The sequence below is a fragment of the Sinohyriopsis cumingii genome, chromosome 15, assembly GCF_028554795.1.
Source record: "Sinohyriopsis cumingii isolate HCF-2022 chromosome 15, ASM2855479v2, whole genome shotgun sequence".
Taxonomy (NCBI): Eukaryota; Metazoa; Mollusca; class Bivalvia; order Unionida; family Unionidae; genus Sinohyriopsis; species Sinohyriopsis cumingii.
The window spans coordinates 37,717,963-37,790,051 of record NC_142975.1 but is presented as its reverse complement, the minus strand read 5'-3'; the positions used below and the strand labels follow the sequence as shown (position 1 = coordinate 37,790,051).

At 37.7% G+C, this 72,089-nt stretch overlaps 2 protein-coding genes across 3 annotated transcripts in view; one reads left to right on the top strand and one right to left on the bottom strand.

The window, feature by feature from the left end:
• LOC149781629 (uncharacterized) overlaps positions 1–16,245 on the bottom strand; it is a 155,902-nt gene extending 139,657 nt beyond the window's left edge. Inside the window, exons 1-2 of the mRNA XM_089935691.1 lie at positions 16,030–16,245; positions 9,861–10,072 (exon numbers count right to left, since the gene is read on the bottom strand). Of these exons, the coding sequence (XP_089791817.1) occupies positions 9,861–9,991 (131 nt within the window). The 5' untranslated portion in view covers positions 9,992–10,072; positions 16,030–16,245. The remainder of the gene's footprint in view (positions 1–9,860; positions 10,073–16,029) is intronic.
• Positions 16,246–18,076: 1,831 nt separating this feature from the next.
• On the top strand, positions 18,077–59,702 carry LOC149781628 (uncharacterized). Of its 2 annotated transcripts, none has more exons than XM_089935687.1 (14): positions 18,077–18,262; positions 22,943–22,969; positions 23,403–23,554; positions 24,054–24,192; positions 30,929–31,113; positions 31,694–31,841; positions 32,236–32,420; positions 32,994–33,156; positions 42,025–42,206; positions 51,477–51,627; positions 52,132–52,313; positions 53,238–53,409; positions 56,727–56,817; positions 58,718–59,702. In XM_089935687.1, the coding sequence occupies exons 2-14, from the start codon at positions 22,960–22,962 to the stop codon at positions 59,568–59,570; spliced, it is 2,613 nt and encodes an 870-aa protein (XP_089791813.1). In that variant the 5' UTR covers positions 18,077–18,262; positions 22,943–22,959; the 3' UTR covers positions 59,571–59,702. The 2 variants fall into 2 exon arrangements, with proteins under 2 accessions (XP_089791813.1, XP_089791812.1); XM_089935686.1 differs by having other exon boundaries at positions 18,078–18,262; positions 22,852–22,969.
• Positions 59,703–72,089: the final 12,387 nt, after the last annotated feature.

Sequence of the window (72,089 nt, the reverse complement as noted above, 5' to 3'; positions counted from 1 at the left end):
ATTTGGCCATGTAACTGCGCGAAGTGTTGTTGTGAAGCACCTCCATGGAACTGTCACTGGGTAACATTAAGTAAAATTGGTTATTGTTGTTCATAATTGCAGAGTTCTGCTGTCCGAGGGGTCACTCAAAGTTAGAGGAGTGTTTAAAAGAGGATTGTTGTTGTCCGGTTGGTGGCTGTTGGGAGGGTGACTGACGTTGGGTACAAGACTCCCACAAGGGTTGTTCTTGTAGCTCTTTCAGAGCAGAACTGGGTGAAGGAGTGGTCGCAGTGGTAGTTGGTGAGAATGTGTTGAACGGCATGATGGTTACTTCATTTTGTGAGTCGATGGCATGCGAAGCGTCGATCCAAGAGCCGAAAACTGGGAGGATATTCTTTCCAACGTACTTTGAATTCTTTGACACGTCGTTTTTCCCACTTTTCTGGTTCTTCCTTAGAGAATGGTTTCGATGTCGTACACGTTTGGTCGCGTTGTAACTTGGGCAAGTAAAACGTTTCTTTTAACATTTCTCCGTTCAATGTCTCCCAATTTATAGATGGCAGGATGACGGCCATGCACTCGTCCAGTGACACGAAACAATTCGGTGGTCCATTTGGGTAAGTAACCTTGGTCGAAAGTGCGTTTGGTTTTGCCAATGCGCACCCAATCTACTGCTGCCAACACTCCACCTTTCTTGGGGACAGCCACAGTCGGGCACGTACCAAACAGGCGCTCAAAGATGATCTCTTCGTTGTCGGGAGTCACTTCTTTGGTGAGCACATCCTATGCTCTCACGTTAAGATTGGCTGTAAGCTTGAACCAGGTGCGGTAAGACGTGGATGTACTGGAGAGTATGTTGATGCTTTGGTTTCGGAATGCTCGGTGGCGCAAAAATGAATGTTTCGTTTCTTCAATTCGTTTTGGAAAGTTTGGTTCAGAAATTCGGTTCCTTTGTCGGTTTGCCTTGAAAGAGGGTGACGACCGCTTTGCTTCAGCACCAGTTTGAGGGCTCGCACCAACTCAGTGCTCGACTTGGAAGTCAATGGCACGACCAATGAAACTTTGGAAAAGACGTTGATGACACAAAACAAATAGTTTTAGTCACGATAGTAGATGGCCAAATGAAACACATCTGCTACTAAATCGGCATGCCACTGATGATCAATGCCCTCTACACGGTTACGACCTCTGGAAAAGTTCGTCGAATATGTTTGAGTAAGATGTACGTGGCTTGTTCGTGCAACCATCGTTGCACTTGAGATAAACGGACAATTTTCAGTCTCGGTTTGGCAGATAGATACAAAATCTGAACTCCTCCATAACCTGCAGGATGGGATAGATCGTATTAAATACTGGCTAACACCTCCATTTTTCTTTGTTATTCTTCGCTGATGCTATTTTATTTTGGATGGGGCGAGAGGTGGTTTGGAAACGGCTTTACGTATGCGATGTGCCACTTGAGTAGAAGTAGAGTGGCTTTGGTTTAGCTTTTTTTTCCCCTCTGGTTTCCCTTCTTTCTTTTTTATTTGTCTCGAAGGAGGAGTGGACATCATCTGTTTGACCCAAGCTTTAAGTTCCTCTCGTTGGGGTGTGGAGGAAGGGGTCAACAAGGACACTGAAATCTTACTAGGGATGGAAGATGCTAGTGGTGTTTCAAAGACTTCTCGTGCCTTTTCTTTCTTTGGCATCCGTGGTGCTGCGTCAGTCTCGGTCACTGGGGATGTAGGTGCTGGTGGTGAGGGACGTTTCATCAGGGCCTTGATCTTTTCCAGAGTTGGCTGAGCTGATTCATCTAGAGATTTCTGGTGAAAGAGTTTAATTTGTTGGTACAGCTGACCGTACCGTTGCGATTTTTCCGTTTCTGACAAATCGTTGCGATCCATCAACGATTACAATTCGTGTTGTAACTGGGACATCTCAGTCAAAAGAGGATTGGGAGGGAAATGTAAGGTCCGTTGTTCTTGCCAACGATGGTATTCCATCCATCGTTTGTAAGGCACTAAAGTCAGGTTTCGTCCTTCCATCAGATTCCAATGGCCACTCCTGAGATCTTTTAACTAGAAGTCCCTTTAATCTGCTTAGCCATTTTTTTCTTCGTCGAAGCATAGGTAACATATCTCATATGAGTCTCAACGTGGGTCCTACTATTCCTTTGATAATGGGTACTAATAGGGGTACAAATCCTCCTCGTTGGACCAACATCTTTTTCTTTTGACGGATGGTTATTTTCTTTTGGACCATTTGACGAAGAACGTGTCGATCTTGGCTAAGCATTTTTTTCAGATGTCTAAAGACAAAGGTATCGTGCTTTTCAAGACATTCAAACAACATTCGCTCACGGTATCGATGACGTCTTTCGAGCCGCTTGAATGAGTCATTTTGTCACATGGGTGGAGGAGCTATGGAAAGGACAGACAATATGTGCCCATGTTTGATTGAACGAGAATGAAGTCCTTTCATTTTATTTCCTCTGGGAATGAAAAACGATTATTTTGGGGGTGAAATCTTTGTTTGTTTGTTCTTTGAGAGGACATTTTTGGTCGTTCAGGAGCGAGCGAGCGCTCTCTCTCTCTCTCTCTCTCTCAAACACACACACACACACACACACACACACACACACACACACACACACACACACACACATGCACTGAAGTCCATCGCTTGACATGTGTCCTTTTATCTTATTTTTCTGAGAAGCTGTGAAAAAGATCATCCTTTTTGGTTGCTTCTCTTTTTCTTTAGACAACTGTGTTTTTTCGTGGGGATGACATCGATGCATGGCTATGTGGATGACGAGACTGTCCTTTTCTTTTTCCTTTTCCTTTCTGGACAGGAAAACAACTATAGTGTCCACTTCTTTGAGGGGATATCTATGGGCGTTCAGGAGCACACACACACAAATACACTGAACTCCGTGGTTTGACATGCGTCCTTTTATCTTTATTTTGATAAACGTTTTTGTTCAAAGATTTGTTCAAACTGATTAACCATATGTTATATGCCAACCAATCCCCTACTTTGCTGGCTTCCCCTTTTCTTTGGACGATAGGGTCATTTTTGAGGGTGACTTCGATGCTCTGCTAAGCGTTTATTCGGATGACGAGACCGTCCTTTTCTTTTTCCTTTTCCATTTTGGACAGGAGAACAACGATGGCGGTAATGGTTGCTCTTCTTGAGGGGACATCTTTGGGCGTTCTGAAGCATACAAACGCTGATTTCAATAGTTTGCCTCACGTCTTTTTTATACTGGAATGTGTCGCCACTGATTGTCTTTACGTCGTATCAACTTGATGACAGGCGTCAATCGTCGTGAAGTGGTTCGCAATGGACTAAATCTGGACAGTTCTTGCTCGGATAAATCAAGTAAACTCTGTAACATGCGCGTCCTCTTTTGGACTTTGCTTTTGGTGGAAGGTACTTTGTTAGCAGCTGCCACTGCAGCTAATGAGGAAGAGTGTGGCACCGCTAGAGGATAAGTCCTTGGAGACATGGTTTTCCATTTTGCACCACATTAGGAAGAACGGCTGGGTCTGGCAGGCATCATCAGCAACGGAGACGTAGAAGAATCTGAGGTTACTGGAGACGCGGTTACAGTCGCTGCAGGTCGTGGCTTGGGGATGTAAGGTTGCCTGCTGGCCGAGATGCCTCTCTAGCGGGTAGAAGCAGTTTTCTGGGGTGTTGTCTGGAGACCTTTCTTTTTTAGAGGGTGTGTTCTGGTCTTGATAGTTTATATTTGCCTTCCTTTTGGGTACGTTGGGGGAGTGGCTTTCTTCTTCAGGAGAACCTTGGTGGCACATGATTCCATTTTATGAGAGAGCGAATGATGACAGTTCCTAGAGAACCGCTACATCCAGGTTTCAAAATGATATGCTTTTTGGTTTGAGTGTCGATGTGGAGATCTGCCAATTGCGTCAAGGCTACTTTGTTTCTGTCGAAAAAGCGTTTGGTTTGATGTGGAATGTAAATGATGCCTTGTAATAATTGACGTGCTGACGCCGAAAACCATAGTAAGACTACTTTGAGACCGACTTCTAAGACACGAGCAGGTATTTGTGTATTTCATTTTATCGCGACTGATGCCGTACAAAGCACGAATCAATTGGACGTGAAGATGAGATTGAAGGGACGTCATGTTCACACTGTGTGATACAGACCCATCGTGTCCGAGGTTTTTATAGATTAGCTTTTGTTTTGTTGTTGTTGTTAAGTTAACGACGGGGACGTGTACACTACAGGCCCTCCTTCTTGGCAACAGTGGTGAAACAGATAGGTACGAAATCACATATAATCAGGGGTGGTCACAGTGGGTTTTGAATCCACGAGTAAATAGGCGTGTGGGGTTTGAGTGGCATCGTCGTACGCATGAGTCATCGAACGCGTTCCTAACTGTTTGTCTAAGATATGCACTTGCGATTTATCTCTAGGGCTTTTAAACAATACCACGTAATGAGCATTGAGACTGATCGTGCGATGGGCTTTATCTTGTTGAAACAGATTTTGAGTGATGTAAATGACACTGACTTTCTTCTGGTCATCTTCTTCTTGATGTTTGGAATGGTATTTATGAATGAAGTATTCGTGTTCCAAGTCCATGATTTGGCGACAAATGTGACATCGTATCTTTCCTCGACGTACGTGTTCCCTGGCACTATTGGTACGTATGCCATGTCCACAAATAGGGCACAATCTCAGGAGTTGACAAGCACCTTTTCGCTGTGAATCTTTCGTCTTCAAATGTTGCTGGTAACAGGTAGGGCTGACAAAAGTGCGCTGATAAGCTGGGCAATGCACTCGTTGTTGTCCTTCGGTCAGACAGGGTGTAGAGGCAAACTGTTCTGAGCATTTTAATTCACAATTTTTGTGTTGCTCTCGATTTGTTTAACAATAATTACATATTTCGTAATAATATCATTATTCAATGCATCAAGTGAAACTTATAATGGCATCGAAGTGTTTTTCGTCATAATAGACGTGAATGTATTTTCCATCTTTAAAATATTTGCCACGACACAACATGTCTTCGCACTTTTTGAGGGTGTACTTTCAAGGCGTAGCGTGGAGTTAAGACGTATTGCAATTTTTGCATTTCATAACTGCCACAAGCGGCGTCTTTAGAAACCCCCGCTTGCTGTACAAGAGTTCTCCTTCTCTTCGTTGTTTGACTCAGTCACACTGTTGAATAGTTTTACAGGCTCTCTTCCATTCTACCGTGTCGTTCTTGTCGGCATACGTTCGTCCCACCAGAATAGCCCTTGCTAAACACATCTGGTCTTGAGGGTTGTTAATTTGAACGAGGCTGCTCTTGATGCTGAGAAGGTCTTCTACCAATAACAGTTTTCTGCTTTGTCCGGCCTCTTTGGGAAGATAAACGTTGGTCATGAATATTGTTGCTTTTCCGTCGGTGATGTGAAATTTGTCGTTGGATTATTGCACGTGTTGAATCTTGCCGATGCGTTTGGAAGGTGTCAATTCTGCTGGGTGCTAAACACGATCCCAAACTGGTGACATCAAACTGTCGTAATGAATGGAAAGTCTCAAGCGATCGTTTGCTTTGGCTTCACACTGCCGTTTGAGTTTGGTTAACAAAGAGTCGCTCACATCGTTGATGATTTCTTTTGCATTCTCCAACTGTACGTCGGACTTGAAATCTTTAAACTTCGCTGTGTACATGTAGACTATGGTCATAATTTTTCTTGAGTAGGGCTTTTCCGTCTCTCGAATGTGGTAGTAATTTTAAAGGGTTAATGGTGGTGAACTATGGATCCCTATATCAATGTCAAGCCAGTTTCTTCCTCATATGAAGGGTCAGTATCTTTCCTGCTAGCATTCATTTCACTCTCAAACCGTCCAAAAAGCTGGAAGAGCCAACACAAAGCGAATTTCCGATCAGAGCTTTGCGAGGTGTCATACGAAAGTTTTCTTCAGTGAAGCTGACGGACTACTCCAACTTCTTTCGAGAAAAAGTCAAGATACTTGCTATATCTGTCAGAAGAAAGGACATTGGACTACATAGTGTCCACAACGTCAAGGTAAATTAGGTATCAAAAGAGACAAAAGTCAAGATACCTGTTATCATTATCAAGAGAAAGGACATTGGTCTTCAGACTGCCCTAATAAACAAAAGGAGCAAGAGGAAGAGAGGGGTTCCGAACAGGAAGAAGAGGTACCCTCATAAGAAGGAACCCAGACACGTACATAAAGAGAAGAAAGAGAAGAAACGAAAACGAGAAGAAAGCGAGGAAGAAGAGGAAAAAAACTGATATTGTAACGAAATTCAATAAAAGAGAGAGTGAACAAAGACAGAAGAAGCCTAATAACTTTTTACAGATGTATGTTGTCAATTGGATTGTAAAATTTGTACCAGTGTATAACAGAAAGAAAACGTAAGTATGTTTTGATTTTGATTTTTTAGAATAAGGACCTACAACCACGCACTCACACACGTTCATCATGTGGCAAAAAAGGGAGTTTGAGTTTTAATTGATTTTGGCAACATAAATATTATCTCTTTTCGAGAGAAATGAGTGGCCCTGGAAAGTACCGTTGGGTGTTTTTATTTATTTAAAAAGCGCAGAAACGGGAAGCAATCAGCTTTGACTCCTTAAGCTTTTGCCACGGCCAGGGGCTACTTCTGGACTTGCTCCTGTCGATGATTGGGTAGAAATAACTAGGGCTGGTATCTCAGGCGTAACAACAGGGTTGGGCTGTTTGGCTCGGGAAGGTGCTTTTTTATCTTGGGTCGTAATAAAGAAGTCTGATACATTTCTTTCAGACTCCTTAACCCCAACAAAATGTCTAAGAGTGCCATCACCGTTTCACTTTCACTGTGCTCCTTCTCTCCTAGACATTATTTCTTCTCTGCTTCTTATTCTTCTTCTTGTCGTTTCCTTCTTGCTTCTTCTTCTTCTCGCTGTTGCTGTTGAAGTAAAAAGTTTGTTCTGCTTCTTTCTGCTGTTGCAAACAATTGTCCAATTCTTTTTTCTGTCTCTTTTAAAATCTTTGACGAATGGTTAGGAAGGAGAAGATGGCGAAGGTGCTGGTACCAGAACATATTCTTGCGAAGAGAGAAATTCCACTAAATCACAATTAAAATCAACCTCTTCTGGAAGTAGGCCCGTGTTGGCTTTGGTAGCCGCTCCTATGCAATCACTCCTCGTCGTCACTGCTGGTGCACCTCAATTCATAGTCTTCTTAGTTTTCGTCATGTTTCAAAGCAACGTCGTATTGATTCACTTCGCACAGACGCTAGTGCACCTATATAGGGAATGTTACGTCACAGGTAGCTCTCTTCGGATTGGAAGACACACTCCGTAATATACAATAATTTTGTAACGCGTATTGGAATTAATAAAAAAACTCAAACCGTTTCGATCCGCACTTCAACTATAAATAACCATCATTCCCTTCATTCCCTTCACCTGTTCTCAAAACAAGATGTGAATTAACGTTGAATCATCTAGCCTCGTATAGTCGATCCTGTTCCGCACGGACTTACCCATGTGTGTCAAATCATCATTTGCTATCAACCAGATGACTGATACGGAGCTTTAGAAAAGAGGAATCTACGTTGATACACAAGGCTAGCTGAAGAGAGTCATCATCTACGGTCCAGAGGTCAGAAGAAGTTTAGGAGAAGAAGACATATGCGATGCCCTATATGTTAACGGAATGATTTAACACAAACAAAAAACAAAGGTCCTTTTCTCGGCCACTCCATTGTCTCGAAGGATTTGCTCTGTTGCCTAAATACTTTTTAGTCGATTTTATATGTTATGTGTAATAAATTTATGTTCATAAATCTTTGCATGTGTCCTATGTCTATGCCTCGCCAGTCCCGCTCCGTCAAGCGTTATTATTCGTATAGTTTATGAACAAGCTGAACTTACCCACCACCCGCTATCCGTCACCCGCTACCCGATGGACCAGCTGAAAGTACCCGCTACCCGCTTCTCTCTCTCCCCCCCCCCCGCTGTCACTGTTTGCTGTCTGACCCGATTGATGTTAGTATCTTGCAACATTTTCGCCAATGTCCAGTACCGTAACGTCATCCACCTGTTCCATTCATATTGTACCTAAACTAAACCCATTTTTTTTCTTGTCGCTATAGAGACTCAGGGGATCTTATAATGCTAATTCCCATTGTGGCTATAAATTTTGTCGCTATAAAGGCTCAAATTATTTTTGTACGTACATTCATTGTAGCTATAGTGGCCCCATACACTACTACTCACGTGTCATATATGTAATAAAAGGATCATAAATATAAATTATAATTATAATAGTCAAAATTTATTTGTCACAAATAAAACTATTTTGTAAAAACAATAAAATAAAAGAATAATATTGTTTTTAATTATTTGTCATGAAAATTTAACGCACGCTGTAAATATGTTAAATTCGTAACAAGGGTTCCGGGTGACTGAGTGGTCTCATGTGCTCGCCTTTACAGGTCACTGAAATCTCACCTCTGTCCACTTGGATTCAAGTCTCGAGCTTGGGCAGCGTGGGTATACAAGAAAGCTGGCCAGTATTTTCTCTTGGGTCGGTGGTTCTTCTCAGGCCTGTTTAGGTTCGTCCTCAACTAAAATATACTGACCGCCATAAATATCATACGTTGCGCATAAAACTGCCGTAAATCTCATAACTGCAACAAGTTCGTAACAAGATTACTCGTGCAGCTTAATGACGGAAACCAACGAATTACTGGTAATATGAAAAAGTAGCATAGTACGTACTGCCGGGGAAAGATACTGCCGTAAAACGGTATATTAGTAATACCGCGCACCGCTAATAATTAGACAGTTTGCATTATTTAAGTAGTATAAATTTGTCTAGACATCAAGAACGAATATGAACATAATACGAAATTCGACATTTTGAATTGCTGACTGTTTTGGGCTGTTATATTTCTACAAGAAAAGTTATAAAATGTCTCCAAAAATGAGAACACTGCTCATACAATGCCGAGTCGGCGTAGTGATGTCCGCATGTAAGGGGAATAACAGCTAGAGGCTGTTCACTTTAATGGGTAGTTATAATATTAGCGTAGTTGTGTCCCCTTCAAAGCCGATCAGAAACGCGGATAATATTAATGCCATACATGTATCGGCACTCTCTTTATTGGGTTCGGCCATGTCTATCTTGGGCGCCGTTGAAATAATGCAGGCTGCAATGTGGAAACAAGATCTAAGGATCAAAGCCGGGACATATGCTTTTTCGGAGCAACTAACTACGACAGCCTACTACATTTCTGTTGGTTACCTTGCCGTGCCACGGATAGTGGGAGACAGGGTCATAACTATTAGCTACATAATTAACTTGGCCTTTCATGCAAGATATTTAAGGTAACAATGTTGAAATATTGAAAGCTTCAACATTATTACTCCGTATGGACCTCAAAGGGATAAGAATAAAGCAAAGAAACAAATCTGTGATTATATAAGATTATTCTCCTTGCCATGTCAAGTAAGTGAATATACACTTTTAGGGTTTGAGAGAGAGAGAGAGAGAGAGAGAGATGCTAGTTACATAAATGACAAACTTTTCAGTCTGTGCAATTGTGTTCTTGAATATATAGTGAGGAAAACATGGCTACAAACAAACTACACACACACACACACACACACACACACACACACACACACACACATTAATATATAGCTTCCGCTAACAATGTTTGCATCGACTGCTCTTGCATTTTTCTCAGATTATGAGGCGAGTGTTTTTATAGTTTTTCATCGAGCAAGGCAAGACAATGGACTGAGTGGGCGAATGGCAGTGGGAGGCGGAAAGTCCTTATTCAAAAGAAGTAATTCACATTTTACAACAAAAGGGAATAATACTTCTACCACAAAAGAAACAGGCTTATCAATAAGTATTACCTGTACTGTATTGATTTTCGTTGTTTCAGCCATCTCCTGACTTCTGATTCTCTTTCTTCCTGTGTAAGTTGAAAGGCGTTGTCCCTAATTTCTTTCCAGTACGCCAGAAACTTTTCTTCTTTAGACATCATTCTAGATGTAGTCCCCTTCACTGCCTGCTTTACGTCCGAGATTTTTCTCTTGGGTAACCGGTATTCGTCCTCTTTGCAACCCTAAAAGCAAAGTATAACTTGGATAAACCAATGATCATTTGGAAATATGTCTTCACGAGAGGAATAGCTGATTGGTTGGCACTTCATGGTACAGTGCGTCATAAACCGAAGAATTCATATCGAGTTGTTAACTAAACAAAAAATAAAAACCGGCGCGCGCACACACACACACACACACACACACACACTCACATGCACGCATAGAGACTGACAGACTGACAAGTATACATGGACAGACAAATAGATTGATAGATAGAACGACAGTCAGACAGACAGTCAGGCAGCCAGACATATATATATATATATATATATATATATATATATATATATATATATATATATATATATATATATATATATAAAGAGAGAGACAGACCTATAGTCAGACACACACACACACACACACACACACACACATATATATATATATATATATATATATATATATATATATATATGTATATGTATATGTATATATATATATATATATATATATATATATATATATATATATATATATGTCTGACTATAGGTCTGTCTCTCTCTCTTTATATATATATATATATATATATATATATATATATATATATATATATATATATATATATATATATATATAGAGAGAGAGAGAGAGAGAGAGAGAGAGAGAGAGAGAGAGAGAGAGAGAGAGAGAGAGAGAAGGATGAATGGATAGAATGATATATATTTGTTATTACATACTTATCTACACCAACGCAGTACGTAGCGTGCATAGGAAGGGAAGTAGTTGTATGCTTATATTTTGTGTGTTCCACAATGTCTGTGTCCATCGAAACCGCTTAAAACCGAAATCCAATGGGACCAAGTTTGATTTTCATTTCTGTAGGGTTTTCTGTTTACTGAGGTTCTTGATGTTAACCATAAAATGAGTTCACATGATTGACAAAATATCAATTAGGATTCAATATAAAATCGATATAAGACAAATATCAATAGGGAGTTATTATAAAATCAATATAAGAGAGAATTAAGATTTCGTTGTACCTGTATCTGCTTTACTGTGGGGTTTCAGTAAACTTTGCACAGATTAATTAAGGATGTTTAAAGACTGGTTGGCCACAGGCCCTGATTAAGTTTTGGTTCTTATTAGTATAAAATTTTCAGAATAGAATGGTATCGATACACTGAATTTAAATGTAATGACATTATGGAAACTAAATATATGAAATTAGGAAGCAAAACCTTATTTGGCTTTCTGGGAATTTCAGTTTTGAGGTTTCGAAAATTTTACAGATTTCACTTAATTATTGTACATTATAATTATATTTTACACTGTATTGGTATTTACCCACCTTGTATTGTACATCGGACACTAAATTGGTATGCTACACCTATCCCTATATTCCACAGTGCGTATATTTTATCGTCTCTTTCATCTTTTACACTGTAATGTTATCATTCCCTCTTATATTTGTATCTTACTTCCGTTTTTGTTTTTAACACACTCTTGCATTTTACACTGTTCTTTTATTTTATCGACTCTTGTACTTCGCACTGTTCTTGTACTGTATCCACTCTTGTATTTTACACTGTACTTGTATTGTATCAACTCTTGTATTTTACACTGTACTTTTATCCACTCTTGTGGTAAAAATCCATGATTCATAAGCTAATTAAAGGAAATTAATATGATAAAAGTACATGTATTGGCCAAATGACATGCACAAATGATAATATGATTTTTGAGAATAGAATTTTTGTAATATATACTGATTTCAAATGAAATTATACCGACGATTGATAGAAAGTTAGACATTATTTTAAGAACGTGCGTGTAATTATAACGAGGACTTGGAAATTATGCCGACATTTGCTAGAAAGTAAGACATTAGCTGAAGAACGTGCGAATACAAGACCTCAATGTGAATGTATAACAATATGGTAAGAAAGGTTATCTCCCTTCTGATTTTACTTATTGTTACATATTTCTACGACTGTGTGTGTATGTTTGTGAGTGTTTGTGTGTTTTGGGAATTTTAACATAGCTTTAACAGTTTGAGTCATATCACTACGATGTCTGCAGTGTGGCAGTTTATAGCGATGTCTAGCACTGGGGTATCATGCCGCAGACATGTAGCATGATGTCCCCCCACTCACATTATTCTGACACCAAGCCGACCAGTCCTAACATTAACCTCTAAGTGCTGAACGCCAAGCGAGGCAACTGTTAATACCATTTTTATGTCTTTGGTATGAATCGGCTGGGGTTCAGACCCGCGACCTCCAGCATCCGAGGCGAATGCTTTAACCACTCGGCCACTGGAGCAGTTTATTTCTTAGACTAGAAGGGTGGCGATTGTTAATTATATCGCGTTTAATTAATGTACATGTTTGGATTTGCATGCACTAGTTGAAAACTTAGTAATACAATTTGTAATCATGGGAAAAGTTACAACATCGTTTATATTAAAGCTTAATGGGCATCACATTATCTGTGACATGACAAGATATACATAAATTATGAAACTAAATGGCAGAAAGAAAGGAACATGTTAAATAGAGGAGGGTAATACCGATACGAACAATACCAGCATTAAAAACCTTGCTGATTGCAGTCTTAAATCTTTTGTTTGTGACTCTATTAGATCCAACAATTCAGATTATACAACAATTTATTTTTAATTTGGAACTCATAATTAAAAATGCCGTGTCCACTTAACGAAGTAATAACATTTGTAAAAAGTTTAAGATAAAAAGGTTTACCCTCAGAGTTTGTGCGACGGTAGCACGGTTTATCTATACCTCTTTGCACAAAATACGTTATCTTCTAGTATTGCCCCTGGTCACGGATGACCTTGCCCTTTTACGTCATTAAAATATGCTACGAAGAAAGTACATATACCGTCATGACAAATATTAAGTCAGAGTTTTATTATTTAGTGTCTGGTGTAACAAATTCATATTCTGTTTCTGAAGCGACTATTATGGCATGTACTAATAATGAGGACAAAAGGAGATTGCATACAAATATTTTTAAGAGAATATTTTTGCTAAAAGTTTTATTACATTTACTCCAAATAAGAAAAACCACATGAAACAAGTTCAACAAATGTGGTCAGAAAAAAAATATTTTCCAGTGACCTCATGTCATTATGGTTACGCTCCACAGCTTGAACACATTTTCACATCCTCATACGTGTGTAGTCTGAAGGAGAGCCACTTGCTTGCATTGGAAGACGCTCGGTACGCCGAGGTCTGGCATCTGTGGGCAAAGGAAAAACTGCAAGCAGCACTAGCAAAACTCAAGCAAAGCCTTTCAGCCTAAAACGGCTGCTTGTCACATGGAAGAGGTACAATATGGATGCAGCGACGTACTGGAAAATTGTTGCCAGGGCTAATGGCAGCAAAGTTAAAAGCAAGCTGGCCACATCATGTTTCTGGCCAACATATAGGCGGTATACTTGATGAAGTTTCGCCATCCGCCACCAGAATGACACATATAACGTCGCGCCCCTGTATTGTACAGAAACACGACTCCGCGTCCAATGCGTCTATAACAAGTGGTTGCAGTTTGTGCTATCAAGAGACTGGAAATAATTCCGGACAAATGCTGTAGAGCTCGCTCCCCTCCCCCCCCCCCCCCCCCACCGCACCATCCGTAGTACATTGTCAGCCAAGTATTGCACATTTATCCTTACAGTAGCAGATCTACATTTACAGACCTTGTCAGGCGCACAAACTGGCTTATTTTGCGACAGATCGGCAACATTTTATAGATTATATTTTTCCGAGTATGTAGTTGTGTTGGCTGGAAGAGTTATGTTGCTGTTGTACGGCATTGATGGCTGGAATGACAGACGGATGATGCACATTCATATGAATGGTCCTTTGCAATTATTTATACCTCTGTACCAGCGAACTTCATCAGGCACATCAAATTATTCAATAGCGGAATTTATATGGAATTCCGCTGGAATTCAATTGATATTTCATACTTTTGGACTTGTCATAGAACATTTTGGAATATTTGTCATTTAATTCACAATACTGAAAGGTCTTTTTAAAAAATTCATTTTGAATTCTTTGGAAAAAAATTATTTGTTGAATTTTACAAAACATGTTGTCTTTTGAATCAAATCTTTTCTGTTACTTAGTTTAAGACCATATAGTTGTGATAGCATGTACATACTTCAAATACTGTCGCTCTGACATCTGACGTTTCGAAAGCACAACCTACTCAGGGATCAGGAAAAGTACCCGACCTCTCGTCTTGACAGGGTAAACGGTGACTGTGCCGAGAAACTTGTATCACTTTAATACTAGCTCATCCCTCTGCCTATTGAGTGCAGATTTGCACCTTGAGAATAAATCTGTGTACAAGGCAGTTCAATATCTAGCCTACGACATTTATCAATTACTTTTGCCTATTTGCCATAACATGTGACACATGAGGCCGACTTAGCTTTTACACAATTAACTGATACTAACCTTGATAACGTTTTAAGGTATAAATCACAAAGTCCTAATCATACAAGACTCCTTACATAAATATATAAGAAGACAAAATGTTCGCCTTGAAAATCGAGAAAATGCATTTTCACATAAAAGCCCCGATTGATTTATAATATTTATAACCTCGTGTCCGCTCGTAGAATGTCTGCCAGAAAGATGGGACAGCCGTACCAAACTCCAAACTCCAGTTTCGGATATCTGCCGTTTATGTTCTGCTGTGTGTGTCGTATGTTTGCACAGAAAATATGAAGTGTATTTTTAAACGGTATTCCGGTTCATTCATGAAATGATCCACACGTAAAACGTTCAATAAAACCAGAAATAATTGTTTGCTTTATATGTGTTACAGAATGGTTAATATGCATGCTTTTAAGTATACAATTAAAAGGTTATTGAGAAAGTATAAAAAATAAAGAGGTCTTGTTCATGTGGTGTACAACGCCCTCTCAAACTGAGGCAATCTGCGCCCCGTGGCATCTGGTCCAGTATTTTTTAATACTCAGTAAATATGAGCATCTCATATCATGAAAACCATATCTCACGGAATCATTCGGAATTAAGTGAGAGTTCAATGCGCCCACGCTTCCCTCGAAACGTTTAGTAACGAAGTACGTTGGACTGTAGGGTGAATATAATATAATATAATATAATATAATATAATATAATATAATATAATATAATATAATATAATATAATATAGTCTTTGTTCTGTTCTTAAACAATGTTCAACAAAACTTTAAACATGACTCAAAGTACAGCAAAAAAAAAAAACAGTTTTGCAAAATAAATACTTATCATTTAACAGTGAAAACATCACAGAAATCGTGTGGGATTCTTGATTTCGCTTGAGGCTGTTACAGTGACTTCCAGCTTCGAAATTCATGCGAACTCCAACGGGAAAATTTCATCCCTTAACGCAGTGGCGTCACTAGGGGTTGCGGACCGTACCGGGTGACACCATCAGAGGGGGTGACACCAAAATGACTGTATATAAAAATTTTGAATTTTTGTGAAGGAAGGGGTCCATGGGGTGACACCATGAGTTACCACACACGACTGTCCATAAACGTTTTTAATTTTTGTGCAGGAAGTAGGTCCATTGGGGTGACACCATGAGTTACCGCACTGGGTGACACCAACCCTAGTGACGCCATTGTGTTAACGTATACTTTCATACCTTTTTTATGGGTCGCATATTGTACACTGTTCTGACGCAGATTTATACCCTACATATTTGGGGTGTGAAAAATAATCACATCAGTCTAAGACTGAAGGTTGACTATTACCTCGTACAGAATATTAAACTTGTACTGTTTTACTCTACCACCATCAAATGATCACTGCATTATAACACACCTATAAAGACAATCGAAAACAAACGTAGAAAGTAGTCAGGATTGAAGGCATGAGAAAGATGCACAAAAATTACATCTAAGAATTACTGCACTTTGTGCCAATCAACTTACCTTTTATTAATCATATCTGCTATTCTCTCATGGAAAATTATTTCTTCAAACGCATACATTCCGAACACAATCAAAGTAGATATTCGTCACTCAAGCAAAGCAATGTTTATCCACAATGTATAATTTATGTTCTTTAAACAAAATATTCCAAACAATCGAATGTATTTATCGTCTGTAGATTAACAACCATTCACGGTGCATTCAGTTTTAAAGAATATACATAATCTGCGCGATTCTGTTGCCCATCCTATATAAGGAATTTAGATAAATTAACACGAACTCTATATAACTTATTATATGTATATTGGATTTTGCAAGTTGCACGAGTTAGAGATATTTTATTGTTACGCTGGCAGGAGTGAGTTAATGCGATATCAACTGGGAATATAACGCCTAACCTGGACCAAGAGATAGCTGTGTAAATTTTATGACGTTATTTATCATTATGTCTTCCATATATTGCTATCCCTCTGTAGCTATATAGAATTTTGATACACCTTAAGAGGGTGGCAAATACCGCATAGTGAATTATTAACATATACAATTTACGACCGGTGTTAACCTTGACAACGATTAATTGGCCTCTTGATGGTCAGAAATAAGCTCTCAGAAATCAAATAAAATAGTATCGAATACTGAAAAGCCCCTCCAGATTAGACTGGGAGCTTTATTAGCATCGTGTTCATTCAAGTATAAGATGGTCATGGCAAAACATTGACATACACTATAAAGTTCTTGTATAGACCTTTCTAAGTAAGGTTACAAGAAGGCAATTTGTGGTTAGAAAAACCTATGTGGAGTACAAACAGGCAGCTGATCCCGTGAAAGTCAAGAAGTACTTTACATTTTAAACTGTATCAGCACACACAATACTGACGTTCAGAACGGAAGTGGCTTAGTGCTTGGGGAAAGGGTGTGGGTTTGAATCCTACTATTGGATTAGTCGGAGTCGGCGGCTACCTTGATGCGTGCGTGTACAAGACAATTGCTTGGGCGCTACTAACTGTGTTGCTGTCGCGTACAGCACACATCCCAAGCCCACACTGCTACTTATCTTGTTTGGGTTGGTTGGGCGGGTGGTGGGTAGGTTGACAGGTGAATGATTCTATTTCATTCGTTAAAATCAATAGTAAAATCAATCAATTGTGTCACAGTATGATAAAGTCAATCTAAAAATGCTTTAAATGGAGAGACCCATGAAAACGACTGAAAATTAGTGCGCTGATCAAGGATAGCTAAACAATTTTTACTCAACGCCAACCCAAACTGCATGTATTGTTGCAAGTACGATGTTTCTTAACAAATGCATTCAGATTGTAAATCAGTATTATAAGCTCATTAGGTCTTAAAAAATCCCAGATATTGTAACCTAATGTTACTCCTGTTTTGTATAGTTTTGAGGTTTCGTTTTGTTGTGTATTTTTCATTTTTTGCTTTCCTTTTATTGTTTTATGGGAATAATAACTGATGGAATGATGGAATACTTTATTTTATCCCAATGGTCAAGAGCCTCGTTTTAGAATATATTGTTATGTAATCAGATGGATACTGTAACATTATAATATTTAGTTTGGCCAAATCACGCTAGATTCATACATGAAACATAAGTTGCATAGTAAAACATAATGTACAAAACAAAAAATTACAAGCTAACGGTCAGTATATATATATATATATATATATATATATATATATATATATATATATATATATATATATATATATCTGTGTGTGTGTGTATCTCATGTAATTGGTCAGTTAGGCAAGGATATACCAAACAATGACCCATCCCACCCACCCATTAATGACCATAAAGTAATATGAATCAACTTATTACCTCTGACACTGCGACACTCTTACATGTAACCGCCTCTTACTGAAACAATCAATTCATACTTACTGAGAAAAGATAATACAAAGAATAGCATTTAAATGACACATATTTACATCCTTTTACGAGAACAATTGAAAGTCACGAGATGAAATACAGTGTATAATGTCAAACAATGCAAAGGAGTAATTCAACATATAAGGGGCATCTACTCGCTTTAAAATGAAATTCGTTTTCCCGGTCATCCTGGCACTTGGTTGCATCCGGATCACGCAAGACAAAACGACCACAGTATTTTACTATGGTACTTGATGCCTCTAGTATTGGAGAGGAGGGTGATTATTCAGCTAATTAATATTGAGGCTAATTTTGAACACCAAACACTACTTGGTTAAAAAGCTGGTGAGTTATACTTCAACGCTTTTAACATTCATTAGTTATGATACATTCATAATTTTGTCAGATAGTAGCAATACATTTAGTGGTGATCAATTTGGATTTAAGGTAGCGTTGTGAACCGTTGATAAAATGTTTGTCTTCCATAATCTTGTAAATATGTATGTCAGTAATGAGTAATGAATACCATATATATATATATAAAGTTATGGTCAAATAATGCTGTACTATGCTTTCGTTGATTTTCGAACGGCTTCCTCTGTTCTTTCTATAAATAGTTTATGGGCCTTACATCATTTAATTCTCGAGTTAGGGAGAAATGTTGAAGGCAAGATCTATGTACGCCAGGTCTACATTTTATGTTGATAATCATACATTATATTTTGAATTCTTTTAGGTTTGTGACAAGGTGAACGTATACCCCTTATTAATTTCTTTATTTATTGAATATCATGGAATCTAATTGCAAACTGCTGGTGAATTTGGGTTAACAATAATGATATTTTAAAAAAATAATGTTTGCAGATAATATGTTTAGGGACTATTAAAGGATTTCAAAAACTGTTGGGTAATCAAATTTTGTGTGTGTGATACTAGAGCTTTGGTTATCAAGGAAAAACGAACAAGTGTATTAGAAGGCGTGGTTTTGTCGGACTAAACCAAGTTTGGAAATAAGAGGGGTGTAATTTAGAAGTTTTGAGTTATTTCACTACATTGGTCAAATATTTAATTATAACTGGAACATCACTAAAGAATTGAAGATTCTATCCGAACTTAAGAGTTCAGTCTACTAATAACATAAGCAAGAAATACGGCTCTATGTATTGCATTAAGGTCAATAGATTTATTCCTTATTAGTCACGCTGCAGAAGCGTGGATGTTTTCTTAGCTAGGTACTGCTAACACTTTTGTAAACAACTATTGAAATGGCATAGTATGACAAGTACACAAAACATGTTTGTCTGTAATAGTGCAACAAATGAATGAACACAATCGTGCAATTAAGTTTCGTCATAGATAAAGACTATTTACGTCTTTTCTAGCGGCTCATCGTATTCTTAACCGGAACTATGACTTAATTAGAGCCATCATGTGACTTTTACTGCCCCGCTGTGGCTGGCTGTACATTACCGGCTGGCTATACATTACCGGCTGAGCTATACCGGTCTATGAGGCGCCGTAGCTAACAAAAGATGTGGCTGTACATTACCGGCTGAGCTATACCGGTCTATGAGGCGCCGTAGCTAACAAAAGCTGTGGCTGTACATTACCGGCTGGCTCTACATTACCGGCTGAGCTATACCGGTCTATGAGGCGCCGTAGCTAACAAAATATGTGGCTGTACATTACCGGCTGAGCTATACCGGTCGACACACACATACACTACTAATGCTTTCACCCTCGATTCTCGGCTGAAGGGAATCTAGGCTTGTCTCAGAATCTAGACTATTTCCGCGAGGGGAATTTCTCGAAAGCCTTTAATTTCGGTTCACACTGCAGCGCCAGTGAAAGAGTGGAGAGAGATCACCCACACATTATTTCAGCTTTAGAGTTTAAAACATTTGCTATGCGGAATATATATATATATATATATATATATATATATATATATATATATATATATATATATATATATATATATATATATATATAAGGAGCAAGATTAAATGGAGGAACTTTCATTTTTTCTATTGATGTTTTGGAGTAATGGAATTTGTTGATGAAGTCCGAGGAAACAACTGACAAACATTTGCAAAATAGAGGTAGGCAGATAAAAGATCGCTATGATTATTTTGAATATGACCCTAAGTTAAAAGAATTACATCTTCTTCCAATGAAACTTTTTCATTGTTGCGAGGGGCCCCGAGTGGCCGAGTGGTCTAAAGCGCTCGCCGTTCCGGATCACTGCCATCTCACCTCTGTCTGCGTGGGTTCGAGTCCAAGGCTCGGCTAGCGTGGGTACGTGGGAAAGCCTGCCAGTAGCTTTTCGTGGGTCGGTGATTCTTCCCTGGGTTTTCCAGGGTTCTTCCTCCACCAGTTATAATGGCCGCCATGTATAGCCTATCTTGTGCTGAAAAATGGCGTTAAACCCTAGAACAAAATAAAATCATTGTTGCGACACATTCTGTGAATTTTATGGTTGTTCACATTTTACATTGTTGCTACTCTTCTTTTGACCGCTCCGGTGGCCTAGTGGTTAAAGCGTCCGCCTCGGATGCTTGAGGTCGTGGGTTCGATCCCCGGCCGAGTCATACCAAAGACTTACAAAAATGTTACTAACAGCTGCCTCGCTTGGCGCTCAGCATTAAGAGGATAGTGTTAGGACTGGTCGGCCTGATGTCAGGATAATGTGACTTGGTGGGACATCATGCTATATGCCTGCGGCATGATGCCCCAGTGTAGACATCACTATAAACTGCCACACTGCAGACATCGTAGCGATATGACTGAAAAATTCGCTACGATGTCTGCAGTGTGGCGAAATCACACACACAAACACACACTCTTCAAGCAGAAAATATAGAGAAGAAAACAGAACAATAATTATTTAAAATTTTCTTGTTAGAAATATCCAAATGATTTATACAAATCGAGCCGTAGGTTAGAAAGAGATTGAGTCTTGGCTTCGTTAAATTATCACCTCTAAGTTTAAGGGATCAGTAATTTCTTGCAATGAAAACAGAGAGAGAGAGAGAGAGAGAGAGAGAGAGCACTGTGAAAATGAGCTTTCTGTATAAAACTGAATGGATTTAAGTTCTATTATTCTGTGAAATTTTGATCAGAATTTCTTTGGAAGTAGAGAATGTGTGTTCGATAAGTATTGTATATGAAGAAAGGGTCACTTACTAGTCCAAAACCTGTTTTCCATTAGTGAAGTAAAGGGCAAATCAACTTGCCTATGACTGCAGCAATAATTCCATTCATATATCCCAAACATTTTTGATAAAATCAAACTAAAGCGTAAATCATCATCTCAAAAAAGCAGACAGACCATTGACACATCTGCACAGTATTCAATTTTCATTAGCGCACACTTTTTCCGTCTCAACTTTACGTAATTTTCTTAATTTCAATTAAAGTTTTCCTCGTTTGTTGAGTCAGTATGTTTTACGTTTTATTCGAGTGTATTCACACCAATGTTATACACTATTCTATTGCAAACACACCAGTCGATATATTATATTCCACTGCATAGACAATTCACAGTGTAATATTTTAAATTTGTCAAAGCTCAGAATATCGCAGTAATCATCTTGAATTGACAACAGCCAGCCCATTTTCAAAACAAATCGACTCTTTTTGTATCGGTTGATGCAACCGATAAATGCTCAAAGAGACAATGTTTTCGAAAGGAATTACATTGTCATAGTTGGTAATATACCTACGTTGTCACAGGAAGCTCCATCAGTATTTTGAGTGGGCAAAATACAGTATATTCACAGGATGATCGTAGACACAAGGCCGTAGAGAGCAAGAATGGCAAGAAACACCCGGGCCTCTCCTAGTTTGTATTCAAACAAAAGTTGTCTTTTATAAAATTAAAAAGTGTTGTTAGGCCCGGGCCCCCTTAAGGGCCCGGGCCCCTGGGATATATTCCCCGTTTCTCCCCCTCTTGTCGGCCCTGCGTAGATATATTTTATAATTTGTAAAAAAACGATTGTTCATGTCGCGAGCAAATACTAGGGTAGGCACACTCCTCACAGATCATAATTAATCACGCTGTATTGGTGCTGTAAAGTACCTCACAGCTCATACTCTATGAGATTATTACTGCTGTAAGGCTCCTCAAGATCACACTTAATCCGACACAGCACTGCTGTAAGGCTCCGCACAGCTCATACTATCAGACTGTATTGCTGTTGTAAGGCTTTTTTGACACCTGGTTTATATAAACCTTAGTTTGTTTGTTGTGGGGTTTAACGCCATTTTTCAGCACACGATAGGCTATGCATGGCGGCCAGTATTAATAATGGAGGAAGAACCCGGGAAAACCTCAGGAAGAACCACCGAACCACGAGAAGCTACTGGCAAGCGTTCTCACATACCCACATTGGCCGAATCTTCTTTCTCATCCTTCGTATTTAGCAACATCTTCACATTATGCACCTAATCTACTGTAGAGCAAAGATCGCTACAAATGCAATCTAAACTGAGAATGTTGCAGTTAGGAAGCGTACGGTTTTCTCCAGGTAGCACTATAAATGTACCATTAAATTTAACTGGCGGTAGCGACGGCATGATCCTAAGCAAGGGATATAGTCTAGCGAGAAGAACATGTACGGTACGGTGACCCAACAGATGGCGGATATTACTTTGATTTGACCTACCTAAAAATGTGTCTATTAACATGAGGTATGGGAGCTGGGATAACGACAAACTGATTAAAAACAATGCTTTTTTGTGCACGAGTTCCGCAATGTTTCAATGTTGATAATACTTACCACCTGCTATATTTGTCCTGATATATCAGGACATACATATCATTATTGTTCTTTCAATATCTCTTTTGTCATCATTATCATTACATGCTTTTGTATTATCTCAGGCTCTCTCTCTGATTTTGACAGTATTGATAATTATACTAATTATTGCAGATTTGTTGTTTTTGTTTTTCTTACATGCACTGGTGCCGAGCAAATATGAACATACTTCCCTTGTTTCTTTGCATTTATTGTCTGTTGGAAGAGGAGACGGTTATCGCAATGGAGAATGGTATGTTTATCTTAAATATTTAGGTTGTTTAGAACAAATTAGAGCAAAGATCCGTAATGTCTTCAAGTCTTACATGTGATATTGCTCTGAGTTGAAATGCGTTTTTGCTGACAAACGCAATCAACCAATTCATCAATTTGTACAATTATCTAATCTTTTATTTTACAATTATTTTCACCATTCGTCTTCTTGTTATTGAATTTATGGCTAGAAAACAAAAAAATTAAAAAATTCAAATTATACATAGATTCCTTATATCTATTTAATATTGTAATTGTAAATTATAAAACTATTATACATGTCCTGTCATATCTGAGAAGCAAAATATAAACAGGAATTAATCATTGAAAAGAATGGGGATACAATATATCGGATATGATGAATGATATCTATGAAATTGTTTCGTACTTTATGCCTATTTTACTACATCTAGAATGCTCGACAAGAAATCAGACAGAGACTGGAGGGTACTTCAAACTGGACCGCGAGAAGTTTCGTTTTGGTTGTAACAAAAGGATAAAGGTCAACAAAGGATTCCATATCAAGATGTTGTTTAACACACCACAGAATAATGTCTCAGCTACAGTAGGTCTTCCCACCCATCGATTTTCTATTTTCTATTTTCTTAAAATATATACCTTCTAGCCGTTGCTTGAGTTGTGTTAGCTACATAGCAATTGCACAGAAGGAGCTCAAAACTGAATTTTATTCTCAAATCAATTCGAGTTCCAGACTTGAGCTAAAAGCAAAGCAACAAAAACAACTATGAGTATGCGTTTGTATGTACGTCTGTATACGCATATATACAGACTAACAGACAGATAGATTAAAAGTACATATACAAATATATATTTCCATGTATATATAGATAAAAATGATTGTACAGCAAGCAGACAGACAAATATTGTATAATCCATCACAAATCATGTAAAGCATATTGCAATGTGCGGATGTCAGTTTTTGCTTTTATATATATATATATATATATATATATATATATATATATATATATATATATATATATATATATATATATATATATATTATATAACACAAGTTTAAATATCTCATGAATAATTTCCAGGTGCTGGAATACAATGACGGCATAAAAACTATGGAGCAGCCAATAACAGGGAATCTTACGATGTACGAAAGTAACACAAATGAAATTGAGGTTAGGATAGATCCAAGTTTGACAACTCTAGATGTGTACTGGCTGAGAGGTAAAAGCTTCACCCTCGTTTTTTATAGTGTATTTAATGTGGAACTCTGTAATTTTCTTGTACAACCAAAGCTAGCTGTCTTGCAAAAATTAAGTTACTTCTCGTATATTAAGCATAGTCAACATTGAACAGTTTAGACCCACATCCTGGTTTACGTTGTTTGTAGCTGCGCTAGCTTCATACACAGCTAAAATATTAACGGATTCTGTTTTCGAGAGAGACCGCAATCAACGTTTTTGATTGTACGGTTTATTTAGAATCAATGAACTAACGATGCACACGCGAGCACTATTCTTATGGAACGGTTAAATGCCTTCAAAGTTAAACAACCCTTTCCCACCAGACTGATGATCATAGGACACACACACACACACACACACACACACACACACACACACACACATATATATATATATATAGGTGTGGTGTGTCATAGGATCATCAGTCTGAAGTTCTGACTTAGAATTTAACCATTTCTTCCTAAGAAGTCTAGGAATCCACGTTCAGACGCCGCTGTGCGAAATAATTTCCCACGAAATTCTAATAACAAATACAGAGCCCCTCCCCCTCCTATCAACGAGTTCATGCTCGTTAAGAAAACCATTCGGTGTAATTGGATTGGATTTGGTTTATGCTGCCGCTTCTGTAAATGCCATCATGCGTTCTTCATCAGTCACTAATGAATACTGGTGCCATGGGAGGCTTTATGTACCATTTTACACATTGTTTGGTTGCTTTTTTCTTTATCATGTCTAGATCAAGGTTATGCAGCAGTTAGTTTAGATTAACAAATTACCGTATTACAAGATCAAATTTTATAAGTAGGTTGCAGTCGATTCAACATTCAGGACAAAGCATTCAAGAGTGAATCTATGTCATGACCAAAATAAACTTCAAGATGAACATTTCCACTGGCAAAGCACACAAACAGCTTCGGACTTGCCAAGTTTGATACCGGAAGATAACCAACTGACCGTCAGGCTTGGGGTTCCACAAGACTTGATATTTGTGTGATTTTGAGGGGCCTCCTATGCCACACGTCTGGCCCTGTCCAGAAATGTTTGGAAAGATAATAATACTATTTCTTATGTCAACCGCAGTCGCAGGCATCTTGGAACATGAATTGTATCCAGATCAGATAGTTTGGCAAACCATTATGGAGTCTTGGCGCCCACCTGTCCATACAGCGCAAATAGTAAATGGAGCGAGAAATTCGAGCGTATCAACAAGTGCTGAGAATTTCGTCCCAAAACCGCTCTTTGTCAGGTTGCAATCGTCATCAGTTGGATTTGATCTGAAGGCAAAAGTATCCTGGCTAACATTTCACAAAATAACCAGAGTATATATTGATGGTGAATATCCATCATACTGATCAGCTTATAGTTTTATGTCGTTCAGGTGATATCCTTTCTAAGATGGTCACCAAATTCAATAACCATTTACAGGCGTGGGCTTCTGCTATCTCACACGATTCGGAAAACTGTCTTTATAGTTTGATACCATATTTATCATTCAACACAGAATCCATAATATTGCTAATAAAAAGTAGAGTTCAGTTCTGTTTCTGCAGCCACTTGAAACTCATTTTCGTATGCTTGAAATTGGGATGAACGGGCACGATATAGAACACGATGTAATGCATGCTGATAGAACACGATGCAATGCATACTGATAGAACACGATGCAATGCATACTGATAGAACACGATGCAATGCATGCTGATAGAACACGATGCAATACATGCTGATCTGTTGATGTGTCTTGATCATCTACTACTCTGCTATGATTCAAGAATCTCCAATGATATAAACTGTATGGACTCTCTGCTTGTGCTGTCTTGATCATGAGACATATTTCAACAATATCACAAATGAAGGCCACTGGATATCTCCTAAAACAGATCAACACATCAAACAGTTCACGTTTTGTCTTTGATAAATACTACCATTCAGTGAAACACCTTCCCATTTGTTAGGTGCATCAAGTAAAAAGCGTGCTTTTGTTCTTATTTTGCCTGACCGCGCTACCGGAAAATGAAGCAAATGCAATTGTTTTATGCTTTTTCTCTGGCTTCATTTGTCGGCACGCTTCTAATGTACCCTATATGAAGATAGATAGTGTCGGAATCAGATTTTATTACCTAGAAGGTTATCACGGATCAATTGTAAGTGGTATGTAACCGAAGAAATGCAATCCAATACTTTTTGGATAATTTTTAACTTCTGCTTTCCATGTAATAGTTACTTAGGACCGTTCATCTTTACATTTAGTTAAGCCTTTAAGCTTTTTCAAAGCGATTGTATCGTATGATTCATAACACTTGTTTCCTCCAGCCTCGTGACATTTTGTCATCCCATGTATATTTTAGGTGTTGTTAATTTTTCTCTAACTTTCCTTGATCACTGATGTAGATATATATGTTCATACACAATTAACAACAATCTTGTGGCGTTTTTCGCCATGTATTTGCTATAATAGGTATTTTGTCATTTCATGTTATGGTTCGGATTGAGCAGGATATTCAGTTTCCGTCAGAGCATACTCCAACGCAGACTTAGGCAGTTTAACTAACCTGTATTCTGGTGCTTGATTCAAATATGCAGTACAGATTTCTTTACAAATTTTCATTTACTTTCATCGCCTGAGAAAACGGGTTGATTCGTATTTTAGCTGTTTTCGCAGATTTTCACAGATGGTAAGGCATGATTCTCTGTCGATGCTAAATTCCTTTTTCAGGCGGACCTACTTGCAGTGTCCGGTTTTGTATTAGCGAATGCATTTATTAATTGATTGTGAGATAACGGAATTTATAATCCGAATTATACAGGTACGTGTGAAGTGCTACTGATTCCACACCTAAATGATCTTATTTTCTAGAATTAATAAATTCTTGTGCCCTATTCTTACTTTTACAGAGTGAAGTTCGAAGTAAAATGTTACTGCAACAGATACACGAGTCAGTCTTGTCTCTGTCAGCGTGACATATAACAATTAACTTCAACGTATAGGCTTGACACGCGTTAAATCGATAGCCGACGATAGTTTCACCTTACTGTTTAGGCATGATTGATTTTTAATTAGAACCTGTTCGAATAACGGTCGGGCAGATATTTTTACTTGGGTTAAGTGGCAGGATTGTTGTTCTAGGGTTTAACGCCAATTTTCAGCACAAGGTAGGCTATACATGGCGGCCAGTATAACTGGTGGAGGAAGAACCCTGGAAAACCCAGGGAAGAATCATCGACCCACGAGAAGCTACTGGTAGGCTTTCCCACGTACCCACGCTAGCCGAGCCTTGGACTCGAACCCAGACAGAGGTGAGATGGCAGTGATCCAGAACGGTGAGCGCTTTAGACCACTCGGCCACTCTGGGCCCCGGTTAAGTAGCTAGAAGTTTCAAAGTAAAAACAATCCGGAGACAACGATTGCCCTTTGGAAATAAATGTCAAAAAATTAGATTTTCCATAAATAGTCATTAATAAAGATTGAATAGGCACGATTGTTCTAACTTCGATGGGCGTGCTAAATTTTGGCGGTTAGATAAAGTTAATCCTGATTGGCTACGCTAAATGTGCAGTGTGTGTGTTTCCCCAGACGAAATTAAATATTTTAAGTAATTTCTCTCGCGAAATTATCTGACCAAGTTTTTCCGCAGATTGGAAAGCTCTTGGCTCCGCGGGAGTAGAAAGTGTTCTTCCGGTATTGATTGTCAAAGAGACGTGTATCTGGAACTTGAGGTCTAGGGGACATAAATATAGATTCGGCTTCACAGAAAGAGAGCGAAATGGCTCCATATCTGCACCACGCAGTGGGATAGAAAGCAGACAACAAAGCTACGTTGATGACCAGAAGAGGCCGGAGAGATCGAACGAGGAGGAAAAGGAATACGGCGACTCTGATCTGTCACCAACATTGAATATGGAAAGGCCAGAAGCATATCTGTTGTCAGGCATGCTGAGCAAATGAGTTCGGTCATTTAATCGATTTCATGATGAAATTTGTTGTGTCGGTATAATAGAACGGCTAATTGTATTTCTTATAAATTCTGTAATTCTGTTTCTAAGAAAACGTGCATCATTCAAATGTCATGTTTAATTTCATTTTGTTTATGTACTTGATTGAAATTTTATACGGTGCCCCCTGTTTCTCTGTTCTGTATCTCTGCACAGACTTGTTATTCCATCCATCAATTGCATTTTTATGTTATTATTTACTAGACCTGATAAATAACCCTGTGGTCGATCATCTCCTAGATGATGATAACCATACAACATCGCCACATAACATGTGGGGCGCACTAACACTAAGCCTCTTTACGTTCAGCTTCTCAGATGCATTTCACCGTTCTTTGTTATGCTTGTAATGTTTAGATATATAAAGAAACAGATGGACCCGAAGATGGACACAGTAAAGTTCCACAAATATAAAAGTCGCAAATTGAACTGTCTTATTTATAATTAAATTTGGAAAGAATTGTGAATAAAAATAATTTTTTTGCAGTTGTATCAATGTTGTTGAATTGTTTCCAGTTATCAATGAGTATCCCTTGTCACCTCCTAGTTTGTGCTAAATTATACAATTTATAATGGTATGTATATTTTACACCCAAGAATAGTGATCAGTACAGTTATTATGGAGGAAGCGAAATTGATACTTACAGGAATTTTAGAACTTTGGCAAAGAACTCAAGTTCTTTGTGTCATAGGTATCCACGTTGCCTCTCTGAATATTTGTGTAGTTCAAAAAGAGGCCGAAAACAAACAACATTCGATCTGGTATAACTTTAATGTTATCAGTATTGCACAAGGTGTTTCCAAAAGTTATTAATTATAAATATTTATATTGGTATTGCTGATATTGAACTATCCTGTGTATGTTAAATTTCCTAGATAGAGAGAGAGATGTGTGTATGTGTGTGGTCCTGGAACGATGGGCTGAACACTTCACGTCCTCAACAGTCTATCATCCATCAGTGATGAAGCCATATAAAGCTTGCCTCAAGTGGAAACTAATGCTGAGCTGGACACTGCGCCTAGAGTGCAAGATTAAGAAAGCCGTCAGTCGTCCGTCCTGTGTAAAATCCCCTGGGTCAGATAAAACACATACCGCGGTGTACAATGCTGGGGAACTTGTACTACTGCATAGTCCACAGAGATGGGCTCTGGAAGATCATAGCAAAATTAGGCTCCCTGAATAAGTTCGTCACAGTCGTTTGCCAGTGCCACGTTGACATGATGGCCTACGTGATTGGCGACGGTGAACCCTCATATGCCTTCCCATCCACAAATGGCGTCAATCAAGGCTGCGTTCTGACTCCCACACTCTTTGCATGATGATCGCTGCAATGCTCAAATGTACATTCCAAAACAGTGATGAGACCATTCCATGTATGTTGCCGGACTGGCGAGAAGTTTTTCGATCCTACGCAGCTGCAGGAATTCACTAAGGTGAAGAAAACAGTTGTCTCTTTGATGGCGACAGCTTCTTTAATGCTGTTCAGAAGAAGACATGCACACCAGCATGGACAGAATTGCTGAGGCATGGGACAACTACGGCCTCACCATAAATACTGATGTCAAATATCAACATGCCCTTAGGTAGCCATATTACCAGTCTAGAATCACAGTGAAAGGTCAGTAACCCAAGGCTGTGGACATTTTCACTCAGCAACCTCTCTCGACCAGTCAGTACTGACATTGAGTTGAACATTAAAATTGCCAAAGCCAAATCAGTCGTCGGGAGACTAAGTGGGAATGTGTTTGACCGCAGAGGAATCAGTCTTACAACCAAGCTCGAAGTGTACCGTACTTCTGTACTCATATCCGTCATGTCTGCCAGCGATACGTGCATTGTCTATAGCATACATTCCCGATACCCAGTCATTTCCATTGTGCTGTAATGTGTGGCTAAGTTGTGAAGATCCTTATAGCGTGGTTATCACTAGAACCGGCATCCTATGAATCGTCACGTTGCTCCAGTGGGTCTAAGTCAGATTGGCAGGAAAGATCATCAGCATGCCTGAGAAACGTATTGAAGTTGCTCTACGGGAAAGTCGGCAAGGGAAAGCGCGCTGTTTGAGGACAAAATAACGCTTCAAAGACTTACTGAAGGTGTAACTGGAAAACTGCTGATGCGCAGATTAAACGTGCCAATCGTAAGACCAAAGCTGTAAATACCTCTACTATATCAATTCTTGTGTTCTCACCATGCGATAGAGACTTCCGTATCCGGATTTGTCACACTAGTCATCTCCGTACATACCTCTTGGCAACAGATAACTGAAGATTAGGTCGTAATCTACACCGATTGACGAACATTCTTCTTCTTCTTCTTATTCTTATTATTATTATTATTTTTAGAATCTACAGTCACTGCAAGACATCACATTTATATGAATAAGACAATCGTCATTCTCCAAGACCCATTATGATGCATTCCATTCCATATGACATTCATATATATATATATATATATATATATATATATATATATATATATATATATATATATATATATATATATATATATATATAGACAGAAAGACAGTTAGACAGATATATAATTAAATAATATGATTAGCAACAGTGCATTGGAGAAAAAACACTAAACATTTAAAAAAAAAAAAAAAATGTGGTTTTTAAAGCAGATTAGAAAATAAATTCTGCTTATTCTTACATTTTCGGTTTTTCCATCTTTTGTTTTCTCTACTTCACAACTACTGTCCGCTGTCTCGCAGAGTGTGGAAAGTGGCACCAACAAACTACGAAGTTATACGAAGTCACTGGACCAATGGGATATCCAACTCATTTCAAATGTAATTGGACTGTATCAAGTACTTCTGAGTACCAGATTATGCTGGAGGTCCCAGAAATAAAGGTGTACAACCAGACTCTCAGTGGCTGTTTTGGCGATTATATACAGGTAAGAAAAGATCCCCCATTCCCCACATTAATAAATGTAATTTATCAAGCGAATTCTGATCAGGATTTAGTCTCTAAAAACAATCACGGGAACTGTAGTGCCCAAACTATATTGTTGTTTGTTAAACTGACAGTTGAATGTAATTCATATAATAAACTGTCATACCTCTTCGAATCAAGCTCAAAATGATCTGCTCTTAATCCCCGTTGTCATGTGCATATAGTTTTCTATATATCTTTTATGTTAGCTTAGTCTTACAAAATTAAGTTAGACATACTGTCCCAAATCGGCTCCACGCTGTTAAACATAATCTCGGTTTCAGCTGTGCACCCAGTATGTAATCGAAAGCGGGCATCTGTATTATCCTGTGCATGTACCTTAACTATAAATCAGAAGCAAGCATGTGTAAGTCGCTGTAACCTAGTATAAAGCATTGCTTAACAAAAGAATTTGTAAAAACTTTCATAAATTCAGTTTCATAAACTGAAGTAGAAGAGGATCTTTGCAAAAATTGAAAAAATAGTGGGTTTTTTGTGTGCTATATTTGACCATTACATATTTAATGTGATATTAATTATAGGTGACTGGGATACTTGAAGGCGAAACACAAACAACGAACACGTGTTTGACAGAAGAAACAACCGCACTCTACTACAACTCTCCGGTGTCTATCCGTTTTGATTCGGACACAATAAATGATTCATGGATCAGATTTCAATTTAAAACACGTATGTTCACAGCCCTCGCCCACCCCATCCCAAATCACACACACACGCATTAAAAATGCAGGAGGTATTCCAGAAAAAAGTTTAGTGAGAAAAAATAGAAACTTCATTTGATTCATTTTGTTTTATACCTGTTGAAATGTACATGTCCAAGTGTCAGCGAGTTGCACTAATAAACCTTTCTCCCACATCAAGCATGATATAGTTAATCAATCTCATATTATGGTTTTCTTTTGGAGAACAATAATAACTACTACTACCACTACCGATGCTGTTACTATTTCTACTACTATAATAGTTCGTACATAATTACTATACCATCAATATACTTTTTCAAAGTTGCTTGTAAACCTGCAATAGTAGTGAACGGCATTTCCTTCTAATGACGTTTTTGCAGGTTTAGTGAAATTTCTACGAGGACGCCACGGGCGATTCTGGAGTCCTGGGTATCCTAGTGATTACGCGAACAGCTTGTCACAAAAATGGATCATCGATGCACCAATGGGCTTCCGTATACAGCTCACATTTGATGAGTTTATACTAGAGAATAAATCTAATGAAATATGTTATGATTACGTAAAGGTACGAATCTCTCTCTTAATCTCTCTCTCACTCTCTCTCTCTCTCTCTCTCAATTATATATATATATATATATATATATATATATATATATATATATATATATATGCACTTACATATATAAGCAGATAGACAGACAGACAAAGAGTGTATTAGCTTGTTAGCTGGTTAGTTAGTAAATTATTACATCATTTAACGTTTAATTTTTTCCCAGAGAAACTTATGGACGATAAGTTCTGTTATACTTTGGCAGTATTAGATGGCAAATTTGTTGATAAGTATTGTAAATTATTTATTAACTTTGGATTACGTTCTTCATTTCGCGAACACTCTGGCACTTCCTCAAAGTCTCCAAGAAATCCACTGTTCTATGTTTGATCCAATTAGGTGATTGGAACTATTGTTACGTTTTTATTCTAATATTTTTTTTATCCCTATCTAAACTAACATACATTTTATGATGTCGTTCTTGCCATTTTCAAATTTTCAATGAGAGAAGGCCAATTGCCGGAATACCAGATTATTGCACATTCGTTACTAATGAAGTACATGCATATCAAAACAAACATTATTTAGATCACTGAGCCAGGACAAGTAGACGCGAAAAATAGGGAGAGACGTTACTGTGGCACATCAATGGCTAACTCTTCTATTACTTCTGAGAAGCAAAGAATGGAAGTCCTTTTTTACTCGGATAAAGATGTTTCAGACAAGGGCTTTTCCGCGTCCTGGTTAACAGGTAAAGGTTGCTTTGTTTGTTTGGTGTCTATCAGAACGTCAATACATGAAAAGGCTATATTAGTATAGTGGGGCTGTTTCGGGTCAATGGAAACCCAGTCAAAAAGGTCGTAGGCGTTAAGGTCAACACTTTTTAAATCACCCTGGGCACGTTTAGGGTAAATGATAAAATACATTACAGACATTACAGACCCCTTTTTTGGGCACGTTTAGGGTCAATATGTTTTTTAGCACAGACTGTGCACGTTTAGCGTCAAGGGAAATTGAACATGGGGAATGATGAGTCTGTATAACGACAAGGAAAAGTTGGGTTGATATATAGGGTAGCGGGTAGCTAGTTCAGCGGGTAGCGGGTGACGGGTAAGTTCAGATAATTCAGCGGGTAACGGGTGGTGGGTAAGTTCAGCTAGTTCATAAATTATACCAATAAAACAGCACTTGTCGGTGCGGGACATAGAACTTCTTTATAGAGAGAGACAGATATACGACACATAATATATTGATAAACATCACTCTATCACACAAACAACTATACAACCGACTAAAAGTAATTTAGGCATATGAGTGGCCCTGAAAAAGGCCTTTGTGTTTTGGTTAACACCATTCCATTAAAAAAGAGGGCATCGCATAAATCTTCTTCTCTTTCTCGAGCTTCTTCTGACTTCTGGACCATAGATGATGACTCTCGTCAGACATCCTTGTCTCTCCGCATATATTCTTCTTTTTCAAACGCTCGTATCGGTGATCCGGATGATTGTCGATGAAGCTCTGACATATATAAGTAAGTCCGTACCGAACAGCATCGTCGATACGAGGGTAGACGATTCAACATTAGTACACATCTTCTGACGAAAACAGGTGAAGGAAATGAAGTGAACGGGGTTATTTAAAGTGGAACAGCGAATCGAAACTAGTCATAATACGGAATCTGTCTTCCAATCCCAAGAGAGCTACCTGAGATGTCACATTCCCTAGGTTAGCTAGCGTCTATGCTCAGTGAACCAATGCGACAGAGTCTTCAGACATGACGGAAACTAATAAACTGATGCAATAGGGTGCATAGGCCGTGGAGACGAGAAGCGATGGTATAGCAGCGGCTACTAAAGTCAACTCAGTTCTATTTCCAGAACAGGCCGATTTTAATTGAGATTTAGTCGATTTTCTTTCTTCTTCGCAAGAATTTTTTCAGGTACCAGCACTTCTCCTTCTTTACCACACGTCGAAGATTTCAAACAGAGGCAGAAAGAAGAATTGGAAAAATTTGTACAGCAGCAGAAAGAAGCAGAACAAGCTTTTCTCCTTCAACAACAACAGCAAGAAGAACAGGGAGAAGAAGGAAACGACAGGAAGAAGAAGCAGCAGTGAAAAAACAAGGTCTAAGAGAGAAGGAGGACAGTGAAGGTCAATCAGTGACGCTACTCTTAGACATTTTATCAGAGTTAAGGAGTCTGAAACAAATGTATCAGACGTCTTTATTACGACCGAAGAGAGAAAGACCTTCCCGTGCCAAGCAGCCAATTTTTTAAAATTTAAAAATGAACACCCAACGGACCTTTTCAAAACCACCCACTTGTCTTGAAAAGAGATAGCCTTCATTTTACCCAGATCAATTAAAACTCAAAATCACATTTTTGTCCATGATGTAATTGTGTGAGTGAGTGAGTGCGTGAGTGCAGGTTCGTATTATGATTATAAAAATCGAAACCAAGAGACGCTTATGTTATCTGTCTGGTCTATTTTGGTACAAATTTTACAATCTATTCACACAAAAAAACACTTAAAAAATTCATAGATTTCTTTGTCTTTTTGTTCACTCTCTCTGTTTTATAAAATTAAATTTCTTCACTTTCACAGGTTTCTCTTCTTCTTCCTCACTTTCTCCTCGTCTTCCTTTCTTCCTTTGTTTTCTTTTTGTACGTGTCTGGGTTCTTCCTTTTGGAAGGGTAGCGCTTTCTCCTGCTTGGAACCCCTCTCTTCCTCTAGCACCTGTTGTTTTCAGGGCATTCTGCAGATCAATGTCCTTCCTCTTGACAATGATAACAGGTATATTGACCTTTGTCTCTTCTGACACCTGTCTTGCTTATTTGACGGTATGGACACTCTGTAGCCCAACGCCCTTTCTTTTGAAAGATATATCAAGTATCTTTACCTTTATCTCGAAGTTAGGGGGAGTAGTCCGTCGGCTTTTCTGTGGAAAACTTTCGTATGATACCTCGTAAAGCTCTGATCAAAATGTATATCTGTGTAGGCTCTTCTATCGTTCTGATCGGTTTGGAAGTGAAATGAATGCTGGATTGGAAGACACTGACCTTTTATAAAGTGAAGACCCTGGTTTGACATCGATATAGGGATCCTTGACGTTTACAATGTACTAATTTGACTTTTTGCCGTCAACATGAAACGATGGCATCATTTCGTGGAGAAAAGAGAAGAAAAGTAAGAGACAGCAACGAGATTTATCGCCTCGCAGAGTAGCTGAAATCTTTTCTCAAATTCATGCCAGCGATTTTGAAGATGACATAAGTGAGCCAGAATGCAGACCAGAGAGTATACACCTAACCAGAGTCCACTATTAACTCATCAAAAGTACTACCACATTCGAGAAATGGAAAATCACACCTCTAGAAAATTTAGAACTACGGCTAATACGTACACGGTGCAAGTTTAAAGATTTCAAGCTTGACGTACCGTTGGACAAAGCAGAGTGGTCCATCACCGAGGTGTGGGATTCTCAGTTATCCTTCCTGGTACCACACTCCCGAAGACCAAAATAAATTCAAAGAGAAATACTGGAACAGGAAGGCATCACTTCAGACCACGTGGAGAAAAACGAAGGAAGGTGATCGTTTGCCAAATTTAAAGTGACGTTGAGTTACTTGTGAGGAATAATGGCACCGCTACCGTGTTTACCCAAGACGGAGTATTTCACATGACTTTCCCGCTACTTCCAGATGATACACAACAAAAACAAACATTCGAAACACGTGGATGTCGTTCGTGAGTATTTGATCATGGTCATTTACGAATGAGAACTGGACTTTGTAGAAGCCGTCTAATTTGGAAATGTCATCATTGCGGCTTACGTGACAGCCCATGGTCGTTTAAAATTGTACGAGGTTTTAGAACTGTTATTTGATCGCGTCCTGTACTTTGACACGGACAGTTGCATCTACATCAATCGTCTGGGTCACTGTTGCCCTAACATCGAAGGTGACTGTTTAGGAGCCTGGACAGATGAGAACCCCGACGACAAGATTCTAAGCTTTGCTAGTGGCGGTCTTAACAATAATGGCTATGAATATCCGGGTCCAAAAGGAGAAGTGCACACCAAGTGTAAAGTGAAAGGATTGACTCTAAATCATCGCACCAGTCGAGTGGTGAACCTTGACGTACTGGTAGACGCGTTGCAGTCTGGACAGGATGGAAACTTTAAAGTGATCACCTACCCACTCACCAAATCGTCAGTCGACCTTTGGAAAAGGTGTATCAAATCGTGTACCAGATGCGCATGTGGATTCCCAACCACTTCACCTTGCAGTTCGGCCACGTTGATATTGGTCAGCATAAAAAGGGGATAACGTCCAATACCAATAGTTCATTGTAACTATAAAGACCAAGCGAGAAAGATGAATCCTTTTAAACAGAGGTCATTCAAGTTCGGTGATTCTCAAGTGGAATGCGATGCTGTGCCTTGCAATGAGACCGTACCCTATGATCTCACCGATTCAGTATCATATCATGGGAACTTTGCTATGACTACTACTCCTACTAATACACTTGCCATTCAACGTGATGCTGTGCATGCCAAACATGACAGATGCGAAAGTGATGCCAATCGTTATCGTGGACTCTTTACTGGTTTTCATTGTCACTGTCACGTGAAACCATGCAGTTATCACCCTACGGATGTCATCCGAAACTAAGCATACTCCTGCGGATTTCACAGTATCCTCGTTGAAATAAACCTGTGAAAGACGAATATTCGTTCCATCTGCGTTTGCCTCAATACTGCAACTTTGAAAGTCGTTTTCAAACCTTTAACGGAAAATGACCTAAATATACGGGAAGACCTACCCCCGAAAATATAGCCAAAGCCGGATTTATCCACTTGGGCGAAGGGGTTAAAGTCAAGTGCTTCAGTTGCGGTGTGTCACTTCACGAGTGGGACCAGAACGAAGTTACTTACCTGAAACATGTTCGATGGTCTCCGTATTACCTTTTGTTGGATTGTAGTCATTGAAGTGACATACCATGTCGTTTTATCTATGAGTCAAACATTCCACAACACCGAGACAAGTATTTAAATCCCATTTGAGAAGTGATACGCAAGGATTACTAAACGAACTGCAAGATAAGCTTTACAAAGATGTTTTGCAGGGACTTTCATATGCCAAATCTCAATTAGTGACTGTAGAACGTTAGTATAAATAAATTTACAAGAGGAAAGTGACAAAAGTCAACAAATTCATCAGATATCTCTGGATCAAGTCTGCGTTCTTCCGATTATTCTGCTTTAGACCGTTTTTATTAGAAGATTGTATTGATATTGTTGACCGCGATACTGAATGGCAGTTTTCAGAAATTACTCACTTTGTCCATTACTTTTGCTCTAGGAGAAGATTTTAAATAATAACAGGACAATTAGAAGTGACCCCCTAACGTTGGTATAAATGCTGACTGACATGATCATGGGTACTTTACAAGAGAACATTCGTGGTTTGCCTGTGGAGTTGAGAGAACGCATTTAGCAAGAGCTGGTAAAAATACAAGTAAAACGCAAAGAACAATTGTATCCGTCACGTCACCGATGTTTAATCCACTGGTACCTGAATGCTATAAAAAGACCGATTCAGATGAAAGTGTTCCAGTGGTCAGACATTGTTAAACTGGACGTAGGCGAAAATGATTGGTTTGTTGTGACTCATTCCTTTTACTACGAGGTAGCCATGCTGCAACGAATTCCAGAAGAAGAGTTAGAGGATGCCCACACTCTTTTACACAACATAAACTTAGTTCAAGAGGAAACTTCTGAATGGTGTTTTGTGATGTGTACGTTAACGACTAAACCATTTAGATTCGCCACTGGAGTGCGATCATCTCTGTGCAGAAAGTACATTTATTGCCTCCGACAAAAATAGGAATAAAAACGAATAACCATGCCACGACCTTTATCAGTGGAGATACAACAGATCCAGTGGAAGGAAATCAATGAGAGTATTCAAACAGTAGAGCATTACCGATACTTATTACGGGAACTGTGTCCATTGAATTGGGGTCGACGTGTGGTATGTGTCTTAGTGACTTCCTTTCTGGAATTTCGTTTACCAGCCTCTTCGCTGTGGACTCTTTACGAACAGTTCTTACTACTAAATAAAACATGAAAGTGGTTCCTTTAAATGTCCACTAGAGACTCGTTTTGTTAAAAGCCTTGCGTTTTCATCAGGGTACTTCCCTACCTCTACCGAAAAAGAAAGATTCGTCAACTTTTAGCTGCTGAAGATGTGTACGACGACGTGTGTGTAGATTGTGACTTACACCCTCACTTGATGTACGTGACAGGAAAAGTTGGGTTTTCGAGACTTGGACCAAAGAAGTAGCCAATTATGTCCAAGAGGTGTGAACATCAATTAAAACTTCCAGTGAAAAGAGTAACTTTTAAACCTGTGTTAGTGACAGTATCAGAAGAAACAGAATCATACACCGAGCCGAGCATAACCACTCCCTTCAGGATAGGACTGTCATGGACATTCCCAAAAGACCATTCCGGATGGACACCAGTGTGCCTGTACCCAATGTTGAGACTGTAAAAACATGACACCTTTGTTACCAAATACATGTTGTACAGTCACTTGTTTATATTTCACTTCTATCGTTTTGATGTGTATTTTATCGCTGTACTTAATCCTTTGGCTTTTATGTATTTTTGTCTTTCGTGATTTTTACTTTTGAAAAATAAACGTGTCCTGAAAAAAAGCATAAAAATTCTTGTCTTGTTTGCATTCGTGTCAAAAGTGACAATCCCTACACTATGGCTAACTCTGCTGTATCTGTTCCCTCTTCCTCCTTTTTCAAAAGTCATTCACGAACACTTATATCGCGCCAGTTAGGAGGCCTGGTGTCTTCGACGTCCCTTTATTATGTTAATTGCCGGACCCAGCCGTTCAAGCAAAACTGAATTTGTCAAATGTTTGATCGAACATAAACTCAATTTAATCGAACGTTGACCTCAACGGATTGTGTGGTGTTACAAAGAGTGGCAATCGGCGTACGGCCTCTTGCGAGAAAGTCAAGTGATTCCATTGTGTTTGTAAAAGGCATTCCTGGCAAAGACGATCAGATAGTGTCTGACCCCAGTGAAACCCATATGGTCATGTTTGACGACATGATAGGAAAATATGAAGTGTTGTGATGTGATTTGGATTTTTTAACGTAACTTTTACAATTTTCAGTCATATTGCTACAATATCTGCAATGTGGCAGTTTATAGTGATGTCTAGCACTGGGCCATCATGCCGCAAACAAGAAAGCATGATGTCCCACCCAGTCACATTGTCCTGACACCAGGCCGACCAGTCCTAACACTAACCTCTTAATGCTGAGCGCCAAGCGAGGCAGCTGTTTGTACCATTTTTTGTAAGTCTTTGGTATGACTCGGCCGGGGATCGAACCCACGACTTCCCGCATCCGAGGCGGACGCTCTTACCACTAGGCCACCGGAGCGGTCAAAAGAAAACGAAGAAGAAATTTAACTGTGGTTTACACGTAAAGGGCATCATCGTAATGCAAGTGTCATTTACATCACCCAAAATTTGTTTCAACAAAGTAAAGCCCAACGCACCATCAGTCTCAATACACATTTCGTGGTCAAATCGCAAGTGCAAGTCTTAGCCAAACAGCTAGGAATAGCTTGGATGACTCATGCGTATGACGATGCCACTCAAACCCCACACGCCTATGTACTCGTGGATTTAAAACCCACCCACCCCGGTTATTTGCGATTTCGTACCCATCTGCTTCAACACTGGTGCCAAGTCAGAGTTCCTTTCGTGTACACGTCCCCGTCGTCGACTTAACAAAAACGACCATAAGAGCAAAAATATCTGCAAAAAACATCGAACACTTTGGGTCAGTCTCATACAGCGTCAACATGACGTCCCTTCAAATTCATCTTCCCCTCAACTTGATTCGTGCTTTTACGGCATCAGTCGCAACAAATCCACAAATATGTGCTCATGTCTTAGAAGCCAGTCTTAAAGAAGTCTTACGATGGTGTACGGTGACAGCAAGTCAATTACCGCAAGATATCAGTCACATTCCTCATCAAAGCAAACGCTTTTTTTTGGACAGAAACAATGTAGCCTTGGCGCAACTGGCCTATCGCCGCACCGGCACTCAAACCAAAAAGCAAATCATTTTGAAATCTAGATGTGGGATCCTAATGCCCCCAAAGTCCTTCCAAGAAAAAAGCAACCTCCCAAACAAAGAACCAAAAAGAAGAAAACGAGCAACAGTGTCAAGACCAGATCCACAGCCCCAGAAAAAGAAAAGCCCACAGAAAAAGAAAAAGAAAAGTCCCAAGAAAAAGGAAAGCCCCCAGAAAACAGCTTCTACCCGCAATAGAGATACTTCTCTCAGGATGCAACCTTACATTCGCAAAGCACGACCTGCAGCGACGATTACCGCTTTTCTAGTATCCTTAGGTTCATCCACTTCTCCGTTGTTGGTGATACCTGCCAAACCCAATTTGACACCCGCTCTTCCTCATTTGAAAAAACAATGGAAACCCACGCCTACAAGAAATTCTCCTCCAGCAGTGACATCCTCCTCCTCTTTAGCTGCACCATTTTGCAACCCTTACATCCTACTGAATTTAGTAATCTCCGTCAGGAAAATGGACAGTACTAATTCGCGTCGCTGCTTCACCCTTAAAGGCCCCGAACCGTTTCGTAACCATGTAGATTTTCACTCTCTTACAACTACCATTACCTTATGCAGCGGTTGTATTCTTACGTTAGCTCTGATGAAGGCTGTTCTGCAACTCAGCCGTGTTGAAAGTATATTTTAACATTGTGTAAGCGTAAAACATGAACAAACAGATAAGGTGAATAAAAGATGGATTGATGGATGGATGGATGGTTGGATGTATGGATGGATACCTCTCCATTAACATCTGCATAATGAAGTTCGTACAGTTAATAAAAGCAGATCAAAGTATACACTCTATACAATATGTATACAATACTCGCTGCCTTAGCGAATCGTATGGCGAATAGCAGTCCTTTCTAGTGTACTATATCTATCAAAAGATCGCGTGTGCCATGGAGCGATGGAGATGAATTCAAAAAGTGTTCCAAGAACAGAGCAAGATTAGTTTTAAAACAACCTAAGGACCTCTACCTGAATCTTTCTTGAAGGAAATTACAAGCCAAAGACCAACAACACATATTATAAACACCCAAAGAAAACGTTGAATTGACTGAACTTAAAATGACTACGTGTAATGGAAGCATATGTCGTGCCTAATTTGTTTTTGAAACAATGATAAATGGCTAGTGTGGGATATCCCTTTTTTCGATACCTTACTACGATTGTTATTTTGCATAATTTTATATTGAAATTATCGATTGTGTGAACAAAACTATTATATGTTAAATTTCAATGATTAATCAATTATGTCAGAGAATATTATAATAATGACAGCTATGGGTTGATGAACAAGTGACATATGCCTCATAAGTATAGCAAATACATGTACATGGAAACGTGAGCACGAGCGTAGCTGTCGAGAACAGCCCATTCCTTAATGTTAAGAGTTCGTCGTACGTCTGAAGTATCACCACGTACCGACATTTGTTAATTTTTTATCTAGTGTGTGGAGGCATACTCAAGGGGAACTCTGGGGAATTGGTTGGTCCAAATAATGCGTTCGGATACCCGGAAAACCATAATTGCACCTGGAAAATCAGGGTTCAGAACGGATACCGGTTGCTACTGACTTTAAATACTATCGGTTACAACGACTCGACTAATTGTTCTTTGGACTACATTCAGGTATATTTGTTTGTTTCGTTTGTAGCAGAAATAAATACCAGGGTTGCAGTCTTACTTTAATCTTTGTTTCACAATAATTATTATATTTGCATTCTGGATATTACTCATCATTGCTGAAAGAGCTAGGTACCACGAAAGATTTGTACCACTGTATACCGCGGCATTTCAGGACATCCGGTAGATGTACCAGGGTGGCCACAATTATATTTGGGACGAACAACTTAAATTATCTGAGACTGGGGCTTGGGGATGTTTGAAAAATTATGTCGGTCAGTAGCTAGTACAATATCTTTCTCAGACGTCTAAAAGAAACCGAACATACTATATCCGTTATATTATTTGAAAAAAATAATTCACTTACGATAGAAATATATATATGACCTCAAATGAAACTCGAATGCTCTTCTCTCCGAAAATTAAATGGTATGTACCTTATTGTAGATACATTTGAAATGTGTATGTTGATTGTCGTGATAAGCTGAAATATAAAATCTGTAACTAAAGTGGGTGATTCGGCTGTAAAATACACTGGACAACAAATTTTTACAAAAGTCATGTTACTGAAATAAAATTAGTCAATTCTTATCAATTTTTATGTGCTGAACACGAATATGACAGTCAAATTGCAAAATTGGCTCTAGTTTTTTGTAATCTGCAAAAAATTAATGTTTACATAACGAAATGCATTCCAATAGTAAAAGGTCAACTGTAATAGCCTACCTATAAAAAATCAAGTCATTGACTACATCTTAGATTTCTTCGCCTGTCTCTTGTACAGCTGTTCGGGAGCATCTCTGAGGAGTGTCCAGCAGTAGTCAGCCAGCATTGTAGTGGACCATTTTCCCTGGTATCTTTGTTCCATTGTTGCGATATCTTGATGAAAACGTTCGCCGTGTTCATCACTAACAATACCACAGTTGCTAGGAAAGAAATCCAAATGGAATGAAGGAAGTGAATCTTTAGAGACATATTGCAGCCAAGTTTCTTATACTTCATCAACATGTCTTCTACTAGTTCCTTATAGTTTTCTGCCCTAACATTTCCGAGGAAGTTTGTAGAAACTAGGCGAAAAGCATTCCATGCTTGTTTCGCGTCACCTTCCAGCAAGTTGTTGAACCGGTCATCTTTGAAAAGCTCTCGAATCTGAGGACCCACAAAAACTCCCTCTTTAATCTTTGCTTCGCTGAGTCGAGGGAATTTTTCATGCAGGTATCGGAATGCTGGCAAAGTCCGGTCAATGGCTTTCACGAAGTTCTTCATCAAACCTAGTTTGATGTGAAGGGGTGGTAGCAAGATTTTCTGAGCCTCAACCAGAGCTGGGTGTTGGATATTCTTCTCTCCAATGGCTACATTCTGCCTGTGAGTCCATTCCTTCCTCATGTAGTGCATTTCCCTTGCTCGGCTATCCAACTCGCATAAGAAACACATGTATTTTGTATATCCTTGCTGCAGTCCGATTAAAAGGGCAACTACCTTCAAATCACCACAGAGGTGCCAGCTGTACTTGTTATACTCAATGGAATTCAGTAGCTGCCTTAAGTTATCGTATGTCTCTTTCATGTGGACAGCATACGCTACTGGAATAGATGGAAGAATGTTTCCATTGTGCAAAAGCACAGCCTTGAGACTCAGTTTCGAAGAGTCCACAAATAGTCTCCATTCTTGTGGGTCATGAGTGATTTTTAAAGCATTCATGAGGCCCTCAATATCGGAACAGAATATCAGATTACTTTCCTTTCTGAAGAAAGGCTCCAATTGCTGGTGGCGCTTTCGATATGCAGTAATTGTGACATCTTCTTCTAGAAGATTCCATTGTTGGAGTCTTGATCCTAGCAATTCTGCCTTGTTCTTTGATAAGTCCAAATCACGAATCAGGTCATTTAGTTCTTCCTGTGTTATTCTGTGTGGGGTTGATGATGCACCACAGTGAAAATCTGGATCACTGCATGCTGATGGACCAGGAGAAGAACAGGTCGACTCACCTTTGTCTTCGTCAGATGAATCAAGAGAATATTCTGCTGGAGGTTCTGGAATAGGAAGTCCCTCACCATGTGGAACTGGTCTCAATGCAGACGGAATGTTTGGGTAGACTATTCTCGACTTCTTTCGCTTCGTTATTCCGCCGGAAAGAGGAGGAACCAAGCAGAAGTAACAGTCATTTAGGTGGTTGCTTGGCTCTCTCCACACCATTGGGACTGCAAACGGCATTGATGACCTTTTGCAATTCAACCACTGTGAAAGCTGTGTTGTACATGTAGCACAGCATATATGCGGAGCCCAAGGCTTGTCTTGGTCACCAACCTTGCATCCGAAGTAAAGATGATATGCCTTTTTCACTTGAGAATTGATACTTTTCTTCTGGTTGGCAAATGTCACTTCCCCACAAATATAGCAAAAATTGTCCGCGGTATTAACACACTTTCGAGGCATTACTGTTCTTTATTGTACGTAAATGGATAAAATAATAAGTTTTATGTAACAGTAGCTTGAACTGTCTCGCACAACGTCTAAAATATTTTAAATGCTGAACCTATCTGATTGGGCTTTATATAGTACACTGCTTACGTCAGCTTCAGCAGCCGCCTGGCATTAGTATAATAGGCCTACACATGTATAGTACACTGCTGACGTCAACTTACTTCAGCAGCCGCATGGCATTAGTATTGCATTGCATCAGAAAATGATGCAATCAACTGTGGATGATGTGAGCATGATGGTATTATGCAATGTTACATCATTATTCCGGATGTTGCTGCAGTCCTACTGGAGAAATTTACACAGTGAAACATAGAAAATGAGGTATATGAATATCTTCAAAACGAGAGCCAATACAAATTTTTCACGGTTATATTCGTGTTCGGCACACCAAAATACTACAGATTAAGGCCTTTTCAAGTCAGTAATGATTTCACTGTTGACCAGTGATATCGGCTCAATTATTAGGTTTCACACACTTTTAGTATCATATCAGGTGTCCCCACACTGCCATACATTGTTGCCACAACTGGACTTCATCATGATTTCCCACTCTCTTCGACATTAATAGCTAAACCAATGAAAAATATGTGAGAGAATATTAGACTTGATTGGCATTAAGACAAGGCGGATTAGATGGCAATAATGTGTGGCGTGCAAAGATGTGTTTCCATTCTATATCTGGTTATAAGTTTCGGTAATACATCACTTCCTCTTTGCTGATTTCAAACAGGCAAGATTTCTATATGAACAATTGATGAGATTCCTTTCCATTATACACAGCTGTTAAAAACGAAAAACAGATTTCTAAGAGCGAGGAGGTTTTTAATCAATGGAAGCTTGATCATATAATGCCAGTAGTAATGGGGGCCTTTGTAGTCACATATGTCCATACTGAACAAAAGGGGATTTCAAGATGAAGTAATGCATTATGGGCATCAGAGAAGTTTAACATGGAGACAACCCTATAGGCATCTATGAATTGTAACGTGTAGGATGCCCCTATGGGGTATCTATAGGAACGGACCATGGGATGAAAGGCAATGGCCACAAACACACTTTATGACCATCCTAACGATATATCATCAGTTCACATAAAATGGAAAGTATCACCTGACTTTTCAAACCCAAGATTACGGTCAGACTAAAATTTCGAAACTGAAACCGAATTTACTAGATACTTAAAAAAAACCGGTGTATTTGCTTCAAATATCCGTAACCAAACGTAGTACTAAATATCAAAATCTCTCACATAAGAGTTTAGTGAAGAATTTAGAAATAAAAGTACGAAATATTTTCCCCCCCAAAATAAAACTTGCTAATTTTCTTTCACAAAAGTTACCAAAAATTTAAAAAAAGTTTATTGAAAACATTGATAAATCTGACGCAAAATGATGAACGAAATATATTGAACAAAATTAAAACCATAACATTTAAATATTTGTGAAACAAGTAAATAATGACCTCAAGTTGAAATAAACTTAAGAGATTAAACTACCCACATTTCGTATTAAGTTGAAGCAAAAATTTAATCAAAAGTTAGGAAAAACTGCCAAATCTCAAGAAAAAAAACTAAGCAATAAGCACAAACAATTATGAACAAAAATATAAATTGGAAGCATAATTAAATTTACAACAATACAAACAATATATAAATTTATTTACAAATTAAAAACGCAAACAAATCTGACAATTTATTTAAGACTTGTTTGCAATTGGAAAATATAAATAGAATTAAAAGTTTCGAGAAACCTATTTATGTCGTTAAAAGGATAAATAAATGAATAAACAAAATTTTAAATTAAAATAGTTGTTTTTTTATATAAAAAGACCATATATCGAAATTTGAAGTATAAAATATATTTAAATATTAGGAAAATGCAAAACACTGCTTTGAACTTTTTTACAAAATCTAAAAATTAACAAATTATAAAATGTTACAAAATAATACAAAATTGAATACAAAACAAAAGCAACAGCGTTTAAAATCTCAATAAAAAGCAAAAGCAAACTTAAGAAGAAAATAAAAAGTATTTAAAAACATTCACAATTACATATAAATTACCTATTGCAATATCTTTAACATATTACAAACTTTAAAAAATATAAAAAGAAAGTTGAAATACAACACAAATTGTCTTGTAATACAATGAGAATGTAACAATATTTAAATGAAATGTTAATGTAAAAATATTTAAATGAAATGTTAATGTAAAAATATAATCTATTTTTGCAATCCCAAAGCATTAGCCGTCACTAAAATTATTTTCGAAGACAAAATATTGCATTTGCAATAATCATTTTTTTTAGTCTTTCTGTACAAAAAAAAAAATAAAATAAACATTTAACGTAAAAAAAATTAATCTGTAACAAAATGTTTAAGATAAAATGAATTCGAAAAAGGTAAAGAGCCCCCAAAAAACTAAAGATACAATTTAAAAAATACAAATTATCAGAAAATTACATCATTTTAACATTCTGAAATTTTAAATAACCAAAATTTGAAGAAAAAACAACATAATTGAAAATAAAATATTTGAAATTGTAGAATATTACATATTAGCATAATGGACCAACCAAAATAGTTAAACATTCGAGGAACTAAAATAAAGACATTTTAAAAGCATAACAGTATAAAATTAAAAACAATATAAGGTACAAAATAAACAGTTTGAAGATAATAGCATTACATTGCAAAACTTGATTAAAATGTATAGATGTAGAGAAACAACATTTCTATAAGACCAAGATACCATTTGTTAAATTTTACGAATAATAAAAGAGTACTATTAAATATTTGCGATATAAGTACTTAACACATTTGTAATATAAGTGAAAATGCAAACATGTTTTAGAATAAAAATTGAGATGAAAAAACAACCATTGAAAAAAATAATATAAAGATTTGGAAATGTAAATTAACATTACAAAAGAGATATACCAACTCTTATTGAGCAACGCATATACTTAATTACCAGTTTTACTAACCAACACACATCCTGTACTGACCAGGACTGAGCAACATTATCACCAACAAACGGATGCATAAGCGAGGTGTAAACTAATTCTTAAAATAATGACGGCCAATGCGTATTGACTGTCCATCACCAACCATGACCATTCAACACATACATCTGCAAGCCCAATGGACGATTGAAAGGATAGTTATGCGATGGTCAGTAACGCATATGAACTTCAATCCAGCACCTACCGCTAACATGCATAACCCCAATCTCAAAAACAGAAAGGATGAGGTAGTGTAGGGCGACAGCAGGTGTTAGTCGTTAAAATTATATATATATATATATATATATATATATATATATATATATATATATATATATATATATATATATATATATATATATACGATCTAGCATACGCCCTCATTTTCCAATACTCATCATATGAACAAGGCAGACAATGGTAAATGGAATCATGTGACGGTCTCTAACACACATAGTTCCAACTACACATTCTTATAAAGAAAACAAGATGACGAAAATGGTCACTTGTATAGAAATCTAGCATTCCATAAATCCTAGTGATGGTAACTAGAATAAAAATTTATCATTCAAGACCCACTAGCAATGGTCACTCAGATACCTATTGATCATTCAAGACCCACCAGCAGTGGTCACTCATATACCGGTTTAGAATTAAACACATACATCCAGAGTGGATGAATGGAAAGGAATATTATGTGATAGTCGCTAATACACATAATTTCAATCCAGCAAGCTAACTTAAAAACAAATCAGAAGGGGCATGGGTACAGGTATTGGGAACGGTCACTCCAACCTACCTATACCCATTTATTATCCAAAACCACACTCACAAATAAAGCAGATGACTGAAAGGGGATAAGCCAGGGTAACTCACACGTGCTCATGCACAAACGCAACATAATTATTAATACCCAAACAAACTAAATCAATATCTTATTATTAAACAAACACAGAAGTAAACATTTATTAACGTGCAAAGAACAAAATACACTTTATCTTAAAAACAAACCAAACAGTGAAGGGTTAAGGACTTTTATAATTAATGCATGCATAATATAGCGCGCGCACACACACACACACACGAGAAAGCGCACGCTCGCACACGAGTTCATCAACACATTTATACATACATTCACATATATACGAACATAACGATACACAAGCCTACATGCATATGTACAAATCACTGCCAATTCATGCAAATTCATTGAAAAAAGCTGGAACGGGAGTGACCAACTAAGTAGGAAAGATAGACTAAGGATTACTTAATTGCGGACAAGAGCTAATATCCATCCATTCATCTGTAACAAGATAACCGGGTTGGATTTCGGATTTATAACAGCACTTTTGATAGTGATACAAATACAATATTTAATGATGAATTACTTGAATGAGAAAAGATGTATGATTAATACGGGCGTGTATAAGATCTAAATATTGGACAAATTAACATAATCCACACGAACCTAATAATGTAACGAATGAAAATACAACAAATAACCTTACACAGTACAAGGACAAAGGTGAACGACTCAGTAATTTTACAGGACAAAAAGAATGACGCGTTTTGCTCAAAAAGTAACAAATGTGGCATTTTACTCATACGGTAAAATGTATTCATTCAAATATTGAAAAATCGGGTATTTTAATGGAATAGTAAAATGATGAAAACAAAGGGAATGGTGTCATACAAAACATATTTACAATCCCAAAATACTGGGTATTACAAACCCCAAAATTAGTCCAGGGCTAAAAGATTACATGTATGGAGCTAAACACACCGTCACTAGCACACTTGGATACCGTTCACACTAGTCAATCAAGCAGTCACCGACCACCATTCAATTCCTTGGTCAAGCAAGCACGAATCGGTCAGCAACGCCCGATGACCTGCTACTCGACCAACAACACTGTTCACTCAGCTCTACGGCTGCTATGGTTCAGCTTTACAGCTGCTATGGTCAACGTCTATGATTAGCTCTACAGCTGGTACCACTTGGACTCCAATCAGCTGAAAATAAATCTAACACTGTACTATGCATGACACAGGCATATACGATAACACATAATGACGTTATATACGGTAAGCTATACAGATGACATTATTGGCACAATAATTACAAAGCAAATAATGGGTTTAGAAGTGAACCTACCAGTGCCCGATAAGAATCCTACGGTACTAAATGTTTCTTAAAAATGGAACTTATATCTATATTGCTAATATAAATCTCTAAGTCACAAACAATAATACCTACAATATCTACCATACCTATAATAGTTCTAGTACTATTAGTAGTAATTAATGTCCTTACATTCGTCAACCATAGGGATTTTAATATACATCCTCGTAATAAAATATATATATTTATAAGTATATAGTCATTAGAGTAATTCTCCTTAGGCCAGTGCTTGGAGTAATGCTACATTACTCCCTTATATAGATATAACCTAACTTTGCCAGTGCCAAGGTATCTTAGGACATACGATATATATATCTAAAGTTTCGAGAGTGTCTGCACGTTCTAGTACCGTATATGAACGGCGACCGAAACATCATTTTTTGGTGATGTGGAGGTGGCCGTGGTAGTATGGGTGCTGGAACGTGCAGGCAGGCGATAGTTGTCTTATCTCGCATTCAGAGGTCCTAGGTTCGATACCAAGCAGAAACCCAATATGGAGCGAATTATTGATATGCTTGTTTAGCGGTAAGGTTGGAATAGTTCTAGTACTATTAGTAGTAATTAATGTCCTTACATTCGTCAACCATAGGGATTTTAATATACATCCTCGTAATAAAATATATATATTTATAAGTATATAGCCTTTAGAGTAATTCTCCTTAGGCCAGTGCTTGGAGTAATGCTACATTACTCCCTTATATAGATATAACCTACCTACAATACCTACCTACATACAATACCCACCTACCTACCTACAATACCTATCTACATACTGTGACTGCCGCCCTATCCCCTTCCCATGGCATGGGATAGGAGTTGGAAAAAATATTAATCATATGTCGTTATCCATAATATATTCATGACCTTGGTCAATTTCACTTCCTAAACTTCAGAGGTAAATTGTATAAAAAAGAGCTGATAACTTTTTGTTTTTACATTTTATGTATTTGGTAATTCATTTATTGCACGTTCAGAAGCTGGCACTGTCTACTCTGGCAAAAGTCCTTTTCCCTATTTTAATATCTGCTACGGATAGTGTACTTTAGACTAATTCAGGCTGATTTTTTTTAACACAAGGGAGCAGTCACTTTAGTTAGCAGTGTGCTTAGATCATGTAAAATTTCCAAAAGTACAATAATAAAAGAAATGTCAGCCACATTACATCAAAGTAGTATAGAGTATGCCAACATTCTCTTCACTGTGCATGTTTTAAATGCAAACAATTTCACCTTACATAAGTCACTCTCTCAAAAGTACATAATATCTGGTGAGCGCCCCCTATCCAACTCTGCCACTCACCGAAAAGCAGATGCATATATTTGTGTATTCATATGTAATTAGTCACATAAGTTCTCAGTGTAAGGATTAGGTGTTAAGGTTTTCAGAAGAAATATGTTATTATGGCCAAATATGGAACATCTAGAATTATATTTAAAACGACAATCAAGTTGTTTAGCATGCCTACATCACAACACATTTAAAGATATATGTGGTTTGTTAAAGTGTTGAACATCAAAAGAATGATAGTTTTGCATGAACGAAATCATTTTAAAATCTCAATTTGCTTTGCTGAAGGTAACATTTGGCAAACGTTATTATATATTCAGGTAGTGGAGGAGCAGAGTGAACAAGGGCTTCTTAAAGGACGGTTTTGTTCCGGTATTCGGGACATTGAGTCACGTACGTCAATGACAATTGTATTTCATTCTGATAACGATCCAAAAACTGGACTCTCCTTCAACGCATCGTGGATATCAAGTAAGAAAAGACTTCGAAGAAGAAAATATATAAAAAAAATAAAATAATAATAATAATAATAATAATAATAATAATAATAATAATGATAATAATAATAATAATTTTATATAACTTCATTCTTTGTTTTCATACTTGTTAAATAAATTTAGGCGTTAAGACGTTTATATTATATATGAATTCCGATGACATTAAGCTTAAATCTGTATGACGTCATGACCAGTTATTACACACGTGTAGTATCAAAACTATGACACGAATATTTGGAGTTTAACACATATGACATTTTTTTAAGAAAGGTTGTTATATGCTTCATTACTCTCACAGCAGAATTCAACCTTCGCTTTTGTATGCTTTATCTACACCATATACGCAGCTGAATTTATATATTCATATGTTCTTTGCTGTGGAAATTTCTGGGTATGAGCTAAATTTATGAAACAGCGAAGCTGCACTTACTCGCACACAGTTATTATGAGCTGCATTCGGTTTCTATCTACTTTGCAGAATGTGGCGAGATTTTTTACTCTGACAGTGGAGAGCTGGCAAGCCCAGACAATCCAGTTGACTATGACCATGAAGTAAAATGCAACTGGACTATCCGGGTTTCGCCTGGTCATAATATTGTCCTTCATTATAATCTTCCAAAAACTTCGAACGACGAAGCTCCGTGCAATTCGTACGTACAGGTATACGACTCACACTATTTTCTCCTCTCGTAAGTTATCTACCGCAACCTTATACACTTTCCCTTGTTGTATGTAGCCCGAGAAGACTGGAGGGTTTGGAGAGACGGATCACCTGCAAGGCACTGTGTTGTGACTGCGGATATGTAATTTTCGTTTGTGATTTATTTTCCCCCGGCATTATTCAACATTCAGGTTCCTAACGTCACAACAAAAACAACAACGAGAGCCATGCTAAGCCGAATAAAGAATATAAATCTCGCACAATACCACACGGCGACTTGCCGATATGAAACATTCCCATATGATTGATGTGTGTGTCTATGTGGGTTTCGAAAACGCGCTGGTCACAAGGATAGGCAGCTCTCTGCGCATGTTCAACCAATTGCAATGATGTTTTTGTTTTTAAATTGTCAATGCCAATGCATTCGACCTAGCTATTTCAAAAACATCATACTTTTCAGTGTTCCTTTGCATTTCCAGAGGTCAAGGTCCGTGCGTTTTAGCACAGAACGCCAATGTAAGAATTTGCTTTCAATGCTCGTGCGACTTTTTTTCTGACACATTTGAAGTATATATGTGAATGTAATAGGTAAAATACGAGACTGTTTTGTTTTAGATTCAATATTATTTGTATAAATAATTCTAGTCATAGGAATTGAACTTGATATTTGTTATAGGATTCAAGAGGTCACGGCTGAATACTTGTACATTGACGGTATAGGCTTTGCTACAGCCGTTCACGCATTATATAATATACGTTATTAAACGTAGAAACTTTATGAATGTTGTAAAACATAAAGTGCAATATTTACATGAATAGGGGAATTGAAAATAAATAAAATTCTTATAGGTTTCAACGCATCAATTTCTAGAATTGTCTTTTATGTGTAGTACATACTGAACGCTGTAATTTTTTTCCATCAGGTGATGGAGGCAGACTCTAATGCTGCAAAACTTCTTTGTAAAAGCGACACATTTGCTGTCCATAGGTCCAGCTCCAGTTCTATGACTATCTCTTTCACACATGAACCGGGGATGAAATATACTAGATTTTATGCCAAGTGGCGTGCGGACGATGCAAGAAGGAATACAGAAGGTATTTTCATAAATGTTAATGCTCTTTAAGTAAGATAATGTATCTTTTTGTTCATCTTCCCACTTGAATTTGATAGTCTGTCTGTGGTGGACACAGGGTTGAAAGAACTCGACATTTTCATTTTGCAAATTTTACATAATTTAGACGTGGTTGTTTGGAAATTTTCTTCCTCCAGTTTTTAAGTTCTTTGTGTTACGTATATCTGATTTAATTCATTTATATTTTAATTGAATTGTTTGACAGTTTTAAATTTGTTTCTATTATATGCTATTATAACGTAAATTTATTCACTGGAGATGATATCTTTTCCAGAAAATTAGTTGACCTGAATCATTCTTTCGTAAACACCAGGTGTTGACCTAGATCCTGACTTTGATTCAAAATTAGCAACAGCCACATAAATAGTTCTATTTATATTTTAACATGATTGGTTGTTGTCGATTTCACGATTTAAGATGTTAACAATTTTTTAAATTTGTATTCTCGGAGTTAAATATTTGGTCTAGTCAAGGCCATATTCGGTGTACGTAATTTTTATATATGTAAACATGGCCCTATGTTTCGCAATTCCGGTTTATCCATTACTACGAATTTGTTAGTTTTAATAAAGATGCGTAGAGAAAGATTTCTCAGTTTTGGGCTTTTTGCACTGATGTCAAGTTATTTTGTTGTAGCCAGATTTTGAGTTATAATTTTCTTTAGATCAGTTGGATTCCACAAAAATTAATTCTTTTTTCTCTGGAAATATTTTAAGGAGTGCTCATACATAAATGTTGGAAAAACATTGCTTACAAATTTAATTTGGATCTCCAACACCGGAGTGTCATTATTTGTATTTCTACAAGGACCTGTAAAAAGTAACACAGCAGAGACTACAGAAAACGTCATCGTCATCCGTCTTCGATTTTCCATCAGGATTCGAACTTGAAATTATTAGAACATGTATTACTAGGACTTCTGCAATTTAATTCGTGGATTATTCTTGAATTATTTTTGGATTATTCTTGGATTATTTTTAGATTTGATTCTTGAAAGAGTAATTTCTTCTTCTTTTTTAACTTTTACAGAATTTTTCCAGGGACATAGATTATTTGTTAAATTTTAAAAAAGCATGTTTGTTTTCACTCGTTTTGTGTTACTGTTTATTAGAGCCTAAACTCGTAAAAGTTCCTTGTTGTCTTCAAGATTACATATAGAGGCAATTGGAGACACCAACATATTCGACAAGCTTGTAACTAAAATAATAACTCACTAACCCAACCCCTTTTCATGTGTCTGAGTAGGAATATTGCATGTTCCCTAACTATTGCATCTCGATTTCAATTATTTTGTTCGTGAGACCGCAGCTAACCGAGAATCGTCACCTTAGCAAATTAGTCACAGTCTGAACACGCTCTAACTTTACTTCCGCTGATCTGAGAAACTCATTGGAATTGTTACAGTAACGGCCATTACTTATACATTTATCTTATTTATGAAATGACGTCATGTGCAAATTATACATCGTCACAGTATTGATAACGAACCTCTGTTTTCTATATAGAGCCTTTTATATTGTTAAAGTTGGATGTATTTGTGTTATGTTGCATTGTGTCCTGTTTCGTTTCTTTTTAGATTTTAGATTCCTATTTTTCCTTTCCCTCGTTTGGTTTGATTTCTGTGCAGGTTCAATGTTCTCAGTTGGAGGTTTGAATGTCACAAAAAATGAATGACAAACTCATTCAGTATGATGAATTTTTACAGAATTTAGATTAGAGAAAAAGAAAATAGTGCCTCTGAATAAAGGATATGAAAACAAATGTATAATAATAATAATTAATAGGAGTAGTAGTAGTAATAATAATAATAATAATAATAATATTATTATTATTATTATTATTAATAGGAGCTACATACTTATGGTCAATCGGATATACTGGTACGGCGTAGATACGTGTTATATATACCAAAAGGATGACATAATTAATGTGTCTAATGTTGAATAGGTTTTCTGCATATGTGCATACAGAAAATGATGACCTAATGGTAAATCGGTTATAGTATTATTATTTATTCCAAAAGGATGATCTAATGGATGTGTCTAACGTTGAATAGGTCATCCGCTTGTGTCCATACCAAAAACGATAACCTAATCGATGTGTCTAATGGTGAGTAGGTTAGAAGATTGTTATATATACTAAACGGATGACCTAATGGATGTGTCAAATGTGTATATATATATATATATATATATATATATATATATATATATATATATATATATATATATATATATATATATATATATATATAATCGATGACCTAATAGATGTGCCTAATGTTGAATACGTTATATGCTAGTTATATTTAACACAATGGATGACCTAATGGGATTGTCTAATGTTGAATAGGTCATCTGCTATTTATATATATTATTTATATATATAACACAGTGATGACCTATGTTGAATAGGTTATCTGCCAGTTATATATATCAAAAGGATGTCATAATGGTTGTGTTTAATGTTGAATAGGTTATATGCTACTTATATATACCAAACAGATGACCTAATGGTTGTGTCTAATGTTGAGTGTGTTATATGTTATATATATAGATGATCTAATGGACGTGTCTAATGTTGAATAGATTATCTGCCAGACATATATACTAAAAATGGCTGACCTAATGGATGTGTATAATGTTGAATAGGTCATCTACCATTTATATATAACACAATGATGATCTAATGGATGTGTCTGATGTTTGATGGGTTACACCCATCTGCCTTTTATCTACTATCGAAACCAAGAGGGTGTTTTGATGGATCTGACTAATGTTGAATAGATTATCTGCTTGTTTACTTATTTAGTTGCATACCTACTCGCTTGAATGATTCTCGGATTAATTTAGTATGAAAAGTAATTAAGTTTGTCTGATATTTGATTGCTTGCAGGTAGAATAATGCACGAGCTGTCAATATTGAATCCTAGCTATTCGCCCTTTTTACCCACCCATATGCAAATGTACAACCTCTCTGTACATATGTATGTATGTATGTACGTATGTATGTATGTATGTATGTATGCATTCATGCATGCATGTATGCATGTATGTAGGTCGGTCTATACGCCTGTCATACGTTACACACAACCTGACGTAAAAACAATCAAACGATATTTATGTATCTTCAAGTTTATATTTTCCAAAATAATTTTTGTATAATTATCATTCTATCGTTTTATTTTTTATTTTTGATCTACACTCCTTTGTAGGTATATTTATCCCGTAGGTGTTTTACTTTTATCTTTAAAATTGCTTCTCGTTTAATTTCATCTAGATATAATATTGCAAACAGCGGCAGTACCGGTGGCCTTGACAATAGTGCTAATTGTTATACTTGTCTTTTTTGGGGTGCGGAGAGTTAAGTCGTAAGTATATCAACCACTACTTTCTTCTAATGTCATTTTCTTTAAATAGTCGTTCAGAGTTATCTTCCTTGAAGACGATTTAGGTCATTCTTTCTAAGTTAACCTTCCTCTTTTTTTAGAATAGTTTCGTCAACTAATGAGCTGTACCCACACCAAAAAATCTTTAAATATGCAACAAGTGTATAAAACAGCATAGTCAATAACCTAATGGTATTAACTTCTTTAGATACTAATAACAAATCCGACAACTTCTCAGCAATTGGAAACTAATAAAGATTGGATTACTTGTCTACAGGTATAAACTAGTAAGAAATACGACACAAATTCGACTGCTCTTCGACACCTCTTTAAACAAATTCGACTGCTCTTCGACACAAGGGTTTAACTCGACAATATCTCGAACAAGTGCATTAGCTAATCCTTTCTCCAGATTTTGCGTTCTAAGTCAAAATTAGAATGACTGACTCTTTACACTAGAGATAGCTTACAACAACAGTACGGTTAATAACACAAAAAAAAGATAACTTACAAAAACAGTACGGTTAACAACACAAATAAAGATAGCTTACAAAAACAGTACGATTAACAACACAAATAAAGATAGCTTACAAAAACAGTACGGTTAACAACACAAATAGAGATAGCTTAAAAAACAGTACGGTTAACAACACAAATAGAGATAGCTTACAAAAACAGTACGGTTAACAACACAAATAGATGCCGATCATGCTTGGGTCACCCCAGTCATATTGTATATGGTATCACGGTACCAATTGTTTTTCCATATACCTCAATGCTAATGTTTTGTGAAATAAATATACTTTCTGTCCTACTTTGGCATGCATGTCACACGCTGTCATATAGAACAATGCTAGATTGTCAATTTGACAATGACATAACCAGGTACTCCATTGCATTTAAGAGAGAAAACTCTACTGGAACTAGACAGGGGTAAGAGTTATCTAGTCACAACAAGCACATTTTCAGTCATGTGTACCATATTTTAAAAAAATCATAAAAAATACAAAATATGATCTAGATAGAAATTAACACAAACTCACATGTTGCCAAGAGGCTCAACTTTTTTTTAAGCCAAACAGAAAGTACAAGTCTTACATAATGCACCAATCACAGCTAGTTTTGTTCTTTAATTCTGAATACAATGTTCCATACACCTTAAGCTCCGCCCACCTGGACTTGCGCAATTGGTACCGTTATACCATATGGATTTATTTTCATATAATCGCAAAGTATGATAATGAGTTCGAAGTTCAATATCACAACATAGATATTTAAATACTGTAGCTTTATAACATATTCTTGAGGAGATACGGAAAGGTTTCAACCATACCTTCCTGACTTGGCTATATCAGCTATATCTAAAAATAATTCGTTAAAATGCTAACTATACTGAACATGAGATTTTCTTGTTCCGTAGATAGATCCCGAAACAAATATCTTTACCAAAATTAATATATGGCTACAACTGAAGTCCGTCTTCTGTAAGTTGCACGATTAACATTGTGTAACCTTGGGTTTAAGTTCAAAGATCATAATCACTCATGAACCCTATAACATGACAAAATAAGAACGGATTCGATTAAATATAGCTAGTTTCTTGTTCTTTGTTTATTTTATTAAAACAATTCACTCGTCACAACGTTATGTGGCATCTTTTTATGACATGAATCAAAGCTATCTCCTTGCTATGATTGGGAACTATTCCTTTTAACTTCTTTTATTTGTTATAGCTAGTTTCTTGTTATTTGTTTATTTTATTAAAACAATTCACTCGTCATAACGTTATGTGGCATCTTTTTATGACATGAATCAAAGCTATCTCCTTGCTATGATTGGGAACTATTCCTTTTAACTTCTTTTATTTGTTATCTCATTCAAGATTACCGCGTGTCTCAAAGCGAAAAGGAGAGACCACTGAAAGCGCAGATTATCATATATACGATTTGGTGGATGAAGACGCTAAAGTGGAGAACAGTAAGTCTGAGGATAGCGAGAACATTTATCATCTTACTGAGAAACCATTCGAACTTCAATCTTTTCGGGCAAGACTTCCTACGCCGACGACTGGTAGATGTTCGCTCCTCCTGCCTCGATTTAAGAAAACCGTACGAATGAGAAACGACGCGTGCAATACCGTGCATGCGTATCAAAAGGAAAGATGGCCACTTTCGCTTAAGATAGATGAATCAGGCTTCAATGAACGTAATGATAATGAATGTACAATTGAAAGATTTACGAATGTCGGCTATATTTCTGCTGGTAACGTTGACCAGGAGCTTAGGAGAGTGGATTGTTCCGAGAAAATTGCTGAAAACGATTGCGAAGACAACGAACACATTAATGAGACATTTAATAATGATAGACACGCAATGCTTATGGATTTGGATAGCTCTGATAGAGAAAAAAGTTCTTTCAACGCCAATAGCAATTCGTTTGAATTAACGGTCGATATTCACCGTGATGATGAACGATTTATCACCAAACTCAAGACAGCTCACAATACCAATGCAGTAAACCACGGTGTTTGTTGCACTAGAATGGGTGGCTTGATTGGTGCTACAAATACATATATGCGCATTAGACTGGATGAAGGTGCAAATGATGAAATTATGGATTGCAGAAAAGGTGAACTTCACGAAGAAGAAGTGATGTGTGAGGAGAGTGGAATCGATCGATCAACGGATTCCTACCTAACACTTCCTACTTACCGCAAATACACAGACGCAAAGTAGTTCATATGATGGATCACAACAGTGACTTCGTTGTTGCCGAAACACTAATGTTGATGACAATATAATACAGGTGGATGGCACAATGTCCACATACAAAGATTAATACTGGAATGATAAATGACTAACAAACTAGGGTTGCCATGAGTCCTTATTTTCCAGGACATGTCCTTAAATCTATATGCACTCACTTTCTGCAATGTCTTCTCTTTTTAAAAGTTTAAATATGGTAACCCTAAATAAACGTTCATGAAAATGGGTTAAAAGAATGTAAGATTATGCAGTTCATAATCAGTATGCATCTTATGAGGTAAAAATTATATCAGTGCATAAACACGCTGGCCGAAAATATATAAAAAGTCAAAGTCAGATGTTATTACTGAATGTTGCGCAAACACTGATCCTAGTACAATATGTAAGTGGTTTATCGGCGTTTGGAATAAGTGAAGTGTTCTTGTTAAAAAAAGATTTTACCAAGCGGCCGGAGATTCCGGTTCATAAATAAACCAGAATTGACAAGTTTTATTGCAAGAAGTTGATTTCAGTATCAAGTGAGGTCCAAACTGACAATTGTTTTAGTAAACGTTATCAGCGCTCTCGCGTCTAAACCGCTTGCCCTGGGCAAAATTCAATTTATATCAATATGCAAAGGACAAGATTACTTGTTCAGGTCAATGAAGCTAATTTAGTTTTTAAATTAATTTTGTATTTTCTTATTATATTTTTTCAGCAACATTTTCTCAGCACAACTATGCACAACACGTTTCATTTTGAAACAAATTTATAAGCGAGATTTATACACTGTGGCATATGAATCATGGATATGTACTCTCTCTCTCTCTCTCTCTCTCTCTCTCTCTCTCTCTCTCTCTCTCTCTCTCTCTCTTTAAACTTAAGAAAGAATTTAATTATCAAAGTCATTCATGAAAACGTGAGAGGAACTTAGAGTATTATTATGTTAATCCATAATAATCCTAATACAATTTTATGAAAGTCCTAAATGAACGAAACTTTCTGTATAAAACCGAAAGTGTAGTGGTACGGCGAGAATCGTGACGTTTTCAATATTTCGTTGTCCAGAACTCTTTCAAATAATTCACAACAGTTCTAGAAGAATAGTATAGTCCAAATAATGAGTAGTTTCTATTTCCACTGAACAGTCCAAACATATTTTTTCTTCTCGAATAATATCTAAATACAACATAAAACACGTCTACAGACTTACAACAGGAACACAGGGAACGAGTGTAACTCAGATATCGGAATGAATCTGATTTCTAAGTTTTCTCTTTATATACACCTAATATTACAACTCTTATTTCACAATATACACCACGTGACAGATCCCACGAATTATTTTGCGTCGAACTTACCTATTTATGTGATCTAGCCTAACCAATGGTAAGTTACTTTATTCTTGTAGGAACTATCAGGCAATGAAAAATTAACTCAAAGGAACCATTAAGGTTTTATATTACGATTAGTATTAAAAATTGTCAACACATAAACAAGCATATCTTTATAGACCCAGTTTAATATTTTGTTCTTAAAAGACTCATGTATCGTAGGCAAAACTAGCTAAAGATATTTTGTACAATTTACAGCCATGCATAAAACTTTTATAAATTGTTACGAGTCCATGCCCTTAAGCTAAGTAACAGAAAAGAGTGAAAGTCAACAAACTTTGTAAAATTTAACAGATAATTTATTTTACAAGAATATAAAGTAAAAATAAAAAAGCACTTACGGTATTGCGAATTAAAACCCAAAATAATCAGAGAATTAAAGACCGAAGTCCTAGTAGTTTAAAGTCCTGAATAAAATCCAGTAAAATCCAGAAGAAATCCAAAACGGAAGGTGATGATGTGTCTGTTGTAGCTTGTAAAGTGTTGAAGTGCCAGCAACCTTTTGTTGAATTGCAGTAATATAATTCGAGGTTTGAGTTCACTATAAATTCCAAACAATGTCTCTAGTAATTGTATCAGAGCATCTTTGTGTTTCCAGAGAAAATAATCACCTGACTTCAATAATTTGTAGAAACATATTTTGCAGCCCAAAATTAAATACTGGACACAACATATAATGTAACTTTACGGTGCTGGGTCTCAAAACACAACTGAAAAACATCCTCTCATTTACATGATTATATAGTTCTTTACTTGAACTCAGGTCACAATTAGCATTTTCTAAAAAAAAATACATTTCCTGATAGAAAATAACCTTCTAGAATGATCCTAAGGTTTACAAAATAAAACCTATAACCTGGATTATGTAAAATACACTACGGAAATTGTTCCAAAACTTAGACCCAAATAAACAATTTTACTTCGATTAATAACAAATCTGGGTTTAATCCCATACACATAGGGCATAATATATAGTTATGTGTTAGTTGTTTACACAGAATAAACCAAACAAAAAAAATCAATTTGGAACAGACAGAAATGAACTCAGTTTTGGACAAGGTCAAGTCCAACATTCAATGTAATATTACAATAGCATGTAACGAAAACAAAATTAGAAACCTAACACTTAAATTAAATACACCTATCAACATTATTAACTTAAATTGTTCAGAGTCTTTGTAATTCAGTAAGCTTTAGTCTGAAATGAAATGTTTAATGAGGAAAAGAAATGAAATGTTTAATGTGGTAAAGATAAGAAATGTATAAAGTGGAAAAGAAATGAAATGTTTAACGTGGAAAAAAATTAAATGTTTAATGTGGTAAGGAATGGAAATGTTTAATGTGGAAAAGAAATTAAATGTTTAATCTAGTAAAGAAAGGAAATGATTAATATGGTAAAGAAAAGAAATGTTTAATTTGGAACAAAAGGAAATGTTTAATATGGAATAGAAAGCTAGAAAATGTTCAATGTGGAAAAGAAAGAAAATGTTTAATGAGGAAAATAGAAAAAAATGGTTAAGTTGGAAAAGGAATTAAATGTTTAATGTGGAAGGGAAAGGACATGTTTAATGAGGGGAAAAAAGGAAATGAAGAGGAGATTTATCTCCAGTAAGACCATTGTTAGCATAGCAATGTAACTTGATAAATCGGTCAAAGACGTCCTTCAGAAAAGTAACAGCCGTGATGTTGTGTTCTATTGTTTCAGAAAAAGTAACAACCGTGATGTTATATTATATTGTTTCAGAAAACGTAACAGCCGTAGTTTTGTGTTCTATTGTTTGGGCATTGGAACTCTTCATCGGATGAAAAGAAAGAAAGAAAAACATGATAGAAATTCATATGTTTATTATATGAATCTTTGATTCATTGTAGCAACTTACTTCAACACAATATTCGAAAACGTATTTTCCTTAGTATGTAAAATCTAATAAAATATCGACATCATCAAGGAGGATGAAAAACAAGATATTATCTTCTTTTAGCACCCATCATACGGCGCCCAAGCTATACTGATGTATGAAAACAGAAAAGGTAATTTAAGTCACACACACACACATATATATATATATATATATATATATATATATATATATATATATATATATATATATATATATATATATATATATATATATATATAATGCAAATAACACTGGAACAAATTTTTACAAAAGTCATGTTACTGAAATAAAATTAGTCAATTCTTATCAATTTTTATGTGCTGAACACGAATATGACAGTCAAATTGCAAAATTGGCTCTAGTTTTTTTGTAATCTGCAAGAAATTAATGTTTACATAACGAAATGCATTCCAATAGTAAAAGGTCAACTGTAATAGCCTACCTATAAAAAATCAAGTCATTGACTACATCTTAGATTTGTTCGCCTGTCTCTTGTACAGCTGTTCGGGAGCATCTCTGAGGAGTGTCCAGCAGTAGTCAGCCAGCATTGTAGTGGACCATTTTCCCTGGTATCTTTGTTCCATTGTTGCGATATCTTGATGAAAACGTTCGCCGTGTTCATCACTAACAATACCACAGTTGCTAGGAAAGAAATCCAAATGGGAATGAAGGAAGTGAATCTTTAGAGACATATTGCAGCCAAGTTTCTTATACTTCATCAACATGTCTTCTACTAGTTCCTTATAGTTTTCTGCCCTAACATTTCCGAGGAAGTTTGTAGAAACTAGGCGAAAAGCATTCCATGCTTGTTTCGCGTCACCTTCCAGCAAGTTGTTGAACCGGTCATCTTTGAAAAGCTCTCGAATCTGAGGACCCACAAAAACTCCCTCTTTAATCTTTGCTTCGCTGAGTCGAGGGAATTTTTCATGCAGGTATCGGAATGCTGGCAAAGTCCGGTCAATGGCTTTCACGAAGTTCTTCATCAAACCTAGTTTGATGTGAAGGGGTGGTAGCAAGATTTTCTGAGCCTCAACCAGAGCTGGGTGTTGGATATTCTTCTCTCCAATGGCTACATTCTGCCTGTGAGTCCATTCCTTCCTCATGTAGTGCATTTCCCTTGCTCGGCTATCCCACTCGCATAAGAAACACATGTATTTTGTATATCCTTGCTGCAGTCCCATTAAAAGGGCAACTACCTTCAAATCACCACAGAGGTGCCAGCTGTACTTGTTATACTCAATGGAATTCAGTAGCTGCCTTAAGTTATCGTATGTCTCTTTCATGTGGACAGCATACGCTACTGGAATAGATGGAAGAATGTTTCCATTGTGCAAAAGCACAGCCTTGAGACTCAGTTTCGAAGAGTCCACAAATAGTCTCCATTCTTGTGGGTCATGAGTGATTTTTAAAGCATTCATGAGGCCCTCAATATCGGAACAGAATATCAGATTACTTTCCTTTCTGAAGAAAGGCTCCAATTGCTGGTGGCGCTTTCGATATGCAGTAATTGTGACATCTTCTTCTAGAAGATTCCATTGTTGGAGTCTTGATCCTAGCAATTCTGCCTTGTTCTTTGATAAGTCCAAATCACGAATCAGGTCATTTAGTTCTTCCTGTGTTATTCTGTATGGGGTTGATGATGCACCACAGTGAAAATCTGGATCACTGCATGCTGATGGACCAGGAGAAGAACAGGTCGACTCACCTTTGTCTTCGTCAGATGAATCAAGAGAATATTCTGCTGGAGGTTCTGGAATAGGAAGTCCCTCACCATGTGGAACTGGTCTCAATGCAGACGGAATGTTTGGGTAGACTATTCTCGACTTCTTTCGCTTCGTTATTCCGCCGGAAAGAGGAGGAACCAAGCAGAAGTAACAGTCATTTAGGTGGTTGCTTGGCTCTCTCCACACCATTGGGACTGCAAACGGCATTGATGACCTTTTGCAATTCAACCACTGTGAAAGCTGTGTTGTACATGTAGCACAGCATATATGCGGAGCCCAAGGCTTGTCTTGGTCACCAACCTTGCATCCGAAGTAAAGATGATATGCCTTCTTCACTTGAGAATTGATACTTTTCTTCTGGTTGGCAAATGTCACTTCCCCACAAATATAGCAAAAATTGTCCGCGGTATTAACACACTTTCGAGGCATTACTGTTCTTTATTGTACGTAAATGGATAAAATAATAAGTTTTATGTAACAGTAGCTTGAACTGTCTCGCACAACGTCTAAAATATTTTAAATGCTGAACCTATCTGATTGGGCTTTATATAGTACACTGCTTACGTCAGCTTCAGCAGCCGCCTGGCATTAGTATAATAGGCCTACACATGTATAGTACACTGCTGACGTCAACTTACTTCAGCAGCCGCATGGCATTAGTATTGCATTGCATCAGAAAATGATGCAATCAACTGTGGATGATGTGAGCATGATGGTATTATGCAATGTTACATCATTATTCCGGATGTTGCTGCAGTCCTACTGGAGAAATTTACACAGTGAAACATAGAAAATGAGGTATATGAATATCTTCAAAACGAGAGCCAATACAAATTTTTCACGGTTATATTCGTGTTCGGCACACCAAAATACTACAGATTAGGGCCTTTTCAAGTCAGTAATGATTTCACTGTTGACCAGTGTAATATAATATCGCCAATCTATGATGTATGCCCAATCTATAATTTATGCCCAGTCTATTATGTATGCCCAATCTATGACTTATGCCCAATCTATTATGTATGCCCAATCTATAATTTGTGCCCAATCTGTTATGTATGTCCAATCTATGACTTATGTCCAATCTATGGTGTATGCCCAATCTATAATGTATGCCCAATCTATTATGTATGCCCAATCTATTATGTATGCACAACAAACAGTGGCGGCATAGTAAGGTTGACATCCTTTAACAGAGCAATTAATGTGATCCTTATTAAAAGACTTTGATTGCTAGAAAGTTCTCTTGATAGGAGTAGCCTATTCGTTTTAACCCCACGCCGGCTTGACCGTTGGTTACAAATGAAATCAATCTTATCAAATACTAAGAATGTTTCTAGGGTTTAAAAAGGGGGATAAGAATTGAAGGAAGACTTTGTGTTTAACAAATTTGTTCAGAGGTCCTTTTGGAGCTTCTTCAAAATATAAAATATAAACACGACACAAATGGTACGTTTCAACAATAACTTTATTTCATATATAAATAACAAATGTTGGGGTATACCACTGTAGGATCAATAATAATCTTCATATCAAGTGTAACTATGAATCTATGTGTATATGTGTGTATGTGTGAGTGTGTGTGTGTGTGTGTGTGTGTGTGTGTGTGTGTGTGTGAGAGAGAGAGAGAGAGAGAGAGTGAGAGAGAGCGGGTGTGCCGACTGGAAGTGATAGGCATGTGACTAAATATCCATATCAGTAATGAAGTGGGGCGATTCAGGGACCAGGGCAATACTATGGAAAAAAGTAAAAATTGCATATAGGGACTATGTAAATTAACATTAGGCAAATAACATTAGTTTTCCATAGTCTCTGAGAATTTTTCCTATAAGGCATAGGCCTTATAGGGACAAGGGGAATTTAACATGGGAAAATAACATTAGTTTTTCCCATTGTCCCTATAACTGGACAAACAGGACATCATAAGCATTATAGGGACAAGGGGAAAATGGAACAGGGTCGGGACCCTATTTTAATAGGGTCCCGACCTTATGGGTCTATAGAAATTGAACATAGGAAATTTAAACAGAGAGGGGTCTCTATTTTTTTTTTAAAAAGGGGGTACGCATGAAAGTCAAGGTCTTTTCGAGGCCTATGAAGGGGCCCTGAAAAGAGCCTTTGGTTTTATGTTAACATACTCTACTGTTAACATAGAGGGCACCGCATTGGTCTTGTTCTTGTCCTCAAACTACGTCTGACTTCAGGGCCATACACTAACACCCTCTTTAGGCATCCTTGCCTCTCCACGTAAATCCTTCTTATCCACAGGCTTGTTTCTGTCCTATGGACAATAGTCCACTTGGATCGAACATACATTGGTATGTTCGTCCGGAACATCATTGATGAGATTAAAGTCGACGATTCAGCTGTGGTCCACATGTTGGGGTGCCGAGAACAGGTGAAGGAATGCAGTGAACTGCACTTATTTATAGGGAGAGGAAGGATTGAAACGGATTGAGTTGGTTAACCAATCCAAACACGCGTTACAAAATTCAGTCAGCCCACGTCCAATCCGAAGAGAATAGTCCGTGACGTCACATTCCTTATATATATTCGCTAGCGCCTGTGCGCAGTCAATCCATGCGGCAGTTTTTCAACATGACGGAAACTCAGAAAACGATAAATTGGGGTGCACCAGCCGTGAAGACTACCCAAGGGAACCCGGACTTACTTTCAGAAGAGGTGAATTGGGATTTTGTGGATTTTCTTTCGCAAGAATTTGTTCCGGAACCTTTGCCACCTTCTCCTTCATTACCACACGTGGAAAATTGTATACAGAGACAGAAAGAAGAATTGGAGAAATTTATACAACAGCAAAAGGAAGCGGAACAAGCTTTTCTTCTATAGCAACAACAAGAAGAAGTAGAGGTAAGAAAGAAACAACAAGAAGAAGCAGCAGCAAAGAAACAAGGGTGTGAAAGTCAAACGGTCACGGTACTGTTAGACATTTTAGCAGAGTTAAGAAGTCTGAAACAAATGTATCAGACTTCTTTATTACGACCGAAGAGAATACGACCTTCCCGAACTAAACACTCCAACCCTGTGACTAAGCCAACTAAATCATCATCATCATCATCAACATTACGCAGTCCAGAAGTAAGCCTTGGCCGTGGCAAAGGCATAAGGCAGTTAAAGTTGATTGTTTAAACTGACCCATACACCAAAAAGGCCATTTTCAGGGCCACCCATGTCTCTCGAAAAGAGATAGTCTTTCAATTGCCAACATTGTTTCAAACTAAAAAAAAACCAACCCATTTTACCCCTGCAGTACGTGTCTGTGTATGAGTGCGTGAGTATAGGTTCTTATTTTAAAAATCAAAACCCAAAGACACTTACCTTTTATACCTAATTTATTCTTTTATAAATATTTACAATCCAATTCACAATTCACAACAGAGCACTTTAAAAAGTTCATAGATTTCTTCTGTCTCTTTGTTTACTCTCTCTGTTTTTTGAATTTCTTCACAGTCACAGTCTTTTCCTCCTCTTCATCCTCACTTTCTTCCCTTCTTTTCTTCTCCTGTTTCTTTTTCTTCACCTGTCTATTTTCTTCCTCTTCTTCCTCTCCAGAATCCCTCTCTTCTTCTTGCTCCTCTTGTTTCTTAGGGCAATCTGGAGACCAATGTCCTTTTTCTTGACAATAATAACAGATATCTTGACTTTTGTCTCTTCTAGCCCCTGTTTTGCTTTTTTGACGGTCTGGACACTCTGAAGACCAATGCCCTTTCTTCTGACAGATACAGCAAGTATCTTGACTTTTATCTCGAAAGGAAGGAGAGTAGTCCGACGGCTGGTCTGAAGAACATTTTCTAATGACCCCTCGCAAAGTTCTGATGAAACGTTCGATCTGGGTAGTCTCTTCCATCGTTCTGCTCGGTTTGAGAGTGAAATGAATAGTGAAAGGACAAGACACATACCCTTTATATACGCTGGTCTGCCATGACTATAAATTAGCCCATGGTATTTAAACTTTAGTCATTTGACTTTTTGCTATCAAGATGAAACGATCCAATTCATTTGAGAAGAAAGAAGACGAAAGTAAGAGGCAGAAACGTGATCTATCGCCTCGTACAAGAGCTGAAGTCTTGGCACAAATTCATGCTAGTGATTTTGAAGAGGACATGAGTGAACCAGAATCCAAACCCACAGAGTCTGCACCTAGTCCAAGTTCACCAGTCAATCCTGAAAAATACTATTCCATTCGAGAGACGGAAAAGCGTCCCTCTAGAGAATTTAGAACCACGGCTTACAAATACACGGTGAAGTTAAAGATTTCAAGTCCGAAGTACCGTTAGAGAAAGCAGAAGGGTTAATCACCGAGATGTGGGATTCTTTGCTCACCACACTCAAGCGACAATGTCAACCCAAAGAATACGATCGCTTGAGACTTTCCATACAACACGACGGCTTGAAATCCCCTGTTTGGATCGAGTTTAGCAGCCCTGCAGAATTGACCGCTTCCAAAGTCATGGACAAGATTCAACACGTGCAACAATCCAATGACCAGTTTGACATCACCGATGGAAAAACCACACTGGACATGACCCACGTCTCTCCTCCTCAACGGACCGGACAACGCAGAAAGACCTTATTGGTCAACAACCTTCGCATTACCAAAAAGAGCCTCGTTCAAATTAACAATTTTCAAGACCACATGTGTTTAGCCAGGACTATCGTGGTGGGACGAACCTATGCCAACAAGAACGACACGGTAGAATGGAAAAGAGACTGGGAGAACATTCGAAAATCGAACCGAGCCAAACAACGAAATGAATAGAACTTCTGTTACAACAAGCAGGCCTGTCCAAAGTCACACCCTGTGGCATTCCTGAGATGCAAACATTGCAAAATGTCCTAGCTCCACGCTACACCTTGAAAGTGTACCCTCAAGAAGTGCGTGGGCCTCTGTTGTTTCGAGGCCGAGATTTTAAAGATGGAAAATACATTCACCTTTATTATCACGATGAACATTTCGATACCATTACCAGTATCACTGCATTCCTGGGATACGGTTATTACTGTGAGAAAGGTGACTATGGCATTAGAAATCGAGAGCAACACAAACATTGTGGATTGAAATGCTCAGGATGTTTGGTCTCTCAACCCTGTCTGAGCGAAGGACAAGAAAGAGTGCATTGTCCTGCTTGTCTGCGCACGTTTGTCAGTCCTACCTGTTACCAACAACATTTGAAAACACAAGGTTCACAGAAGAAATGCGCTTGTCAACTGCTGAGATTGTGCCCCACGTGTGGACAAGGCCTATGTACCAATAATACCAAGGCAAACATATGTCGAGGAAAGAACAAATGTCACATTTGTCACCACATCGTGGACTTGGAACATCAATACTACATGCAAAAATACCAACCCCAACAAGAAAAAGATGACGGTCACAAGAAGAAGAAAGGCAATTTCATCTTTTTCGATTTCGAATGCATGCAAGAGACTGGCACTCACATTCCTAATTTCTGCGTGGCTCATCGAGCGTGTGAAAAGTGCATTCAAGAACCTATCTTCAGTCATTGCCCTCACTGCAGCAAGATTCCTGGAGGACGTGAAAAAATCTTTTGAGGACCCAAGACGCTAGACGATTTTGCCAAATGGGTCTTAGACCCCATCGACAAGACATAGAGTAAAGAAGACATTGAACGTTACGGAGATTGTCATCGCCATGCCACAGTCATAGCCCACAATTTCTCGGGATACGATGGACAGTTTCTTTTGAGGTACTATGCGGAACATGGCACCGAACGTCCTAAAGTCACTTTGAACGGAGCCAAAATAGTTTTCATGCAAATGGGACAAGTGCAGTTTAAAGATTCGATGAGTTACTTAGCCATGCCTTTGAGTCGAATGCCTAAAACGTTTGGAATGACAGAAATGGCTAAAGGGTACTTTCCACACTTGTTCAATACGGAAGTCAATCAACATGCTGTTCTACCCCATTTGCCTGAGGCCCACTATTACGACCCCGACAACATGCATACCGAACAACGAGAAGCTTTCTATGCTTGGTACCAGGCTCACGCCTCAGACCCTTTTGACTTTCAGGAAGAAATGCTAAAGTATTGTCGTTCCGACGTGGACATTTTACGCCGTTGTTGTGGAAAATTTCGAGAACTGTCCATGGAGCATGGAGGGGTTGATCCTTTGAAAGAAGCCTGCACCATTGCCAAAGCGTGCTCCTTAGTGTACCGCCATCGTTTCATGCCTGAAAAGACCGTGGCTGTCATCAGCTCTCAAACGACCAACTATGTCAAACGTCAATACTCGGTCAAAGCCCTACGCTGGTTACGTTACTTGTGCGACAAGGAAGACAAATGGATTCAGCATCCCCGCAACGGAGGAGGCGAAAAGACCATCGGAACGCATTCGGTGGATGGCTGGAACTTAGAAAACCACAAGATCGTGTACGAGTTTAACGGTTGCTTATTTCACGGATGTCCCGTCTGTTACCCTGACCGTGGCACTAAAATCAGTTTTTACATCGAACCATGGAAGACCTGTACCAGGGCACTTGTTAGCGATGTCTGAAGTTAGAACAGCAAGGATACCAAGTGGTGGAAATGTGGGAACACGAATACGATCACCGTTTGAAAATTGATCCCGAGTTTAAACGCATCGTGGAAAGTTACCAGTTCATGGACCCTCTGAACCCGAGGGACAGTTTGTACGGAGGACGGACCAATGCTACCTGTTTGCTTTACCACGCCGACGAAGAGAAAGGAGAAGGAATCAAATACTTGGATGTGTGTTCGCTATATCCTTACGTGTGCAAATATTGTCACTTTCCTGCAGGACACCCGCAATTACCATCCTGTTTTACCTCACCATTGTCAAGGCAAACTGATGTTTCCCTTGTGTCGTACATGTGCCGAAACGTGCAACCAAGACCAACCTTGTCATCACACCCAGGAAGAACGCGCCTTGACTGGAACCTGGGTCAGCGTAGAATTGTTTAAAGCTATGGACATGGGATACCAACTGTTAGAAGTGTACGAAATTTGCCACTTTCCCAAGTCACAACAATACCACAAGGGTGACCCCAGGCAGAAAGGCATTTTCGCAGACTACGTGGATGCCTTTTTGAAACTGAAGCAAGTTTCCAGTGGCTATCCGTCCTGGTGTCACTCTCCCGAAGACCAAATAAAATTCAGAGAGAAATACTGGGCACAAGAAGGCATCCCTTTGGACCACATCGAGAAAAACGAAGGTAGGCGCTCGTTTGCCAAAGTGATGTTAAATTGCTTGTGGGGCAAAATGGCACAACGACCGTGTTTACCCAAGACGGAATATTTGACAGAACCTTCCCGCTACTTCCAGATGATTCACGACAAAGCTAAATTCATGAAACACGTGGACGTCGTTCGCGAGGATTTGATCTTAGTCAATTACGAAGAAGATTTGGACTTTGTACAAGCTGATCCCTTTGGAAATGTCATCATTGCGGCTTACGTGACAGCCCATGTTCGTTTAAAATTGTACGAAGCT

Excerpts from the sequence above, each read along its gene's own strand:
- LOC149781628 (XM_089935686.1), top strand. The coding sequence starts at position 22,876 with ATGCACTGGTGCCGAGCAAATATGAACATACTTCCCTTGTTTCTTTGC. Across the intron at positions 24,193-30,928 it reads AGATGTGTACTGGCTGAGAG|AGTGTGGAAAGTGGCACCAA; the intron begins GTAAAAGCTTCA and ends GCTGTCTCGCAG. Across the intron at positions 56,818-58,717 it reads GGGGTGCGGAGAGTTAAGTC|ATTACCGCGTGTCTCAAAGC; the intron begins GTAAGTATATCA and ends ATCTCATTCAAG.